The 71,038-nt window shown below is 45.6% G+C and overlaps 3 protein-coding genes, 1 long non-coding RNA gene and 1 pseudogene across 6 annotated transcripts in view; 4 read left to right on the forward strand and 1 right to left on the reverse strand.

The window, feature by feature from the left end:
- Positions 1-558: 558 nt before the first annotated feature.
- LOC149453436 (uncharacterized) lies at positions 559-11,013 on the forward strand (annotated as a pseudogene). Its single transcript, XR_016314680.1, has 7 exons — positions 559-652; positions 6,680-6,812; positions 7,412-7,597; positions 7,684-7,878; positions 8,006-8,242; positions 8,329-8,452; positions 9,094-11,013. The product of XR_016314680.1 is annotated as an uncharacterized LOC149453436 (transcript).
- A 4,243-nt stretch (positions 11,014-15,256) lies between these two features.
- Positions 15,257-29,775, forward strand: LOC149453437 (uncharacterized). Its single transcript, XM_089688509.1, has 5 exons — positions 15,257-15,465; positions 16,013-16,159; positions 16,340-16,531; positions 16,618-16,741; positions 26,875-29,775. Exons 2-5 carry the CDS (start codon positions 16,088-16,090, stop codon positions 27,741-27,743), a joined length of 1,257 nt encoding a protein of 418 aa, XP_089544635.1. The 5' UTR covers positions 15,257-15,465; positions 16,013-16,087; the 3' UTR covers positions 27,744-29,775.
- LOC149453438 (uncharacterized) lies at positions 17,251-21,851 on the reverse strand. The gene is made up of 2 exons (XR_016314714.1): positions 21,162-21,851; positions 17,251-20,305 (listed from the first exon to the last, which is right to left on the reverse strand). It is a non-coding gene; the product is annotated as an uncharacterized LOC149453438 (long non-coding RNA).
- Positions 29,776-49,419: 19,644 nt separating the features above from the next.
- Positions 49,420-71,038, forward strand: part of LOC149453439 (uncharacterized) — a 30,263-nt gene continuing 8,644 nt past the window's right edge. Inside the window, exons 1-6 of one of the 2 annotated variants that reach the window (XM_089688240.1) lie at positions 49,420-49,657; positions 50,012-50,212; positions 50,331-50,402; positions 50,489-50,692; positions 50,819-50,950; positions 51,037-51,160. In XM_089688240.1, coding sequence (XP_089544366.1) covers positions 50,528-50,692; positions 50,819-50,950; positions 51,037-51,160 — 421 coding nt within the window. In that variant the 5' untranslated portion in view covers positions 49,420-49,657; positions 50,012-50,212; positions 50,331-50,402; positions 50,489-50,527. Of the gene's footprint in view, positions 49,658-50,011; positions 50,213-50,270; positions 50,403-50,488; positions 50,693-50,818; positions 50,951-51,036; positions 51,161-71,038 lie in introns of both variants that reach the window. The other variant, XM_089688239.1, reaches the window with a different exon arrangement.
- Positions 57,216-66,352, forward strand: LOC149453440 (uncharacterized). Its single transcript, XM_089688481.1, has 6 exons — positions 57,216-57,482; positions 61,694-61,782; positions 61,894-62,023; positions 62,269-62,348; positions 62,438-62,540; positions 64,968-66,352. The coding sequence occupies exons 1-6, from the start codon at positions 57,449-57,451 to the stop codon at positions 65,960-65,962; spliced, it is 1,431 nt and encodes a 476-aa protein (XP_089544607.1). The 5' UTR covers positions 57,216-57,448; the 3' UTR covers positions 65,963-66,352.

The raw sequence follows: 71,038 nt of genomic DNA on the forward strand, positions 1-71,038 counted from the left end.
TTTTCTAGATCATGCCATAATCATGTACTACCCCAAATGCATATCTGCTGTCAGTGTAAATGTTCACTCTTTGGTCAGCAAAAAGTTGACAGGCGCGCGTTAGCGCGACTAATTCAGCTTGTTGTGCTGAATTAGCATGAAGCGGTTTGGCTTCAATGATTATGTCTGGTAGCATCACTACAGCATAACCCGTTTGGTAAGTATGATCATCTGGTCTGACACAGCTGCCATCAACAAAAACATCTATACTGCCCGATTGGGGTATGTCCTTTAGATCATTTCTGGGTGAAGTATTCTCTAACACCATTTCCTCACAGTCATGTAGAGGGGGTACAGTCACCATTTCTCCTCCCGTCTCCCTCATGTTTAGCAGCATGTGTAGCAGCCTAAGCACCGGAGCCGTTTCCAGACAAGTCTTAATCTGCAAGTTGGCAGTGCTGAGTAAGATTACTTCATATCCACTCAGTCTCTGTGCTGTCATGTGCTGTGTCGTCATATTGTGCAATAGCGCTGCTATTGAATGTGTAGTGTATAACACAGTCAGTGATCCCTGTGTCAATTTACTTGCATCCTTTACAGCCATTGCACAAGCAGCCATCGCTTGAAGGCAATGAGGCATGCCCAAAACCACACAAGGCAACTTCTTGGAAAGGTAAGCCACTGGTCTATTTTTCCCACCGTGTTCCTGTGTGAGTACGGCTGCAAATGCGTCCACTGACACTACACTGTAAAGCTGAAACTCCTTCTCATAGTCCGGCAGTGCTAAGGCTGGGGCATTAGTCAGTGATCTGATCAGTCTACCAAAAGCTTCCTTCCTCTCCGGGGTCCACTCTATCTGTTGTGGGGCCTCTTGTTTTGTTGTATCCCTGAGGATCGAATCATAGTGGGAACAGTCAGGTATCCACTGCCTGCAATACACTATTGACCCAAGGAAGGACATCATTGCAGCCTTGGTTGTTGGTAGTGTGAGGGACGTTAGGGCTTTTACCCTGGCTGGGGAGACAGACCGTTCTCCTCCTGAAATCAGGCAACCCAGATATTCCACCTGTTCCTGTACCCATTGTATCTTCTTTTTTGAGGCCAGGTGGCCCTTTCCGGCTAGATAATCTAGCAAGTGTCTTGAGTCTACCTCACAATCTTCGCGGTGTTCATGGCTGACCATTAGGTCGTCTGCGTATTGGAGTAAGGTGGATCCCCTCTTTGGCTCCCAACTGTCTAAAGATGCTTTCAATACCATTGAGAAAGCAGCAGGACTATCCCCATAGCCTTGAGGAAGATGAGACCAGGTCAACTGACCACTGTCCCATTGGAAAGCAAACATGTTCTGGGCATTTACTTCAACCGGAATGCTAAAGAAAGCATTGGAAAGATCTATTACAGTGTAGAATCGCGAGCTACTGGGAATAGCCCCAAAAATTGCCGTGATATCCGCTACCAATGGAGGTAGCGGAATAATTGTCTTGTTTACCTTTCTGAGATCCTGGACTAGCCTCCATGAACCATCTGCCTTCTTTACTGGATTAATAGGTGTGTTCCAGGGACTTATTGTCGGTCTGAGAACACCCATTTATTTGATCAACCTTTAAAACCACTTGTGGTAACACCTGACAATCTATCGGAACAAAATGCATGACCAAAGGGGGAACATGTCCTGGGCAGCCCTAGTAGGAAATTCGATTTGGCTGACCACCACGTGGTGGAGGTGGGGGTGGCCCTTGCTGTTGCCCTTGCCAATCCATGGTTATTAAATCCTGGGTTGGCTGTTGCGGCTGTTGGTTCATATTGGCCCTCACGTGGCCCCCTCTTTGTCCCCTTGGTCCTCTGTAATTTCCCCTTCCTCTACCTCTAAATTGATTGAATCCCCTTCTCAAGGGACATTCTGACTTCCAATGATCTCTGCTCCCACATACAAAACAACCCTGGTCTTGGGGGTCCCCATAATCTCCATTCTGATGATAACCAATTTGGTTGTTATTATACTGTGGTGAATAGTATTTTTGATTATGTCCTCCTTGCCTATTCCAGGGTCTATTGTACCCCTGTGATCCTCTTTCAGCCCGTCCCTGGTACATCATAACATTACGGTCAGAGTCAGCATTATAGACTAGAAACTGAAGACTCTTCTTTCCCTTCCAACAATGGAAAAACCCCTCCTTTCGTATTAAACACTCCTGAGGATGCTCTTTTTGCCACATCCTCCAGAAATTCGTCCGGGGGCATGGCAGCCCACCCCAGACTTACCAATTTAATTAGCTGCACTATCTTGGGATCCCCGTTGGACATACAAGTGGACACGAACAGTTCAGGGGAGTCAATACCCGTGGCCAAATATAATTTGTGCAACCGTTTTATAAAGGTATAAAAATCTTCTCTGGGTTCTTGTTTGCATGCTAACATAGTATGTATTGTTGTGTCCGCTTTGTAGGTCTTCTGCCAATAAATGCCTATTAATTCCCAGAATTTATCCCATGCAGCTGTCTTGTCCTTTGTTTCTGCTTCTACTGTGTAATTATAAAGATTTTCAATTTTCATATCCCTTTTTGAGTCAGGATCGATAGCTTGTATAATAACCACGCATCCTCTAATGTCAGTCCTGACCCTGAAGTGTATCTGTGGAGAAATGAAGCTGCTGCTTTGGGGTCTTTTCTGGGGTTAGGACACAGGGATTTAAGATCCTTAATCAATCCTACTGGCAAGGGTACCTGTACCTTTGTGTCCCCTACTGTAATCAGTGGATGTGTTATGTTTGATTTTTGGTCTCTTTGTTTTCTGTTTAACCACTACAAGTTTGTCTTCTGCTGCTATCTGTTCTACTGTTTCATCTGCCGAATCCTGCCCGTCGGGATGTTCCGTCTCCTTCTCTGGGTCATATTCCTCCTTAACTTCTTCCTCCACATCAGCTCTTTTCTCCTGTCCCTTCTTCTTATAAGATCCCCTTGCTGACTGTACTGCTTCCTTTCTTTCCCTTGCTCTTCTCTCAGATTCCTCTTTCCTCCTCTGTTGTGCCCTAGTTCTTCCTACACCTTCCTCATCCAATTTTTTATCTAACTTCACTGCCGTTCCCTCATCAGTCAAAATTTTCTCCTTTCTGCTAGATTCATCTAATGCTTTCTGGAGTTCGGTTTCCCTCTTTCTGTCTTCTGTCTGTTCCCTTTCCTTCTTCTCCCTCCACCTTTTGATACTCTTCCTCATCCTCCTTTCTCTGTCCGTCTTTTTATACGGCTGTCCCAATAACCACTGCAGGTGTCAGTGAACCCAGATCCGGATAAATAGTCAACGGATCATTTGTTTTAGGCTTCTCATGGTCTATCTCCTTTTTCGCTGAATGCGTAGGGCGGTGGTGCAGTTGGAGTAGGTGGGGGTGGTAGGTCAGGTATGAGGACACTATTGTCATAGGCCTGCGGTATCGTCTTTTTCATATATATGTGGGAACTCGGGGGAAATTTATTTCTATATTCCTTCAGTGCCTTTTCCCATTTTTTAAAACATTTTATCATATAATTTTCCTCCCAGACACCGGGGGGGGTAATTATGTTTTGGATGTACCCCACAAATTTTCTTTACCTCCTCCCACTGTTGCTCTGAGCCAGGACCCGCCGGGGCCAAACAACTTATTTCAAGTTGGCTCGCTCTTTTCCTCACCAATTCCCAAAATGGGTCTACATAATATTCCCCACAAGTGCCTGCAACATATATGTAAGGACACGGCTTAGTCTGCTCGCCTTCAGACCCTTCCTTGCCCAATTTATTTCCCATGTCTACTTATCAATTAGAAAACAATTCGATAGAAGATGAATACAATAGATCAGATCATCAATATACACATAAACAGTGAAATCAACAAGTATCACAATTCATTTGCATTATTCAATAACGCGGGGTAATTATATAGATCCTATATACAATATATGAGTAAAAATGATGAGGATGCTGACAATATGGACACCAGTAACGCGTTACTCTTGCAATACGCATAATTCTTGTTTCGAACATTTAACAAATAATTATCCACAATACAACTTTTCCTTATACCATTAGCACCGGCACACCTCAGACATTTCCCTAAAAATTGAACTTTGCTCCATTTTAATTTTCCTTCCCATTTTATATTTCTTATACTATATTGAGTAAGAACAGAACCCCTCAATGTTTCCTGTACAGTCTAAACTGTCACAGATCTGATAAACTTGCGAGGAGCGAGTCTGACCCCTCCCGCGGATGAAAACACAAAACAACTTTGCCAAGAGCGAGTCTAACCCCTCCTGCAGAAAACACAAAACTACTTTCAGTTTCTCTATTAGCTCGTGGGACGTTACCGTATCCAGAGAAAGCAATATCATAATATAACAAAAGTATATTGCAACGATATTACTCACCTGGATTATCGGAAACCCCACTTCTGGTACCAGCTGTTAGGTATTCCCCCTTTCCTGGATTCCTTATATTCTTATATTTTCTTTGTGCTGCGCAGTGTCTGGGTGTGGCATGGGCTCAATCGCGATCGGGCAATCAAAGTAACCAACACTCAAGTAGGATACAGGAAGATTGCAAAGTTTATTACGTACATTACAGCTTATACAGATAAGCTACTTAAAACATCACTCTAACTATTATAACAATGCAAGCATAATGAAAACAAAATGATATACCTGAATCAATAGCCCTAGCTCATATTTCCCCACAGTATCCACCAGTGTTTCCTAGTGGAGAAGATTTCTAGTATCCACCAGTGTTTCCTAGTGGAGAAGATTTCTAGTCTCCACCAGTGTTTCCTATCAGAGAAGATTCCTAGTGTTTCCTATCGGTGAATATTCCTTTTGTTACCCAGTTTTCCTAGTGGAGAGGATTACTAGTGCCCCCACACTGTTTACTAGCAGAGACGATTCCTATTGTCCCCCAGTGTTTTGTAGTGGAGAAGATTCCTCATGTCCTCCAGTGCTTCCTATGAGATAAGAATCCTCGTGTCCCCCAGTTCTTTTTAGTGAAGAAAATTTCTTGTGTTCCACAGTGTCTTCTAGTGGAGAAGATTCATGTTGTTCCCCAGTTTTCCTAGTGGAGAGGATTCCTGGTGTCATCCAGTGTTTCCTTTTGGAGAAGATTCCTCATGTCCCCCAGTTCTTTCTGGTGGGGAAGATTTCTAGTGTCCCCCCATGTTTCCTAGTGGAGAGGATTCCTAGTGCCCCTCCATGTTTCCTAGCAGAGAAGATTCCCAGTATTCCCCAGTTTTCCTAGTGGAGTTGATTCCTAGTGTTTTCTAGACAAGATATATTCCTAATGTAAAATCAATAGATCCAAACAGGAATCTACCCTCTTTCAATAAATCTACTATATATGTGACAACAAAATATTCCCCATATACTTTCTACAAAATCATAAATCCAGTGTCTCTGTGATTTAAATCCAATAATATAAAGTCCAGTGTCTCAATAACGAAAAAATATATAAAATTAAAAAATAAAGATAAAAATAAAAATAAAATAAAAAGAAATGAAAAAATGTCTATTTCTTGCAGTGTTGATTGTTGTGAAGAACCTCCATGTATGTTTCAAGTTTTAATGAATCCACTTGTATAAGGAGTTGAAAACATAGGCATATAAATAGTATAATCAATTTTGGACAAGCCCCACTGAGTGGGGATTACCAGGCAGTTCCCACAGTTCCCATGCAGTCCACTCTCAAGTGTCCAGTGATTCCTCAACAAAGATGGCCGCTGCGACACTTCCGGTTCCTGCTCCTTGCGTATGACGTCACTTCCTCTTGACGCGTTTTCGTCACATCCGGGACTTAGTCATAAGAGAGATCCTAATGTAGGAGATTCCTAGTTTTACCTTGTGTCCTCTAGTGTTTGATAATCGAAAAGATTCCTAATGTATGCCAGTGCTTCGTAGTCAAGAGGGATCCAGGTAACCCCAAGACTCCTAGCCCCTTGAACCTACTACCCCAGTGCTGTAAATGTCTCTTACAAGTACTCCTGCCTGCCTGAAAGGCCAGCATCCCTGTGCTGCAATATACTTCTGCCATTCCTGTGAGTACAGTATTTCCTGCTTTTCCAGATCATCGTCTCTAGAGCATCCCTATACCAGGTCAGCTGTAGCCTTCATGGGTGCGCTCCTAAGGGTCCATGGTCCTTAGTCATCTGTGTGACAGGGTGATCTTAGTTATCTGTCTGGGACAACATGGGTTTAATTTCCAGAGCTCACAGAAAATTCTCAATAACTCATGAAACGTTTTTGGCATTTTGAACTACCGGTATTTGTTGGTATACCATAGAAACTCTATGCTGAGAACTGTCATTAGGTATCCGCACCTCCAAACTTTCTGAGATGGGAAAGAGGGACATAATATAGTACACTAACTTTTCAAATAATCAAATTCAGTTGTCTACAATTAGATCAATTCCAGGACAACTTTCCAACTTTCAATCACAAAACAGAACAACCGTGCACCACAGACTGAGATTATTTCATCATGTCTCTAGAAACTGTAAATTAAAAAAATAAATAAATAAAATGGAAGAATAAATTCATCTTTGAGGTCGGTATTGGTCTGGTGTTCCCATCATCCACTTCTGCATTTCCAACTCTACCCAGGTATCTGGTGGGAACTTCCAACTTCTGTGCTTTATTATATGTACTTTTATTGTGTGAATCTCACCATTGTCCCGATCTGTTGTCACCAGGAGCAAAGAGGAGAAAAACAGGACTATTTGTACAAGAACGTCTGTGAAGACAATTCAGAGGATGGACAACAGTCACACAACCAAGAGGATATTAGACCTCACCCTTGAGATCATACAACTGCTGACCAGAGAGGTGAGTAGGATTCTGGGAGGTCACGTGACATCACTCTTATCTCTATTAATAAAACACAGACCTGACCGGAGAGGTGAGGAGGATTCTGGGAGGTCACGTGACATCACTCTTATCTCTGTTAATAAAACACAGACCTGACCGGAGAGGTGAGGAGGATTCTGGGAGGTCACGTGACATCACTCTTATCTCTATTAGTAAAACACAAACCTGACGGAGAGGTGAGGAGGATTCTGGGAGGTCACGTGACATCACTCTTATCTATATTAGTAAAACACAGACCTGACCGGAGAGGTGAGGAGGATTCTGGGAGGTCACATGACATCATTCTCATCTCTATTAATAAAACACAGACCTGACCGGAGAGGTGAGGAGGATTCTGGGAGGTCACATGACATCACTGTTATCTCTATAAATAAAACACAGACCTGACTGGAGGAATCTGGGAGGTCTGCACTACCAGAATGTAGAGGTGCTGAGAAAAGTCAGCTGACCTTTCATTCTATAACTAAAGCAAAAAAAAAAAATCACATAATGGACACATGAGGGATTCTGGGAATGTCTGAGCCAATATTGATATTTATGAAACATTTCCCCAACAGGATTGTGCAATAGTGAAGAAGACATCTGGTGAGCAGGACACATCAAATACCTCTTTCCATTTGTTGGAATATTGGAGATGGACCCAGAGACCCATCACTGTATCTTTACTGGATCTCCTGAGACCTAAACAAGTCAAGAAGATTCTAAAAGTCACCCAGAAGATCATTGGTCTGCTGACAGGAGAGGTGAGCGGTGCCGGGAATTCTGGGACATTCTCCAGTAACAGACAAGGGATGTGTCTGGATGGTGACTGTATCATTGTGTGTGTCAGGTTCCTATAAGGTGTCAGGATGTCACTGTCTATTTCTCCATGGAGGAGTGGGAGTATTTAGAAGGACACAAGGACCTCTACAAGGCCGTCTTGATGAAGGACCACCAAATCCTGAATTATGTGAAACTAAAAAACACTAATTTGAATGATATACTGAATCTCACCCTGGAGATCATCTACCTACTGACTGGAGAGGTGAGGAGAATTCTGGGAGGTCACATGACATCACTCTTATCTCTATAAAACACAGACCTGACCTGAGAGGTGAGGAGGATTCTGGGAATGCAGATAGTAATCATTTTTGTCATCTTCTTTTATGCAGAATAATGAAGTGGCAAAGAACGTATCTGGTGAACAGCTAACAACAAGCAGCTGTCCCAATAGATCATCTCCCTTTGTGACATCTGAGACTTACAACAAACAGCAATGGAGACCCAACAGCCTTCTCCATGAGTCTTCCACCATTGCAGTGCCTCCACCTCAATGCCTGATAACTAAGAGAATTGTTGAGAAGATTCTAGAAGTCACCAGCAAGGTCACTGAGCTGCTGACAGGAGAGGTGAGCGGTGCCGGGAAATGTGGGATGTTATCCAGTAACAGACAAGGGATGTGTCTGGATGGTGACTGTATCATTGTGTGTGTCAGGTTCCTATAAGGTGTCAGGATGTCACTGTCTATTTCTCCATGGAGGAGTGGGAGTATTTAGAAGGACACAAGGATCTCTACAAGGACATCATGATGGAGGATCAGCAGATCTCAACATTACTGGGTAAGAGGAGACTGGATAGTTGATGGTGGGCAGAAAAATTAGGAACACCAGTTTTAACTAAAATCATAACCACTTTGCCTATGGCCATTTTGTTTAGTTTTAAATCATTCCATTGGTACTATGGTATGTTATTTTAAAATGTTTTTTCAGAAGTTAGCTATATTTCACATACGTAAAAAATCCTTGAGAAATATTCATATATATATGGTAAAATGATTTGCTGTTCATAAGAATATCTTTAAGGTACTGGATCCAACACCTAATATGCCTGGAAAAATGAGCCTTAGATACCATACCTCATATGGAAAGTCCATCTCCATTCCTCAATATAACGTCATGTTCCCAACAAATGAGGAGGAGATACTGGACACCATATGAAAGGTCCATCTCCATTCCTCAATATAACGTCATGTTCCCAACAAATGAGGAGGAGATACTGGACACCATATGAAAGATCCATCTCCATTCCTCAATATAATGTCATGTTCCCAACAAATGAGGAGGAGATACTGGACACCATAAGAAAGATCCATCTCCATTCCTCAATATAACATCATGTTCCCAACATATAGTATATAACATTTGACTTTCAAATATAAAGAATTAACATGTTTTTAATAAAAACTGTTTCTTTCCAACAGATGGATATAACATTCAAAATACTTCAGAAGGACAAGTTAATTTATTTCCAAATTGTAGGTCAAAAGACCTCAAACAATATTCCCAAAATATACGCTCCAGACTTCGTCCTAGATCAATGAATTCATCTGCTCCTGCCAAAACTTCTGATAACTCACACGGTGTTACCTCAGATGACCACCCAAGTTTTCACAGTGGATCCGAAGATCTTTCTGACCCTGAAGAATTGTCTTCTGATCCATCACCTACTGTAAAGCACAGAGGCAAGAAGATGTTTGGATGTTCTGAATGTGGGAAATGTTATACAAGAAAGGAACATCTCATTAGACATCAAGTCCTGCACACTGGGTTGCTGCCCTGTACATGTTCGGAGTGTGGGAAATCTTTTAGAGATAAAGCAAAACTCATCCAACATTTTAGAGTTCACACTGATGAGAGACCGTTTTCTTGCCCAGAATGTGGACAGGGTTTCAAGCAGAGAAACCATCTCACATGTCATCTTACTGTTCACTCAAGTGAGAAGCCTTTCTCATGTTCAGAGTGTGGGAAGTGTTTTAAAGCGAAAGACTCACTTGCTTTCCATCAACGAAACCACACAGGTAAACTGCAACATACTTGTACAGAATGTGGGAAAAGTTTCATACGGAGGGGCATACTCATTAAACACCAGCGTACCCACACAGATGAGCGGCCATTTTGCTGCACACAGTGCGGAAAACGCTTCAAGCAGAAGTTCAGTCTTGACCAACATTGGAAAACTCAACACTGTAGAGAACGTAGTAGGGAGCCCTTTTCATGTCCTGAATGTGGGAAATGTTTTACAAAGAAAGGATTGCTTGGTAATCACTTGAAACTTCACACCGATGTGCGGTTTTGGTGTTCCAAGTGCGGAAAAAAGTTCACAACCAAAGGAAGTCTAGTTATACACCAGAGAATTCACACAGGTGAAAAACCTATTACTGTTCCAAGTGTGACCAGTCATTCAGTACAAAAACGCAGTTCATTAGGCACCAAAAAGTTCACAGGAGTTGAAGGCCATTTTGCTGTGGAGAGTGCAGGAATTCATTAAAAAAAAAGACAACGTGAGGGCCACCAGAAACGTTAAAATCATAACTAAGGTTCCACCAGATATTTCACACCAGAGAAAAGTCCTATTCATGTTCCTTGTGTGACAAATCATTCACTAGAGAAATCAGAACTTGAGGCCCACCAGAGACTTCACACCAAAGATGAACCCTATTGATGTTCCTGGTGTGACAAATCATTCACTACGGAATCAGAACAGAAGGTCCACCAGAGACTTCACACAAATGGAAAGACCTATTCATGTCTCTAGCGTGACAAAATCATTCACTATGAAATCAGAACTTTAGGTCCATCATAGACTTCACATTGGAGAAAGATGGACTCAATGCCAGGGTTCATATCAAAAGACTCTATACCATGTTGATGACTACAGGAACAATTCACCCACTTCAGCTGTTCTTTTCCCCATCACTGTCTTACTATGCCTTGTTCTGCATTTACTATGGAAACAGAACTTGAGGTCCACCAGAGACTTCCCACTGGAGAAGAGCCCTAGTCATGTTTCTGGTGTGACAAATCACCCACATGGAACAAAAATATATTTTAAATATATGTTGACCACTTCCAGACTGGACACTTTTACCCCCTTCCTGACCAGGGCAATTTTCAGCTTTCAGCGCTATCACACTTTGAATGACAATTGCGCGGTCATGGAACACTGTACCCAAATGAATTTTTTACCATTTTTTTGAGACAGATAAAGCTTTATTTTGGTGGTATTTATTCACCGCTGGGATTTTTATTTTTTTTGCTATGTAAATGAAAATGTCCAAAAATTTTGAAAAAAAGTGTTTTTTTTTATAACATTTTGCAAATAAATAATATTTCATCATAAATCTTTGCCAAAATTTATTCCGTTATCTTTTTAGTAAAAAAAAAAAAAAATCCAAAGTTTATAACCAAAAATTATAATTTTTAAACATTTTTTTTTAACATTTTTATTTTATTTTTTTATATTATTTTTTATTTTATTTTTTTACATACTGTCACCCTAGCAGTACAGTGTTACCATGGTGACACTGTACTACTTGTGGGGGGTGATGAAGATTTTGTTGTTTTTTTTTTTTTACACTGATTGCTTTTACACCCATATAGGATGTAAAAGCAATCATTTCTCTTTCTCTCTGTTTGCATTCTTGCACTCATTGAGAAGTACTGAGTGAGCTGTGATTGGTCACAGCTTGTCACATGGTACAAGGCTGTTGTGAATAGCCTTGTACTATGTGACCTCTGTGATCATTCACAGATTTCACACGTAGTAAGCAATGATGTCACAAATGACATCTTGCTTACTACTTTGCATGTGATCACTGATTGGCCAATCAGTGATCACATGATCGGGACCTCGTACAGAGGTCCCGTCCGCCGATCGGTGTTTCACTGTGTCCGGAGGACACAGCGGGCACCGGATCGCGGTGCTGCGCACTCCGAGGGAGCGCGCACAAGCAGGGTGCGGGGAGGCCGTTTATAAACGGCCACCCGACCCTGCACTGCCACCGTCCGGCCGTTTATATGCAACGGCCGGTCGGGAAGTGGTTAAAAATACTGTATGTTGAAATTCATTTTTTATATATCACTAAATATATGAAAAATATTTTTAAACATACATTTTCGAATATACTGTATGTCTTTATTAGCTAATAAAGATGTTTTTTTATACACTTTCCTGCCTTCCTTGGAGACAATACAAAGATCCCCAAAGGCTAAGTACACTTTAAAACTTTATCCTTTTTGCCCCTGTAGCAATACTCCCTCAGTGGCTGTTGGATTTGGATTGGGTCCCTCTATGCTCTGCATGGCCAGGCAACACACATTTTCCACATGTTGCACCCTGGAGTCAACAACCAATCCCTGAGCTTGTTTTTGTGATTTTATAAAAGGTTTAAACTTGGATGGGGTTTAGGGGTATATGAGATGCCCGAGGAACTGTTGAACTTGAGGACAACTCCTTAGCAACTAGGTACAAAGAATGCGGATAGCAACAGTCTCTTCTTTAAAGAGCACTAAAGGCTCCTCAGACCCCAGATGACTCCTCCTCTTCACACAGCACCTGACTACCCTCTCCCCTTATCCAGCCCAGGGGGTTTAAGAGTACTCACTCTGTCCTTTTCTGTCAGCTTAGTAGGTTGGTATCTGCCTTCAGGCCTTCTCACTAGGTTGGCTCCTTCCCTACTGCTTAGATGTCCTCCCCATCTAAGCATAGTGTCACGTTGGAGGTCCTCTTTTCCAGAAATCTGCCTGTAGGCAGGCCCCCTCCCTGGCTCTACTCCCCAGCCTTCTTCAATCCATCTTCCACCCGACACTGACCACTGCTCTCTAGGCTCTGCGATATTTGAGGGTTGCCTTGGTCATCATGTCCAGTCTCCTGCCAGGGGATTGGCCAAGGTCCCTCAAACATGCAGAGCTGGGCCTCCTCCCCATTCCAGAAAGTTTTCAACTTTCTAGAAAGGTGGGAGGGCTCCAGAAGCCCTGATCTGTTAGATCTTCCCAGCCTGTCCTGAGGTGACCTCACTCCCAGGCTGACTCAGAGGCTGAGTAGCAGCCTGGGATATCTAAAAAAAATAAAACAACAAACCTAACTAACCTAGAGGGCGATACACCGTTTTCCCCTGACCTAGCCTAACCCACCAACCTATGGAAGTCTTTGGGACTATGGCCCAGAGGCCAAAGGAAGATGACCCAAGAGAAGTCTACAGAGCAGTTATGCATAGGCATGACCACGAAAGTGAGACTTGCAATGGTGGAAGTAAACAAACACCGCAGGCTGTGACCATCAGATGGAGGTAAGTATGTGGCTGCAAGAAAAAAAAATCACCCTTTAGTTGAGTTACACATCCTTTAATAAATCATTACCTATAATATATATATATATTTTTAAATCCCACTAGTGTAAATGGCTGAATGTGTCTTTACATTAGAGGCTTCCTGTAATTCCCTATATACCAACACCATAGTTGCCAACAATCCTGAAATGCCCGGGACACTTACAGTTATTCAAACACAATCCTGAAATGACCTTGTCCCGGGCTGTGTCCCGGAAATCCACAGATGCCGCAACCTGCAATGACGACAGTGTGTTCCGGGTCGGGGCACTGAGGAGACAAAAAAAAACCCCATCAGCTGATCACGCGGGGCTTGGTAGTACTAATCCTTCATGTATGGTGCAGAATCATAACAGACACATGGGGGCACACATGCTGGGAACAGAGCTCCCTTCTCCCCCAGCAGCTGATCAGTCAAGCCCTTGGGGACCCACTCAGGAGTCAAGCAGAGCCTGCTGTGATGCTCATATTTTGATTGGGTGGAACTCAGGGAGGGGGTGTGGCCAATCCTCTAGTACACTATATATAGTCAATGGGAGGAGAGGACAGTGAAGAGTTAGTATATAGTCAATGGGAGGAGGGGACAGTGAAGGGTTAATATATAGTCAATGGGAGGAGGGGACAGTGAAAGGTTAATATATAGTCAACGGGAGGAGGGGACAGTGAAGGGTTAATATACAGTCAATGGGAGGAGGGGACAGTGAAGGGTTAATATACAGTCAATGGGAGGAGGGACAGTGAAGGGTTAATATACAGTCAATGGGAGGAGGGGACAGTGAAGGGTTAATATATAGTCAACGGGAGGAGGGGACAGTGAAAGGTTAATATATAGTCAACGGGAGGAGGGGACAGTAAAGGGTTAATATACAGTCAACGGGAGGAGGGGACAGTAAAGGGTTAATATACAGTCAACGGGAGGAGGGGACAGTGAAGGGTTAATATACAGTCAACGGGAGGAGGGGACAGTGAAGGGTTAATATATATAGTCAACGGGAGGAGGGGACAGTGAAGGGTTAATATATAGTCAATGGGAGGAGGGGACAGTAAAGGGTTAATATATAGTCAATAGAAGGAGGGGACAGTAAAGGGTTAAAGTCAATGGGAGGAGGGGACAGTGAAGAGTTAATATATGGTGAATGGTTATCTCTATGGACATCTCCCACCACCTAGATTGTAAGCTCTAAAGAGCAGGGCCCTCGAACCATTTGTGTATTGTATTGTACTGTATTGTCTCATGTTCTGTCCCCTCGCTAATGTACAGCGCTGAGCAAACCCTTTGGCGCTATATAAATACTGTATAATAATAATAATATATAGTCAATGGGAAGAGAGCACAGTAAAGGGTTAATATATAGTCAATGGGAGGAGGGGACAGTGAAGAGTTAGTATATAGTCAATGGGAGGAGGGGACAGTGAAAGGTTAATATGTAGTCAATGGGAGGAGAGCAAAGTAAAGGGTTAATATATAGTCAATGGGAGGAGGGGACAGTGAAGGGTTAATATATAGTCAATGGCAGGAGGGGACAGTGAAGGGTTAATATATAGTCAATGGGAGGAGAGCACAGTAAAGGGTTAATATATAGTCAATGGGAGGAGGGGACAGTGAAAGGTTAATATATAGTCAATGGTAGGAGGGGACAGTGAAGGGTTAATATATATAGTCAATGGGAGGAGGGGACAGTGAAGGGTTAATATATAGTCAATGGGAGGAGGGGACAGTGAAAGGTTAATATATAGTCAACGGGAGTAGGGGACAGTGAAAGGTTAATATGTAGTCAATGGGAGGAGAGCACAGTAAAGGGTTAATATATAGTCAATGGGAGGAGGGGACAGTGAAAGGTTAATATATAGTCAATGGGAGGAGAGCACAGTAAAGGGTTAATATATAGTCAATGGGAGGAGAGCACAGTAAAGGGTTAATATATAGTCAATGGGAGGAGGGGACAGTGAAAGGTTAATATATAGTCAATGGGAGGAGGGGACAGTGAAGGGTTAATATACAGTCAATGGGAGGAGGGGACAGTGAAGGGTTAATATACAGTCAATGGGAGGAGGGACAGTGAAGGGTTAATATACAGTCAATGGGAGGAGGGGACAGTGAAGGGTTAATATATATAGTCAATGGGAGGAGGGGACAGTGAAGGGTTAATATATAGTCAATGGGAGGAGGGGATAGTGAAGGGTTAATATATAGTCAATAGAAGAAGGGGACAGTAAAGGGTTAAAGTCATTGCGAGGAGGGGACAGTGAAGAGTTAATATATGGTGCATGGTTATCTCTATGGTCATCTCCCACCATGCATCCCATAAAGTGAACAGTGTGCCACAACTGGGAGGGGACATTGGCTACAAGAAAATGGCTGGTGATCATATGACTGAACACAAGTTATGATGAGGTGGCCATGCTGCTTCCTGGCAATGCCCAGAGTTGCTGTACTCCTTCCCTGTCCATCTCCAGGAGGATCAGGTCAGTGTGTGATCAGAGGTACTCCACACCGCTCTACATCTGCATCCTTCCACATCCATAGACACACACAGCTTGGTTTAGCCCTGCCCCCACTCCTTCCTTACAGGATTCTATTGACAACAGCAGGAGCCTGAAATAATAGTCTGCTGTCAACCATAACCCTTTCACTGCCAAAGAAGGTTTTCTTTTTTTTTTTGCACACATTACAGTGTACTTTTTAGGCCTGAGGATTCATAAACCCCCCAAACATTATGTATGTGGGTGAAGGGGAGCCCAGAATACATGGCAGGGGGTGGGGGGTGGCACCTTCTATCATCTTTAACCTTTTGCCCTACAATTAGATCTACAATTAGATCGATTTCAGGCCATTTACAACTTCCAATCATAAAACAAGACAACCCTCCAATGACATCTGAGATCATTTCACCACATCTATAGAAACTGTTTTTGTGATGGAAATGACGGGAATGTATTCATGTGTGAGCCCAGCAGAATATTCTTCTTCATAACTGTGTACTTGTATTGTGTAATTTGTACGAATGTTCAGATGGTGTCACCAGGAATAAGGAAGAGAAAAACCAAGACCAATTGTGGAAGAACTTCTGCGTAGACAGGTCAGAGGATGGACAATAGTCACACGACCAAAAGAATATTGGACCTCACCCTTGAGATCATCTACCTGCTGACCGGAGAGGTGAGGAGGATTCTGGGAAGTCCCCACTGCCAGTCTGTAAACATAAGAACAACAGCTAACCTTTCCTTTTACACTTACTTAAACAAAAAATTCCCATAATGGACACAAGGGGCTCTGGGAATGTTGGTGCCAATATTACCATTTGTGTGCATTGATATTTATGAAACACTTGCTCAACAGGACTGTGCTGTAGTGAAGAAGACATCTGGTGAGCAGGACACATCAGAAACCTCTTCCCATTTGTCAGAAGATTGGAGATGGACACAGAGACCCATCACTGTGTCTCCAATGGACAATCTGAGACCTGAACAAAACACCAAGAAGAAAATTCTAGAAGCCATCCAGAAGATGATGGACGTGCTGACAGGAGAGGTGAGCGGTGTCGGGAATACTGAGACATTCTCCAGTAACAGACAAGAGATGTGTCTGAATGGTGACTGTATCATTGTGTGTGTCAGGTTCCTATAAGGTATCAGGATGTCACTGTCTATTTCTCCATGGAGGAGTGGGAGTATTTAGAAGGACACAAGGATCTCTACAAGGACGTCATGATGGAGAATCAACAGATGTCAGCATTACTGGGTAAGAGGAGACTGGATTTCTGATGGTGGAAAAGTACCTTACCTTTGCCTATGGCCATTTTGATTAGCTTTAGATGTTCCATACCTCGATATAATTTCATGTTCCCAAAAAAAGAGGTGGAGACACTGCACACCATATGAAGGGACCAACTCCATTCCTCAATATAACGTCACGTTCCCAACAAATGAGGAGGAGATACTGGACACCATATGAAAGGTCCACCTCCATTTTTCAGTATAACGTGACATTCCCAACAAATGAGGAGATACTGTACATCATATGTAAGGTCCATCTACATTCCTCAATATAACGTCATGTTCCCAACAAATGAGGAGGAGATACTGGACACCATATGAAAGGTCCATCTCCTTTCCTCAATATAACGTCATGTTCCCTGTAAGGAATCTCCCCTTTCTTATTCCTTGTTATTCTTTGTGCTGCGCAGCGTCTGGGTCTGGGTGTGTCACGGGCACGATCGATCGGACAATCAAGGTAAACCAACACACAGGTGGGATACAACAAGATTGCAAAGTATATTACGTACATCATAGCTTATATTGACAAAAACCACAAACCCCCAAAATTTCCTGCCCCTAAATTATCCAATAGCAAAGCATACATTTCTTTTCTACCCAGATGCTAGACAAAAGTTAACTTTCCCTAAATAGTTAAACCTCAGTCTGCACATTCTGTCTATTTGTTGATGTCCCCGGATCTCTTATCTGAGTAACAATCTATATTTTCTGCGAAACGTTGCAAACATCTGCAGTATAGCTTTCATTGCGGTTACACAGCTTGTTACATACACATTCTAAACTTTTCCATAAGCTTGAAAACAATGCTGATATTTCTTATTTCATTTACTTAAAACATCACTCTAACTCTTATAACAATGCAAGCTAAATGGTTATACATTGGCTATTTTCCTATTGCCTACTGAGCAGGGCTGGCCCATATTTTCCCACAATCCCCTCTTTGATCATATTGAACCTTTGTTCAACATGATCACTCAGAATACCATAGTTCCTTTCTGTTGTCAGAAGGTCTACCCACCAACTTCAGGGTTCTGCCAACCCCCCATATAGCAAATTTTATTACACAGTATATAGATATAAGAAACACTATTATCATAAGAATCACAATCCCTGCTTTCTTAAAGAAACTAAAAATACCACCAAAAAGGTCTCCAAACCATCCTCCGATGGAGTCAAAGGGATTCCATGAGTCAGGTAGATGGTGGAGCTCCCCTGTCAGCCTTTCCCTTTCTTCATTGTGTCCATTTATAATATCATAATAGTCTGGAACTTCTATATCCTTGGTTGCCTTAGTAAAGTTGCTAAAATAGATACAGCAGATCTGTTTATTGTTAGTTTGGTCACAAATTCCTGTAACAGCCATCATGAGCCTTTCCTGTCTCTGTCTAATAATTTCCTGTTCCATCCTAAGCTTCCTCATTTCTTCATTCATAAGGTAGATATCGGTATCTGTAACATTAATCCATCTTTCCATAATTTCAACAAAAGCATCCAATCGTATCATTAACATAGCAGTGCCTGCTGGCCCTAGAAGACTCATGTAAAATTTCTCCCATGAACTAGTTAAGGCCCTCTTAGGTCTGTTGAACTGTATGGTTCCTTGGGCCGGTCCCATGGAACCTTACTCCCCTTAACACTACTCATATATGGAAACAGCTTGACAAGAGTACACCATCCCCTGGATGTTGGGTCGTCTGGGAATGGGATCGTAGTGTGGCACCAGAGGCCACAGCAGACCATCCACCCTGTAGGCAAGTGTGGTGCAGGTAGTGCTGACACTTCTCCATGTTCGGAACGGAGGCCTATTAGGCACATCCATTGAGCTATATGGGCCGGTGATGTAATACTGTCTTGCTAACTTCGCTAAGCCAATGGTGGACCGACGTTCTATTATGCATGTGCTTAAATGTGGAACACTTAGATATGTTATACATTGACATATTTTCTGCCCTTTCATCTGCATCAGCAATACCTGCGGTGTTCAACCCTTTAATATCTATTGTGCGGTTTGTCTTATATTTCTGTATGTCAAGCAGAGTAAAGTTGATATTGCTTTCTGAACAGAAGCCAGCATTAGGAAATCTTTCGGCATCTTCATCATAGAAGTAGCCATTCAGAAAACAAAACCTAGGTGGCTCTGAATACCCTTGGATCAGAAATGGCTTGTTACCTGTATATATTCTACCCATTTTTAACATATTGTTTTGGAGTAATTCTATTATGGACATTGGTTTGGCTGCCATAGGGAATATATTTTCACCAAAATGCATGTGTGAACACACCCAACAATCCCCTTTTCCTTCACTTCGTTGCTTACCAAATTCATGCATTAGCAGAAAATGATGTGGGACATTGTCCCTATCTGCCATATTTTGCGGGTCTACCGTGTGGCATAATTATGGGTTCTATAACTGCGTTGACATCCATATTAAGGTTTGTAGCAAATGGGTTTTTTAATATGGGTTGTGCTGGGAGAGGTAGTGCAGTGGGCTTGGGTGGGTCTTCTTGGGGTTTTTGTTGGGTCAACCCGCTTACTAATTTATCTCTGATTTGTTGGCTGTTGGGGGTTACACAAAGGGTTGTCCGCTTGAATTTAGGGGTTTCAACTGTAATTACAAGCGCTTTAACGCATCGTCCACGTGGCTCTTGTTCATACCAATCGATAAACTTGTCTAATGTATCTCTCTTTACAGAGCGCATTACAGACTTACAACATAATTTTTGGGCTGCCATTATTCTTGGGGCTTTAAAAATTGTTCTTTTCTGCCTAGTATGGGTTCCTGGACTAAGGGGATGACTGGAACCTTCAGGTACATATAGAATCCTTATGGTTACAACAAAGATCACAAAAAGCAGTATTAGCACATATATTGCCAGGCTTATCTTGCAATTTTTTGGGAATGCAATGAGACTTCCCGTTCCCTTTTGGTTTGTCAGAAGATAGGGGGTCCTTTGTTTTATCGGAATCCCCATTGTTCTGAGACACCTCTTCTTCCTGAAAACCTGACAATTCTCCTGATTTGTGTTGTCTATAAACTGTAGGATTTTTCATCAGTCAATTTCATTTTGAATCTAAAATGTGCACTAAGTGGATGTGGTTCATTCAGCGCCCTGATAAAGGGGTCCTCTATTAGGTCAATCATGTATTTGTTGACCATCTCTATCACATATGGTTCCTCCACTGTACTCGGATCCGTAGGGTGTAATGGAGTGGGATATCCATTCATCCAGCAGGTAAAAGCAAAATGTTGCTCTTGTGGTACCAGTTTTAGGAGATCTGGAGTTGGATGTCGGAGAGCAAAGAAACTATGTTCTCTTGTTCTGGCGAACCTCTTTGTGAAGTCCTTCATCTCCGGGTATCTTTTCAACCTCGATGCATGGATCCATTGTGGACTCTGGTCAGTTAGGACTGCTGTTCTGGTGACTTTCAGGACTTCAAATGGACCTTGGAAGATTGGACCTGTCCTCTTCCTTACAGCCAGTTGCTTGACCAGGACCTTGTCACCCAGTATGAATGGATGTGTAGGATCTGTGGAAAGAGGAGAAAAAGTGACAGACACCTTTTCTTGATTTTCAGACAACACACTTACCAGGTGTTTGACGTACTCCTCCTGTAGGGCAGAAAAGTTAGTTTCGTCCCCTGGCGTTTGACAGTCATTTGGCGGTCCTCCCATCAGTATTTCGTATGGGGAAAGTCCAGTCTTTTTATTAGGGGTGGTCCTGATTTGGTAAAGAACTGCAGGGAGATATAACAGCCAGTTCTTTAAGGTCCCCCATGTAGCCTTTTTAAGTCTATCTTTTATAGTTCTATTCATTCGTTCTACCACTCCTGCACTCTGTGGATGGTAGGGTATGTGCAATTTCCATTGGAAACCCAGAATTTTGGTTAATTCCTGTATCAGTTTTGAGTGAAAAGCTGGTCCTTGATCTGAGAATAGTGTTTGGTATTCCAAGATGACTAATCCAATGATTTACCAAGGCCCTTGCTGTTATTGCCGCTGTTTCTCCTGTGGTGGGTATTGCCTCGACCCACCCCGAAAATCTATCTACTATCACTAGAAGATATTTCAAGTTTCCTTTCTGTTTTGGCATGTGAGTGTAATCTATCTGTATATACTGCAACGGGCCAGTAGGTGGTGGAAGTGTTCCGGGTCTACCATGGGCTTTTCCCTGAATGTTGTTCTGAGCACAAGTTAAATAAGATTCTATTAATATTTCGGCGATATCTGTAATGTCATGCGTTTCAAAAAGTTGCTTGTAATGATTCAGGACATACGACAATCCCAAATGTCCTGGACCATGTGTGTAGGAAAGTAGGAAGGGCGCTGAAGCTGACGGGATACCCATCCTACCCTCTTTCACCCATATGCCTTTTTCCATCTTACCAAAATCTTTGTCTTTCCAATGTTTAACATCTGTCTCCGTGGAAAGTTGTTGCATCAAGCGTACCACAGTCTCAAAATCTGGTGATTTAAAGTCTTGCATAAACAATGTCAGATTGTGTGTTGGTTCGGAGGATGCAGCCGCTTCCTTCGCTATTCTATCTGCTAAATTATTTCCTCTTGCTAATGAATCATGTTTGGTGGAGTGCCCCGGTACCTTTACCACACTGTTTCTGGCAGTTGAATAGAGGAGATCAATTGATCAATCAACTCTTGGTTTTGTATGGGTTTCCCATCTGCCGCCCGGTACCCTCTGTTCCTCCAGATCATGCCGTAATCATGCACTACCCCAAATGCATATCTACTGCCAGTGTATATGTTTGCTCTTTGGTCAGCAAAAAGTTGGCAGGCGCGTGTTAGTGCGACTAATTCCGCCTGCTGTGCTGAATTGGCTTGCAGCGGCTTGGCTTCTATGATTATATCTGGTAACATTATCACAGCATACCCAATTTGGTCTCACACAACTGCCATCAACAAAAACATTTATACTGCCTGCTTGTGGTGTGTCCTTCAGATCTCTCCTGGGTAGAGTGGTCTCTGATACCTTCCTCTCACAGTCGTGAAGAGGGAGTATAATCACTAATTCCCCTCCCGTTTCCTTCAAATTTAATAGCATGTGGAGAAACCTCAACACTGGAGCTGTATCTGGACAGGTTTTGATCTGTATGTTAGCCGTACTTAGTAGAATTACTTCGTACCCGCTCAGTCTTTGTGCGGTCATGTGTTGTGTCGTCATATTCTGTAACAGAGCAGCAATTGAGTGTGTAGTGTATAGTATGGTCGGTGAACCCTGTGTCAGTCTGATTGCGTCCTTTACAGCCATGGCGCAAGCAGCCATTGTTTGAAGGCAATGGGGCATGCCCAAAACCACGCAAGGCAATTTCTTGGAAAGATAGGCCACTGGTCTGTTCTTTCCACCATGTTCCTGCATGAGTACAGCTGCAAATGCATCAGCAGATACTACACTGTAAAGCTGAAATTCCTTCTCATAATGAGGCATTGCTAAGGCTGGGGCATTAGTCAGTGACCCGATCAGTCTCCCAAAGGCTTCCCTTCTTTCTGGGGTCCATTCTATCTCTTTTGGGGCCTCTGGTTTTGTGGTTTCCCTGAGGATCGAATCATAATGGGAACAATCGGGTATCCACTGCCTACAATACACTATTGACCCTAGGAATGACATCATTGCAGCCTTGGTCATCGGTAGTGTGTGGGACGTTAAGGCTTTTACCCTGGCCGGGGAGACAGACCTTTCTCCTCCTGAGATCAGGCATCCTAGATATTCTACCTGCTCCTGTACCCACTGTACTTTCTTCTTTGAGGCCAGATGGCCTTTTGTGGCAAGATAGTCTAGCAATTGCCTGGAGTCTACCTCACAATCTTCGGGATTTTCACTGCATACGATTAGGTCGTCCACGTATTGAAGTAAGGTGGATCCCCTCTTTGGTTCCCAATTGTCTAAAGACACTTTCAGTACCATTGAGAAAGCAGCGGGACTATCCCCGAAACCTTGTGGAAGACGGGTCCAGGTTAACTGACCACTACTTCCCCATTGGAAAGCGAACATGTTCTGAGCATTTAATTCTACCGGGAATTGCTCCAAAAATTGCTGTGATCTCCGCCACCAGAGGTGGTAGAGGAACAATTGTCTTGTTCACCTTCCTGAGATCCTGGACTAGCCTCCATGAACCATTTGCCTTTTTTACTGGATTGATGGGTGTGTTCCAGGGACTTATTGTCGGTCTGAGAACACCCATTTTCAGATAAATTTGTATGACTGGTCTTATACCCTCTATCTTTTCTTCAGACAGGGGGTACTGTTTCTGAAAACAAGGGACCACGTCCTGTTTTAAATTTGGCTTGTAAGGGGTGCAATTTACAAAGCCTACTGCAGTTTTATCCTCCGCCCAAATTGGGTGGGAAGCAGGGGCAGACTGACAACTCATGGGGCCCCCGGGAAATAGGGGATCATGGGGCCCCGTGTCCTTGCCCAAACTCAAAAAAGCCTATGAAAAAAGGTACTAGGGGCATCTCATGGGGCCCCCTACCGACCCCGGGTCCTCAGGCAGTGCCCGAGTTTCCAAATGGTCAGTCCGACCCTGGTGGGAAGTCAGGTCATTCGGTAAAAATGTATACAATCCTATATTGTCCCTTCTTTTTGGGTTAGTTAGTTCACACATCAGAGATTTGGCTGTCAGTCTGCCGTGATTGTCAAATGTTATACTGATCATGAGTTCAGACATGAGTTCCCGGCCCATCAATGCAACCGGACACATGGGAGGGACAGCAAAAGTCATTTTCGCGATGGGTATGTCATCTGGGGTGGACACCACCAGTGGAGGTGTCACCTTGTGTGTTACATCTGTTCCATTTATTCCCATAGAACACCCTTCCGTGCATTTGTCCGTAATAAATCGGCTGTCATTGAGACAACTGGTAGTAGCACTGGTGTCCAGCAAAAATATGACCTTTGTATGATCAACCTTTAAAATGACTTGTGGTAACACCTGCCAATCTGTGGGCACAAAATGCATGACCAAAGGGGGAACATGTTCCGGGCAGCCCTAGTAGGAACCTTGATTTTGCTGGTTGCCTCGGGGCGGGGGTGGAGGTGGCCCCTGTTGTTGTCTTTGCCAATCCATACTTATGAGATCCTGTATCGGCTGCCACGGCGGCTGATGTGTGTTGTCTCTCATTTGGCCCCCTCTCTGTCCTCTATAATGTCCCACACCGCTACCTCTGAATTGGTTATATGTCCTCCTCATATTTCCTATCCTCTGAGGGCATTCTGATTTCCAATGATCTCTGGCCCCACATACGAAACACCCCTGATCCTGAGGGTCTCTGTATTCCCCATACTGATTATATCCTCCATGGTTATTGTTGTACTGCGGTGGATAGTATCTCTGGTTGTTACCTCTTTGTCTGCTCCATGGTCTGCTATAGCCCTGTGATCCTCTTTCAGGCCGTCCCTGGTACATTATAACACTAGAATCAGCATTATATGGGGAAGAAACCGAAGGCTCTTCTTTCCCTTCCAACATTGGAAAAACCCCTCCTTTTGTATTAAACACTCCTGAGGACGCTCTTTTTGCCACATCCTCTAGAAAAGCATCTGGAGCCATGGCGGCCCACCCCGGGCTTACCAATTTAATTAGCTGCACTGTCTTGGGGTCCCCATTGGACATACAAGTGGACACGAACAGTTCAGGGGAGTCAATACCCGTGGCCAAATATAATTTGTGCAACCATTTTATAAAGGTATAAAAGTCTTCTCTGGGTTCTTGTTTGCATGCTAACATAGTATGTATTGTTGTGTCTCCTTTGTAAGTTTTCTGCCAATAAATACCTATTAATTCCTAGAATTTATCCCATGCAGCTGTCTTGTCCTTTCTTTTTCCTTCTACTGTGTCATTATAGAGCTTTTCAACTTGCATATCCCTTTTTGAGTCAGGATTGACAGCTTGTATAATAACTACCGCATCCTCTAATGTCAATCCTGACCCTGAAGTGTATCTGTGTAGAAATGAAGCGGCTGCTTTAGGGTCCTTTCTGGGGTTAGAACACAAGGATTTAAGATCTTTGATCAACCCTACCAGTAAAGGGACCTGTACTTTTGTGTTTCCTACTGTTATAAGTGGAAGTGTAATGTTTGTTTTTTGGTCCTTCCTCGTTTTCTGTTTAACCATTACAAGTTTGTCTTCTGCTGCTGTTTGTTCTACTGTTTCATCTTCTGAACTCTGTGTGTGTGTGTTTTGTTCTACTTCTATTTCTTCCTCTGTGCTATATTCTGTTTCCGTATTTTCTTCCTTCTCGTCCCTCTTTTCTACTTGACCTTTCTTTCTTATACCCCCCTTAGTTTTCCCTGGTGTCTTTTCTGTCAGCGTTCTTTTCTTAGCTTCCTCCTTCTTCTTCTGTTGTGCCCTTGTTCTTTCTAAATTCTCGCCATTTAGTTCCTTATCTAACTTCAATGCCGCTTCTTCGTCAGTCAAGACATATTCTTTTACTACGTCCTTCTTGTCAGTTTCCTCTAATACCCTTTTTTCCTCAACTTCCCTTTGTCTTTCTTCTGCCTGTTGTCTTTCAACTTCCTTTTCCCAAAGTTTTTGGTCTTCCTTCTCCGTTCTCTTTTGGTTTTCTATTTCTACCGCGGTGCCAATAACTACCGCAGTGGTAAGGGAACTTAAATCTGGGTAAAAGGTTAACGGGTCACTGAATTCAGCCGTCTTTGTCTTGTTAGTTTCTTTCTCAGTCGAATATAGAGCATACGGTGGTGGTGCTGTCGGGATCATTGTCGGGGTGGGTGGAAGAGGTACGTTAGGTATAAGAACATTGTCGTCATAGGCTGATGGAATGATTGTCTTTTTTACATAAATATGTGAGGTAGGTGGGAACCGGTTTCTATATTCTTTCATTGCTTTTTCCCATTTATTAAAACATTTTATCATATAGTTTTCGTCCCAGACACCGGGGGGATAATTATGTTTGGAATGTACCATGCAAATTTTATTTACCTCCTCCAACTGCTGCTCTGAGCAAGGACCCGCCGGGGCCAAACAACTTATTTGAAGTTGGCTTGCTCTACTTGTAACTAGTTCCCAAAATGGGTCTACATAATATTGCCCACAGGTGCCTGCGACATACATATATGGACACGGCTTAGTCTGCTCACCTTCAGTCTCTTCCTTGCCCAACTTATTTCCCATTTTTCTGAACTTAACAAATTTAGGACCCTCACAGTTTGTCCTTCACGTGTATGCCCGACGTAGTATAACCCTCTTCACTCGCTCCTCACTCTCCCAGCCGTTACTAAAGCTGACGACCCGTGCAATAGGGCTGCATACGCCATTCTTAGTCTGCGCCTTTATTTTGGAGAGATCAGCCTGGACCAATTTTATACTTGGGTATTTCACCGTTCTTATCAGGCATACATCATCAATAAGAACAAAGTATCAGGGCAATCCTCAAATTCTTTTCGCAATAGATTTCTCATATATACAATGAACAATATTTATCACAGTTATCTTATATATTAATAAGCAGGTGTGATGAAGTAGATCTTATATAGAATATATGTGTCAAAATCAGTGGCATGTTGACAATATGGACACCAGTAATGCGTTACTCTTGCAATACGTGTAATTCTTACTGCGAACATTTAACAGACAATTATCAAAACACAAAATTTTCCCTTATACCATTAGCACCGGCACACCTCAGACATTTCCTAGTTCCGTTTTAATTTTCCTACCTCTGTTATATTTCTTATACTATATTGAGCAAGAACAGAACCCCTCAATGTTTCCTGTGCAGTCTAAACTGTCACAGATCTGTAAACCTTGCCAGGAGCGAGTCTGACCCCTCCTGCAGAAAACACTAAACTACTTTCAGTTCCTCTACACTGTCTCGTGGGACATTCCCGTATCCAGAAAAAGCAATATCACAATATAACAAAAGTATATTGAAACAATATTACTCACCTGGATGAGCGGGACCCCACTTCTGGTACCACTTGAATGAGGAGGAGATACTGGACACCATATGAAAGGTCCATCTCCATTCCTCAATATAACGTCATGTTCCCAACATTTACGATGTCTCACATTAAATATAAAGAATGAACATTCTTTTAGTATTAATAACAATTTATTTCCAACAGATGTATACAAAGTTCTGAATACCTCAGAAGGACACTGTGTTTTATCTCCAGATTGTAGTGCGGAAGACACCATACAATGTTCTCCAAATGTATTTTCTTGCAGTACTCCATCTGTTAAGTGCAAAGTCAAAAAGATATTTCAATGTTCTGAATGTGATAAATGTTATACAAGAAAGGAACATCTCATTAGACATCAAGCTGTGCACACCGGTGTGTGGCCCTATACATGTTCGGAGTGTGGGAAATCTTTTGGAGACAAAGGAGAACTCGTCCAACATATTAGAGTCCACACTGGTGAGAGACCATTTTCGTGCCCAGAGTGTGGGAAGTGTTACAAGCAGAAGAACCATCTCAAGAGTCATCTCAGTGTTCACTCAAATGAGCGACCATTTTCATGCCCAAAGTGTGGGAAGTGTTACAAGCAGAAAGACGTTCTCAGGCATCATCTTAGTGTTCACTCAGATGAGAGGCCATTTTCATGTTCAGAATGCGGGAAGTGTTTTAAGCGGAAAGATTCACTGACTGTACACCAGAGAAACCACAAAGGTGAAATGCCACATACTTGTACCGAATGTGGGAAAAGTTTCACACGAAGAGGTACACTTGCTAAACATCAGCGTACCCACACAGGTGAGCGGCCTTTTTGTTGTTTAGAGTGTGGAAAAAAGTTCACAACAAAATCTTGTCTAGTTAAACACCAGAGAGTTCACACTGGCCATAGTCCTTTCACTTGCTCCTACTGCCGGAAAACATTTAAATCAAAAGGTTTTCTTACTCAAGGTCAGATACATCATACTGGTGAGACCTATGCATGCTCAGAGTGTGAGAAATGCCTCATCAAAAAGGTTGCTTCTTACCATGCTTCATAGAATTCTTACCCATGGAAAAAACATACCCTTGTTCCCAGTGTGAGGTGTCTTTCACTATGAGATCACAGCTCAGTGAACACCAAAGTGTTCAGAAGTTAAAAGCCTTTTCCTGTTGAGAGTAACTTCAAAACAAAAGGACATCTTGAGATCTACCAGAACATTGGTGAATACCCCTATTCGTGTTCCTAAGGTGACAAGTCATTCACTATGAAATCAGAACTTGAGGTCCACCAGAGACTTCACATTGGAGAAAAGCCCTATTCATGTTCCTAGAGTGACAAACCACTCACTGTAAAATCAGAGCTTGAGGTCCACCAGAGATTTCATACTGGAGAAAACCCCTATTCGTGTTCAAAGGGTGATAAATCATCTATTATAAAATCAGAACTTAAGGTCCTTCAGAGACTTCACACTGATGAAAAGCCATATTCATGTTCCCAGAGTGACAAATCATGCACTAAGAATTCAGAACTTGAGGTCCTCCAGAGACTTCACACTAGAGAAATACCCTAGTCATGTTCCCAGAGCGACAAATCATGCACTTAGAATTCAGAGCTTGAGGTCCTCCAGAGACTTCACACTGGAAAAAAAGCCCTATTCATGTTCCCCAAACAATAAATCATTCACTAAGAAATTAAAGCTTAAGGTCCTTCAGAGACTTCACACTGGAGAAAAGCCATATTCATGTTCCCAGAGCGACAAATCATGCACTGAGAATTCAGAACTTGAGGTCCTCCAGAGACTTCACACCAGACAAAAGCCCTATTCACGTTCCCAGAGCGACAAATAATGCACTAAGAATTCAGAGCTTGAGGTCCTCCAGAGACTTCACACTGGAGAAAATCCCTATTCATGTTCCCTGAATGACAAATCATTCACTAAGAATTCGAACTTGAGGTCCTCCAGAGACTTCACACCAGAGAAAAACCCTATTCATGTTCCCCGAACGACAAATCATTCACTAAGAAATCAAAGCTTAAAGTCCTTCAGAGACTTCACACTGGAGAAAAGCCCTATTCATGTTCCCAGAGCGACAAATCATGCACTAAGAATTCAGAACTTGAGGTCCTCTAGAGACTTCACACTGGAGAAAAGCCCTATTCATGTTCCCCGAACGACAAATCATTCACTAAGAAATCAAAACTTGAGGTCCTTCAGAGACTTCACACTGGAGAAAAGCCATATTCATGTTCCCAGAGTGACAAATCATGCACTAAGAATTCAGAACTTGAGGTCCTCCAGAGACTTCACACCAGAGAAAAGCCATATTCATTTTCCTAGAGTGACAAATCATGCACTAAGAATTCAGAACTTGTGGTCCTCCAGAGACTTCACACCAGAGAAAAGCCCTATTCATGTTCCTGGGGCGACAAATCATTCACTAAGAAATCAAAACTTGAGGTCCTTCTGAGACTTCACGCTGGAGAAATGCCCTTTTCGTTTTCCTTTAGTGACAAATCATTCACTATGAAATCAGAATGTGATGTTCACCAGAGACTTCACACTGGAAAAAAGCCATATTTCAGTTCCTAGGATGACAAATTATTCACTACGGAATCAGAACTTTTGGGTCACCAGAGGCTTTACAACAAAGAAAAGCCAAATTAATTTTCCTAGTGTGACAAATCATTCACTACAAAATCAGAACTTGAGGTCCACCTGACTAAACTTTCAGACTGTCACACATTTAGGAAACTGGTCCAGAGTGACCTAACAAATACCTGTAGGGTGAAAAAGATAGCTAAGATACTTACCTTTCACCCCCCGACTTCCACGTGAAGTGCCTGGGCACGGGTGATGTTACCATCTTTCCAGGTGAGAAGGGCTGAGTGGCCCAAATCTGGTGAGAAAACACTACTGCTCTGTGCTGTATCATCATCTTATGAGATATGGGGTATTCTCGAAGTGAATAAGCGGACCTTCCATGAAGTGCGTTATTTTTTTTTGTATGATAAGAATGAGGTATTTTTAAATTGAGCTCCTCGTGTAAGCTACCATAATAAAAATAATAAACGATGGACTAAGCTAGAAAGGTACGGTGTCCAACGTATTTACTTATTTTGGATCATAATTTTCTATCGCAACCCTAGCTGGAAGGAATTATTCATGCTCTATGGGATATAGAGCGAGAGGGGCAAATAACTGTACAGTTCTTTTACATTATTTTTCTAACTCACAATATTATTATTATTATTATTATTATTATTATACAGTATTTATAAAGCACCAATAGTTCGCTCAGCGCTGTACATTACAAAGGGGGACAGAACATGTGACAGAAGAATACCAATACAATGCAAAACATGAGGGGATCAAGGGCCCTGCTCTTTCGAGCTTACAATCTAGGAGGGAGGGGGTGGCGGCACAGGAGGAGATAGCTGTGGGGGATGGAGTGGTAGGAAGAGTGGAGGAGGTCGGCAAGTTAGCAGGGGGTGGGGTAGGCTTCCCTGAAGAGATGGGTTTTCAGGGTGCGCCTAAAGGAGAGGAGAGTAGGTGATAATCTGATGGGTTGGGGCAGGGAGTTCCAGAGGATGGGTGACACCCTGGAGAAGTCCTGGAGGCGGGCATGGGAGGAGGAGACCAGGGAACTAGAGAGAAGGAGGTCTTGTGAGGAGCGGAGTGTGCGTGCTGGGCGGTACTTCGATATTAGGTCAGAGATGTAGTACGGGGCAGTATGGTGGACAGCTTTGTACGTCAGCGTTAGGATTTTGAATTTGATCCGTTGCGCAATCGGAAGCCAGTGGAGGGATTGGCAGAGGGGGGTGGCGGAGACAGAGCGGTTGGAAAGGTGAATGAGTCTGGCAGCCGTATTCAGGATCGACTGAAGCGGGGATAGCCAGCGGCGAGGCAGGCCAGTGAGGAGGGAGTTGCAGTAGTCGAGTCGTGATATGATGAGGGAGTGGATGAGCTGTTTAGTGGTTTCTGGGGTTAGGAACGTGCGGATTTTGGCGATGTTGCGGAGGTGGAGTCTGCACGAGTTTGTTAAAGATTGGACTTGGGGCTGGAAGGATAGGTTGGAGTCCAGAATGACACCCAGTACTCTGGCCTGCAGGGCGGGTTTGATGGTGGAGTTGTTGGATGTGACGGAGAAATCAATGGGGGGTGGTATCCGGGCTGGGGGGAAGACAAGAAACTCGGTTTTGGAGAGGTTCAATTTAAGGAAGTGGAGCGACATCCAGTCTGATATGTCGCTCAGTAGGTGTGTGATTCGGGTTGAGACCAAGGGGGTGAGGTGGGGGGTTGAGAGATAGATTTGTGTGTCGTCGGCATAGAGGTGGTAGTGTATGAGTTGGCCAAGGGAGGAGGTATAGATGGAGAAGAGAAGGGGCCCGAGGACAGAGCCTTGAGGGACCCCAACAGAGAGGGGGAGTGAGGGGGAGGTGGTAGCATTATAGGTAACGCTGAAGGAGCGTTGTGACAGGTAGGATGAGAGCCAGGAGAGAGCAGAATCTCTGAGGCCGAGGGAGTGTAGTTTTTTGAGGAGGAGGGGGTGGTCGACTGTGTCGAAGGCCGCAGAGAGGTCAAGGAGTAGGAGCACTGAATAGTGGCCATTAGCTTTGGCGGTTAGCAGGTCGTTGGAGAGTTTGAGTAAGGCAGTTTCGGTGGAGTGTAGGGGACGGAAGCCGGACTGTAGGGGATCGAGGAGGTTGTTGTCGTTGAGGTGAGAGCATAGGCGGGTGTAGACTAGGCGCTCGAGGAGTTTAGATGTAAATGGGAGCAGGGAGATGGGTCTGAGGTTGTTTGGGTCATTGGGGTCCAGGGAGGGCTTTTTAAGTATGGGGGTGATGTGTGCATGTTTCAGAGGGGAGGGGAAAGTGCCTGAGGAGAGGGAGAGATTGAAGATGTGGGTGAGGGAGCGTAGGATGGAGGAGGAGGAAGGTCGTAGGAGTTGTGAGGGGATAGGGTAGAGGGGGCAGGTGGTGGGGTGGGCATCAGAGAGGATCTTGGAGACTTCCTCGATGGTAGTAAGGTCAAAGGTGCGGAGTGTGGGGGGAGCTTCAGTATGAGGAATGTAGGGTGGAGTGGAAGAGGAGGTCAGAGCAGTGGTGGGGCTGTGGGAGAGGGGTGATGAGGGGGTAGCTGAGTGAGGGTGAAGGGGGTTGGAGAGAGTTTGAGCAGCGACGAAGTCCCTGCGGGTTATGTCGAGGGGGAGGGGGGATAAGGGGGTAGCTGTGTGAGAGGGGACGGGTTGAGAGGGTGTGTGAGTTGCGGCAATGTCCTTGCGAATTGTGTCAATTTTGTTTTTGAAGTGATTGGCAATCTCAAGGGCAGTGAGTGAGGTGCTGGGTGGAGGTGGGGGTGGAGAGAGTAGAGAGTTGAAGGCAGAGAAGAGTCGGCGAGGATTGGAGAAGAGGGCCTTGATGAGGGTCAAGAAGTAGGCCTGTTTGGCAGCATGGAGGGAGGAGGTGTAGGTGCGGAAGGCAGATTTATAGCGGGTGAAGGCTTGTTGGGATTTGGTTTTGCGCCATAGTCGCTCCAGGGCACGACTTTGTCGTTTGAGGGTTTTGGTGTGATCAGTCTGCCAGGGCTGGAGCGGTCGGGGTCTGATGTTGCGTGTGGTTAAAGGCGCTAGTGAGTCAAGGGCTGTTGAGAGCGCATTGTTGTAGGCGGTCAAAGCCAAGTCGGGGCAGGACAGGGGGAGGATGCGGTCGTGGAGTTGATCAGCTGCAGAGTGGAGGGAGGCAGGGTTAAGGTTGCGGAGGTTACGGCTGGTAGTAGTGTGACATTTGGAGGGGTAGGCATTGGAGGACGAGGAGATAGAGAAGGTAATCAGGTTGTGGTCAGAGAGAGGGAAGGGGGTGTTAGTGAGGTTGTGGGGAGCGCAGCGGTTGGAGAAGACAAGGTCCAGGATATTTCCGTCGGAGTGGGTGGTGGATTGTATGCACTGTGCAAGTGCAAAGGAGGAGGTTAGGTGGAGGAGACGGGCTGTGTCCGGGTTGTCGAGGTTGACAGGGATGTTGAAATCCCCAAGAATTATGGTGGGTAGCTCAGAGGAGAGGAAGAAGGGTAGCCAGGAGGAGAAGTCATCCAGGAAGCGGGGTATGGGTCCAGGAGGCCGGTATATCACAGCAATCTTCAGGGGTGTAAATTGGGTAATTCTCTTGGATATTACTTTAGAATGGCACAAGTCCGTGGTCTGCTGTGATCTCCTGTAATTCCTTCTCCATGTTCTCCATGTCCCCATATTCTCAATCTCCATATTATGCATTTGTAATGCCCGAAATTGTCAAGCAGATGTATACATGATGGTTTCTATACCTGTTGCCATGGTCAGTGGCCAGTCTCGGAGACCAGTAGCTATAGTAGTAGAGAGGCTCCCACCGACCAGCTGGATTAGTCTAGCAGCAGACGGCATTTGAAATGGGCTCACCCAAGGATGAACACTAACCAGTGTTCAGCAGAGCTCCTGATGGTTGTAACGGAACTGGACCCCAGACCGCACTTGGGTATATTCCGTTATATCGCAGCTTTCCTGTCCGAACACAAATCCACGGACCACACCCTTGAAATCCCTCAGGAAATAGACAGCACCAGACTCTTCTTAAAACAGGAAGTCAACGCCTTTATTTTTACACAAAAAACAAGTTATATACACAGGGCGGGGAAACACAACCAGGAACAGGAAACAAATCATCAGTCCGCCCCATCAGTGGGAAGGGCTACAGCACATGGCAAAGGACAATGGACAGCCACTTGGCCGAGAACAAAGGACAACACACCAATACACAATACTCGGACATTCACATTCACACCCTGTACCCCTTAACAGGCAAAGGGTGAATTAAAAATAATGAGGGGAACATGAGCTGACACAGAGGTTCCCCCACCCCCAAAAGTCACTCCCGTCACATATCTCCCCTTTCGGCAGGAGACTAACGCAGGAGTAGATCCCAGACGGATGTACTCTGAAGTTAGTCTGTACCTCCAGTCCCTCAATGTCAGCACCCACACAGTACCCCATGCAAATTGTCCCACACCTAGCGTTACTCACCCAGCCAACCTCTGCCTCTCCCGTAGTACATACCTGCCGTTGGGGAGAAGTACGGACTGATCCTTCTCCCTGAAATCCTCTCAACCGCTGGAGAAAAGACAGGGTGGCTGGGACGACTCCATCATGCTGTGGGGGATCTGGGCCAACTGCCCAGCATCCCTTGGGTATCCAGGTGGTGGCTGTAGTCTCATCCATGGACGTCAGCTCAAGCTGCTGTTGTGAGGTGCCGCTTGCATCCTCTTCCTGTAGCTCCTGCGGTGCTGGTTGTTGTGGGCAGAGGTCGACAATGCCATGCCCTGGTGCCAGCTCTTCTGTGGGAGATGTTCCGGCTGGTTCCTCCTCAGCAGAAAAGTCAATCAAATCCTCAGCCTCTGGAACTTGTGTCTGGGGATAGGGATTCACCATCTCCTGTCCGTGGAACTCAGAAGATGTTACCAGTGCTGGGCAGAGTTCAGTACTGTTTGGCTCTGTTGCCAGCTCTACTGCTGGTTCCTCCTCTCCTGAGAAGTCTATCAGATCCCCAGTCTCTGCAATGTCCACTGCTGATTCTTGGGCATGCTGCCGAACATGTCTTAGCAGTTGCCTGTATGCCCTTTCCAGATGCAGTTCTTTCTTCAGCAGGTATTCCAGATCTGGTTCAAGCTCCGAGACCCCTGTGAGACCGAACATAGCCTCTCTGCCTTCTCGGAACTCCTCCAGGGTGGGTTCTTCTTCATCGCCAAACACAAAAAGATCTGTGAGGCTCTCCCACAGCAATCCAGGCCCACCAAAGTCATGTCCCTCAGGAGAGCACTCCATTGACACCCCTAAATATTCCTGCTCTGCATACCACCGCAAAGCCCGATATCTATTGTCCAGTTGTATCTCCTGCTGGACCAGCCTGTCCAATTCAGTCACCCATTGCTCCTGGGTTTGCTCTCCCAGGACTGGCATCCGTAACTTCCAATGGTCCCTGGCCCTTTCCCTTGGGGTTGGATAACACTTGCCTTTCTCCATACCAGTCGCCTGGAGGGCTCCTCTCCAAACGACCTCCCAAATCTGCTGCCTGAGCTCCCAGTACTGATCCGTAGACACAGTCCTGGGGTATGTTGTAAGAACAGTCTGCAGCGGCCCTGGGAACTCTGATGCCAGGTCCATATCTCCACTGGGGTGACTGACGTCTCTTTTCCTGATCTTGAATCCCGGTGGTGGTTTGGATGTGTTTACAGCTTGGAAGCACAATCCCACCGCTTGCCACCAATGTAACGGAACCGGACCCAAGACCGCACTTGGGTATATTCGGTTATACCGCAGCTTCCCTGTCCGAACACAAATCCACGGACCACACCTTGAAATCCCTCAGGAAATAGACAGCACCCGACTCTTCTTAAAACAGGAAGTCAACTCCTTTATTTTTACACAAACAACAAGTTATATACACAGGGCGGGGAAACACAACCAGGAACAGGAAACACATCATCAGCCCGCCCCATCAGTGGGAAGGGCTACAGCACATGGCAAAGGACAATGGACAGCCACTTGGGCGAGAACAAAGGACAACACACCAATACACAATACTCGGACGTTCACATTCACACCCTGTACCCCTTAACAGGCACAGGGTGAATTAAACATAATGAGGGGAACATGAGCTGACAAAGAGGTTCCCCCACCCCCAAAAGTCACTCCCGTTACAATGGTGGAGATGGGTTTTGCTGTATATTAGTACGAGGTTGCGGTCCTCAGGATTGCCCCACCATGAGGTGAGCAAGCTGGGGTCCAGTAGCAGATATAGCAGGTAGGGATCAAGCAGAAGTGTAGTCAGTGAACAAGCCGAAGGTCAGTAACGGGTGGTATCATAGAGAGGAATAGCTGAAGAAGTGACAAGACCGAGACCTTGGCTAGAGAGAACACAGTAGCCTGGCAAACAGGAAATACAAAGGCATGGCTAAAGTAGGAAGTTCATCGGAGGAGCAAAGGGTTCAAGGGAAACAAGGTTCAAGGCAAGATCATTCAAGGAATTGTACAGGGAGCTGCTCAGCATCCCAGGTGGCTCAGCAAGATGTGACACTGTCAAACACAGCAGAGATCGCAGGTTCAGACCCAGGTCCTGACAATCATAGTTACATAACCTTAGCCATTGCCTTCACCACTCTCCTGAAGATAGCAAGTCCACCCCAGAAACACACTGATTGCCAGTCTATCACCTAAATCAGCCAGTAAGATATGTACTCCTCTGGGATATAGGATCAATTACAGTAGATTGATATGTAAAGTGTTGGATGGGATATCATTGAGGCAATATATTAATGATTGATGGAAGCCTATCTTTTTAAATGATCATATCTTTTATACTAATATGAATAAAATTTTTGACTTTTTAATAATATTTGTCACAGTGTCTGGGTACCTCAGAAGTCTGTTATCTCTCTTCTTCTGCTACATAAGCTACCATAATAAATGAATAGTGTATAGAGAACGTACATAAAATGTATTCTTTGGAAGCCCCCGAATGTGAGCTCAGGCTCCTTTGGTGGCTGGTAGAGCGGTGGATGCAAAGTTGGAGTTCATGCCAAGATTCAAGGTGGGCGACCAGGAGAGCAATGGATGCAATCTTGGGGTTCATGCCAAGACTCAAGGTGGGTGGCCAGTAAAGCTGTGGACACACTGTTGTGGTTCATGCCAAGACTCAAGGTGGGTGACCATGAGAGCAGTGGATGTAATGTTGGGCTTCATGCCAAGACTCAAGGAGGGTGGCCGGGAGAGCAGTAGATGCATTGTTGAGGTTCATGCCAAGACTCAAGGTGGGTGGCCAGTAGAGCAGTGGACGCAATGTTGCGGTTCATGGCAAGACTCAAGGTGGGTGACTGGGAGAGCAGTAGATGTAATGTCGGGGTTAATGCCAAGACTCAAGGTAGTTGACCAGGAGAGCAGTGGATGCAATGTTAGGATTCATGCCAAGACTTAAGGTGGGTAGCTGGGAGAACAGTGGATGCAATGTTGGGGTTCATACCAACACTCAAGGTGGGTTGCCGGTAGGGCTGTGGACACACTGTTGTGGTTTATGCCAAGACTCAAGGTGGGTGACCATGAGAGCAGTGGATGTAATGTTGAAGTTCATGCCAAGACTCAAGATGGGTGGCCGGGAGACCGGTGGATGCATTGTTGAGGTTCATGCCAAGACTGAAGGTGGGTGGCCAGGAGAGCAGTGGATGCAATGTTGGGGTTCATTCCAAGCCACAAGGTGGGTGGCCATTAGAGCGGTGGCCACAATGTCGGGGTTCATGCCAAGACTCAAGGTGGGTGACCGGGAGAGCAGTGGATCCAATGTCAGGGTTCATGCCAAGGCTCAAGGTGGGTGGCCAGAAGAACAGTGGATGCAATGTCAGGGTTCATGCCAAGACTCAAGGTGGATGACCGGGAGAGCAGTGGATTCAATGTCAGGGTTCATGCCAAGACTCAAGGTAGGTGGCTGGGAGAGCAGTGGATGCAATGTTGGGGTTCATGCCAAGACTCAAGGTGGGTGGCCAGTGGACGCAATGTCGGGTTTCATGCTAAGACTCAAGGTGATGACTACAAAAACTTTTCACCCAGGTTTCAGTGCTCCCTGGGCCCATACAAAAACATTTTTACATTTTTATAGAACTGAAGCTGTATCTAAGAAAAACTCAAGAAGAGGGTAAAAGACCGGTCACCCGTACTGCCTGTGGTCGCCCTTCAGCTGATCCTTCCTCATTATTGACTTATCATGCTTTGTTCTGCACTGTAATAAAAACCTAAACTGAAAGTCCAGCATTGTGCCGCCGGTACTGACAGGTCCAAATATGACGTTATTCCAATAAAAGTCAGGAGGGGAATCGAAAGAGTGTCCAACGTGTTTCAGCGGTCCAAAGCTGCCCCTTCATCAGGGTTAGAAATAACAGAAGGACATCTCCGTCTCAATATAATATCAATATAGTATCTCCCTCCTCTGAGTCAGAGTTAAAACCAGATAGCCAATAGTACTAGATGTATAAAACTCAAAAAGTTGTGTAACATCAAATAAATAACTAACTTTACTGCTACGTTACCTGACTCTCTGACTTCTATATATCCAGTACTATCGGGGGATACTATACTGATATTGTATTGAAGATGTCCTTTTTTCTAGCCCTAATGAAGGGACTCCTGAAACGTGTTACTCTTTAGAAGCATGGAGTTAACTCCTCCCACCTCACTCTGCACAGAAGTGACTCCTCCCACCTCTCTCTCTCTGCACAGAAGTGACTCCTCCCACCTTGTTCTTTCTGCAAGAGACTCCTTCCACCTTGTTCTCGATGATAGGAAGTGACTCCTCCCACCTCTCTGCGCAGAAGTGACACCTCCTACCTCATTTTCTCTACAAGGAGACTCCTCCCACTGTGTCCTCTATGCAAAGAAGTGTCTCCTCCAACCTCTCTCTCTGCAAAGAAGTGACTCCTCATTCTCTCTGCGTAGATGTGACTACCTCATTCTCTGTACAGAAGTTACTCCTCCCACCTTGTTCTTTCTGCACAGAAGTTACTCCTCCCACCTCATTCTCTCTACAAGAAGAGACTCCTCCCACCTTGTCATCTATGCACAGAACTGACTCCTCCAATCTCATTCTCTCTACAAGAGACTCCTCCCACCTTTTCATCTATGCACAGAAGTGACCCCTCCCACCTCTCTCTGTGCAGAGGTGACTCCTCCCACATCTCTCTCTACACAGAAGTGACTCCTCTCACATCTCTCTCTGCACAGAAGTGACTCCTCCCTCCTCCTCTCTGCACAGAAGTGACTCCTCCCACCTCTCTCTCTGCACAGTAGTGACTCCTCCCACCTCTCTCTCTCTCTGCACAAAAGTGACTCCTCCCTCCTCTCTGCACAAAAGTGACTCCTCCCACCTCTCTCTGCACAGAAGTGACACCTCCCACCTCTCTCTCTGCACAGAAGGGACTCCTCCCTCCTCTCTGCACAAAAGTGACTCCTCCCACATCTCTTTCTGTATAGAAGTGACTCCTCCCACCTCTTTCTCTACACAGAAGTAACTCCTCCCACCTCTTTATGTAAAGCAGTGACTCCTCCCACCCCTTTCTCTGCTCATAAGTGACTCCTCCCACCTCTCTCTGCACAGAAGTGACTCCTCCCTCCTCCTCTCTGCACAGAAGTGACTCCTCCCACCTCTCTCTCTGCTCAGAAGCGACTCCTCCCACTCTCTCTATGCAAAGAAGTGACTTCTCCCACCGCTCTATGTGTAAAGAAGTGACTCCTCCCACCTCTCTCTGCTCAGAAGTGACTCCTTCCACCTCTCTCTCTGCACAGAAGTGACTCCTCCCACCTCTCTCTCTGCTCAGAAGTGACTCCTCCTACCTTGCTCTCTGCTCAGAAATGACTCCTCCCACCTCTCGCTCTGCAAAGAAGTGACTCCTCCCACCTCTCTCTCTGCTCAGAAGTGACTCCTCCTACCTTGCTCTCTGCTCAGAAGTGACTCGTCCCACCTCTCTCTCTCTGCTCAGAAGTGACTCCTCCCACCTCTCTCTCTACACAGAAGTGACTCCACCCACCTCTCTCTCTCTGCAAAGAAGTGACTCCTCCCACCTATCTCTCTGCTCAGAAGTGACTCCTCCTACCTTGCTCTCTGTTCAGAAGTGACTCGTCCCACCTCTCTCTCTCTGCTCAGAAGTGACTCCTCCCACCTCTCTCTCTGCTCAGAAGTGACTCTTCCCACCTGTCTCTCTGCAAAGAAGTGACTCCTCCCACCTCTCTCTCTGCTCAGAAGTGACTCCTCCCACCTCTCTCTCCGCTCAGAAGTGACTCCTCCTACCTCTCTCTCCGCTCAGAAGTGACTCCTTCCACCTCTCTCTCCGCTCAGAAGTGACCCCTCCCACCTCTCTCTCCGCTCAGAAGTGACTCTTCCCACCTCTCTCTCTGTTCAGAAGTGACTCCTCCCACCCCTCTCTCTGTTCAGAAGTGACTCCTCCCACCTCTCTCTCTGCTCAGAAGCGACTCCTCCCACTCTCTCTATGCAAGGAAGTGACTTCTCCCACCACTCTGTGTAAAGAAGTGACTCCTCCCACCTCTCTCTGCTCAGAAGTGACTCCTCCCTCCTCTCTCTCTGCACAGAAGTGACTCCTCCCTCCTCTCTGCACAGAATTGACTCCTCCCACCTCTCTGCACAAAAGTGACTCCTCCCACCTCTCTCTCTGCTCAGAAGTGACTCCTCCTACCTTGCTCTCTGTTCAGAAGTGACTCGTCCCACCTCTCTCTCTCTGCTCAGAAGTGACTCCTCCCACCTCTCTCTCTGCTCAGAAGTGACTCCTCCCACCTCTCTCTCTGCTCAGAAGTGACTCTTCCCACCTCTCTCTGCAAAGAAGTGACTCCTCCCACCTCTCTCTCTGTTCAGAAGTGACTCCTCCCACCTCTCTCTCCACTCAGAAGTGACTCCTCCTACCTCTCCGCTCAGAAGTGACTCATTCCACCTCTCTCTCCGCTCAGAAGTGACCCCTCCCACCTCTCTCTCCGCTCAGAAGTGACTCTTCCCACCTCTCTCTCTGATCAGAAGTGACTCCTCCCACCCCTCTCTCTGTTCAGAAGTGACTCCTCCCACCTCTCTCTCTGCAAAGAAGTTACTCCTCCCACCTCTCTCTCTGCAAAGAAGTGATTCCTCCCACCTCTCTCTCTGCTCAGAAGCGACTCCTCCCACTCTCTCTATGCAAAGAAGTGACTTCTCCCACCACTCTGTGTAAATAAGTGACTCCTCCCACCTCTCTCTGCTCAGAAGTGACTCCTCCCACCTCTCTCTCTGCACAGAAGTGACTCCTCCCTCCTCTCTCTCTGCACAGAAGTGACTCCTCCCTCCTCTCTGCACAGAATTGACTCCTCCCACCTCTCTCTGCACAGAAGTGACTCCTCCCACCTCTCTCTCTGCTCAGAAGTGACTCCTCCTACCTTGCTCTTTGCTCAGAAGTGACTCCTCCCACCTCTCTCTGCACAGAAGTGACTCCTCCCACATCTCTTTCTGTATATAAGTGACTCCTCCCACCTCTTTCTCTACACAGAAGTAACTCCTCCCACCTCTCTCTATGTAAAGCATTGACTCCTCCCACCCCTTTCTCTACTCATAAGTGACTCCTCCCACCTCTCTCTGCACAGAAGTGACTCCTCCCTCCTCCTCTCTGCACAGAAGTGACTCCTCCCACCTCTCTCTCTGCTCAGAAGCGACTCCTCCCACTCTCTCTATGCAAAGAAGTGACTTCTCCCACCGCTCTCTGTGTAAAGAAGTGACTCCTCCCACCTCTCTCTGCTCAGAAGTGACTCCTTCCACCTCTCTCTCTGCACAGAAGTGACTCCTCCCACCTCTCTCTCTGCTCAGAAGTGACTCCTCCTACCTTGCTCTCTGCTCAGAAATGACTCCTCCCACCTCTCGCTCTGCAAAGAAGTGACTCCTCCCACCTCTCTCTCTGCTCAGAAGTGACTCCTCCTACCTTGCTCTCTGTTCAGAAGTGACTCGTCCCACCTCTCTCTCTCTGCTCAGAAGTGACTCCTCCCACCTCTCTCTCTACACAGAAGTGACTCCTCCCACCTCTCTCTCTGCAAAGAAGTGACTCCTCCCACCTCTCTCTCTGCAAAGAAGTGACTCCTCCCACCTCTCTCTCTGTTCAGAAGTGACTCGTCCCACCTCTCTCTCTCTCTGCTCAGAAGTGACTCCTCCCACCTCTCTCTCTGCTCAGAAGTGACTCTTCCCACCTCTCTCTCTGCAAAGAAGTGACTCCTCCCACCTCTTTCTCTGCTCAGAAGTGACTCCTCCCACCTCTCTCTCCGCTCAGAAGTGACTCCTCCTACCTCTCTCTCCGCTCAGAAGTGACTCCTTCCACCTCTCTCTCCGTTCAGAAGTGACCCCTCCCACCTCTCTCTCCGCTCAGAAGTGACTCTTCCCACCTCTCTCTCTGTTCAGAAGTGACTCCTCCCACCCCTCTCTCTGTTCAGAAGTGACTCCTCCCACCTCTTTCTCTGCAAAGAAGTTACTCCTCCCACCTCTCTCTCTGCAAAGAAGTGATTCCTCCCACCTCTGTCTCTGCTCAGAAGCGACTCCTCCCACTCTCTCTATGCAAAGAAGTGACTTCTCCCACCACTCTGTGTAAAGAAGTGACTCCTCCCACCTCTCTCTGCTCAGAAGTGACTCCTCCCACCTCTCTCTCTCTGCACAGAAGTGACTCCTCCCTCCTCTCTCTCTCTCTGCACAGAAGTGACTCCTCCCTCCTCTCTGCACAGAATTGACTCCTCCCACCTCTCTCTGCACAGAAGTGACTCCTCCCACCTCTCTCTCTGCTCAGAAGTGACTCCTCCTACCTTGCTTTCTGCTCAGAAGTGACTCCTCCCACCTCTTTCTCTACACGGAAGTAACTCCTCCCACCTCTCTCTATGTAAAGCAATGACTCCTCCCACCCCTTTCTCTACTCATAAGTGACTCCTCCCACCTCTCTCTGCACAGAAGTGACTCCTCCCTCCTCCTCTCTGCACAGAAGTGACTCCTCCCACCTCTCTCTCTGCTCAGAAGCGACTCCTCCCACTCTCTCTATGCAAAGAAGTGACTTCTCCCACCGCTCTCTGTGTAAAGAAGTGACTCCTCCCACCTCTCTCTGCTCAGAAGTGACTCCTTCCACCTCTCTCTCTGCACAGAAGTGACTCCTCCCACCTCTCTCTCTGCTCAGAAGTGACTCCTCCTACCTTGCTCTCTGCTCAGAAATGACTCCTCCCACCTCTCGCTCTGCAAAGAAGTGACTCCTCCCACCTCTCTCTCTGCTCAGAAGTGACTCCTCCTACCTTGCTCTCTGTTCAGAAGTGACTCGTCCCACCTCTCTCTCTCTGCTCAGAAGTGACTCCTCCCACCTCTCTCTCTACACAGAAGTGACTCCTCCCACCTCTCTCTCTGCAAAGAAGTGACTCCTCCCACCTCTCTCTCTGCTCAGAAGTGACTCCTCCCACCTCTCTCTCTGCTCAGAAGTGACTCTTCCCACCTCTCTCTCTGCAAAGAAGTGACTCCTCCCACCTCTTTCTCTGCTCAGAAGTGACTCCTCCCACCTCTCTCTCCGCTCAGAAGTGACTCCTCCTACCTCTCTCTCCGCTCAGAAGTGACTCCTTCCACCTCTCTCTCCGTTCAGAAGTGACCCCTCCCACCTCTCTCTCCGCTCAGAAGTGACTCTTCCCACCTCTCTCTCTGTTCAGAAGTGACTCCTCCCACCCCTCTCTCTGTTCAGAAGTGACTCCTCCCACCTCTTTCTCTGCAAAGAAGTTACTCCTCCCACCTCTCTCTCTGCAAAGAAGTGATTCCTCCCACCTCTGTCTCTGCTCAGAAGCGACTCCTCCCACTCTCTCTATGCAAAGAAGTGACTTCTCCCACCACTCTGTGTAAAGAAGTGACTCCTCCCACCTCTCTCTGCTCAGAAGTGACTCCTCCCACCTCTCTCTCTCTGCACAGAAGTGACTCCTCCCTCCTCTCTCTCTCTCTGCACAGAAGTGACTCCTCCCTCCTCTCTGCACAGAATTGACTCCTCCCACCTCTCTCTGCACAGAAGTGACTCCTCCCACCTCTCTCTCTGCTCAGAAGTGACTCCTCCTACCTTGCTTTCTGCTCAGAAGTGACTCCTCCCACCTCTCTCTGCACAGAAGTGACTCCTCCCACCTCTCTCTCTGCAAAGAAGTGACTCCTCCCACCCTTCTCTGCTCAGAAGTGACTCCTCCCTTTCTATGCAAAGACGTGACTCCTCCTACCTCTCTCTGTGTAAAAAAGTGACTCCTCCCAACTCTCTCTCTACACAGAAGTGACTCCTCCCACCTCTCTCTCCACACAGAAGTGACTCCTCCCACCCCTCTCTCCACACAGAAGTGACTCCTCCCACCCCTCTCTCTGCAAAGAAGTGACTCCTCCCACCCCTCTATCTGCAAAGAAGTGACTCCTCCCACCCCTCTCTCTGCTCAGAAGTGACTCCTCCCACCTCTCTCTCCGCTCTGAAGTGACTCCTCCCACCGCTCTCTCCGCTCAGAAGGTACTCCTCTCACCTCTCTCTGCACAGAAGTGACTTCCCACCTCTCTCTGCTCAGCAGTGACTCCTCCCACCTCGCTCTCTGCTCAGAAATTACTCCTCCCACCTTTCTCTCCGCTCAGAAGTGACTCCTCCCACCTCTCTCCGCACAGAAGTGACTCCTCCCACCTCTCTCTCTGCAAAGAAGTGACTCCTCCCACCCCTCTCTCTCTGCTCAGAAGTGACTCCTCCCTTTCTATGCAAAGACGTGACTCCTCCTACCTCTCTCTGTGTAAAAAAGTGACTCCTCCCACCTCTCTCTCTGCTCAGAAGTGACTCCACCCACCTCTCTCTCTGTTCAGAAGTTACTCCTCAAACCTCTCTCTCTGCTCAGAAGTGACTCCTCCCACCTCTCTCTGCACATAATTGACTCCTCCCACCTCTCTCTCTGCACAGAAGTGACTCCTCCCACCTCTCTCTCTGCTCAGAAGTGACTCCTCCCACCTCTCTCTGCACAGAAGTAACTCCTCCCTACCTCTCACTATGCACAGAAGTGATTCTTCCCACCCCTCTCTCTGTTCAGAAGTGACTCCTCCCACCTCTCTCTCTGCAAAGAAGTGATTCCTCCCACCTCTCTCTCTGCTCAGAAGCGACTCCTCCCACTCTCTATGCAAAGAAGTGACTTCTCCTACCACTCTCTGTGTAAAGAAGTGACTCCTCCCACCTCTCTCTGCTCAGAAGTGACTCCTCCCACCTCTCTCTCTGCACAGAAGTGACTCCTCCCTCCTCTCTCTCTGCACAGAAGTGACTCCTCCCTCCTCTCTGCACAGAAGTGACTCCTCCCACCTCTCTCTGCACAGAAGTGACTCCTCCCACCTCTCTGTCTGCTCAGAAGTGACTCTTCCTACCTTGCTCTCTGCTCAGAAGTGACTCCTCCCACCTCTCTCTCTCTGCAAAGAAGTGACTCCTCCCACCCCTCTCTGCTCAGAAGTGACTCCTCCCTTTCTATGCAAAGACGTGACTCCTCCTACCTCTCTCTGTGTAAAAAAGCGACTCCTCCCACCTCTCTCTCTGCTCAGAAGCGACTCCTCCCACTCTCTATGCAAAGAAGTGACTTCTCCTACCACTCTCTGTGTAAAGAAGTGACTCCTCCCACCTCTCTCTGCTCAGAAGTGACTCCTCCCACCTCTCTCTCTGCACAGAAGTGACTCCTCCCTCCTCTCTCTCTGCACAGAAGTGACTCCTCCCTCCTCTCTGCACAGAAGTGACTCCTCCCACCTCTCTCTGCACAGAAGTGACTCCTCCCACCTCTCTGTCTGCTCAGAAGTGACTCTTCCTACCTTGCTCTCTGCTCAGAAGTGACTCCTCCCACCTCTCTCTCTCTGCAAAGAAGTGACTCCTCCCACCCCTCTCTGCTCAGAAGTGACTCCTCCCTTTCTATGCAAAGACGTGACTCCTCCTACCTCTCTCTGTGTAAAAAAGCGACTCCTCCCAACTCTCTCTCTACACAGAAGTGACTCCTCCCACCTCTCTCTCCACACAGAAGTGACTCCTCCCACCCCTCTCTCCACACAGAAGTGACTCCTCCCACCCCTCTATCTGCAAACAAGTGACTCCTCCCACCTCTCTCTCTGCAAAGAAGTGACTCCTCCCACCCCTCTCTCTGCTCAGAAGTGACTCCTCCCACCTCTCTCTCCGCTCTGAAGTGACTCCTCCCACCGCTCTCTCCGCTCAGAAGTTACTCCTCTCACCTCTCTGCACAGAAGTGACTCTTCCCACCTCTCTATGCTCAGCAGTGACTCCTCCCACCTCGCTCTCTGCTCAGAAATTACTCCTCCCACCTCTCTCTCCGCTCAGAAGTGACTCCTCCCACCTCTCTCTGCACAGAAGTGACTCCTCCCACCTCTCTCTCTGCAAAGAAGTGACTCCTCCCACCCTTCTCTCTCTGCTCAGAAGTGACTCCTCCCTTTCTATGCAAAGACGTGACTCCTCCTACCTCTCTCTGTAAAAAAGTGACTCCTCCCACCTCTCTCTCTGCTCAGAAGTGACTCCACCCACCTCTCTCGCTGTTCAGAAGTGACTCCTCAAACCTCTCTCTCTGCTCAGAAGTGACTCCTCCCACCTCTCTCTGCACAGAATTGACTCCTCCCACCTCTCTCTCTGCACAGAAGTGACTCCTCCCTACCTCTCTCTCTCTGCACAGAAGTGACTCCTCCCACCTCTCTCTCTGCTCAGAAGTGAATCCTCCCACCTCTCTCTGCACAGAAGTGACTCCTCCCACCTAATTCTCTCTGCACAGAATTAACTCCTCCCTACCTCTCACAATGCACAGAAGTGATTCCTCCCACCTCTCTCTATGTAAAGAAGTAACTCCTCCCACCTCTCTCTGCACAGAAGTGACTCCTCCCACCTCTCGCTCTGCAAAGAAGTGACTCCTCCCACCTCTCTCTTTCTGCTCAAAAGTGACTCCTCCCACCTCTCTCTCTGATCAGAAGTGACTCCTCCCACCGCGCTCTCTGCTCAGAAATGACTCCTCCCACCTCGCTCTCTGCTCAGAAATGACTCCTCCCACCTCTCTCTCTGCTCAGAAGTGACCCCTCCTACCTCGCTCTATGCTCAGAAATTACTCCTCCCACCTCTCTCTTCGCTCAGAAGTGACTCCTCCCACCTCTTTCTGCACAGAAGTGACTCCTCCCACCTCTCTCTCTGCTCAGAAGTGACTCCTCCCATTCTATGCAAAGAAGTGACTCCTCCTACCTCTCTCTGTTTAAAAAAGTGACTCCTCCCACCTCTCTCTCTGTTCAGAAGTGACTCCTCCAACCTCTCTCTCTGCATATAATTGACTCCTCCCACCTCTCTCTGCACATAAATGACTCCTCCCACCTCTCTCTGCACAGAAGTGACTCCTCCCACCTAATTCTCTCTGCACAGAAGTGACTCCTCCCACCTAATTCTCTCTGCACATAATTGACTCCTCCCACCTAATTCTCTCTGCACATAATTGACTCCTCCCATCTCTCTCTCTGCACAGAAGTGATTCCTCCCACCTCTCTCTATGTAAAGAAGTGACTCCTCCCACCTCTCTCTGCACAGAAGTGACTCCTCCCACCTCTCTCTCTCTGCAAAGAAGTGACTCCTCCCACATCTCTCTTTCTGCTCAAAAGTGACTCCTCCCACCTCTCTCTCTGCTCAGAAGTGACTCCTTCCACCTCGCTCTCTGCTCAGAAATGACTCCTCCCACCTCTCACTCTGCTCAGAAGTGACTCCTCCCACTTCTCTCTCCGCTCAGAAGTGACTCCTCCCACCTCTCTCTCTGCACAGAAGTGACTCCTTCCACCGAATTCTCTCTGCACATAATTGACTCCTCCCACCTCTCTCTGCATAGAAGTGACTCCTCCCACCTCTCTCTATGCAAAGAAGTGACACCTCCCACCTCTCTATGTAAAGAAGTAACTCCTCCCACATTTCTCTCTGCTCAGAAGTGCCTCCTCCCACCTCTCTCTGCTCAGATGTGACTCCTCCCACCTCTCTCTCTCTGCTTAGAAGTGACTCCTCCCACCTCTCTTTCCCTAAAGAGTTGTGTCTCCTCCCATATTATTTTCCTCCTAAATATTTCATATCAAAGGTAAATATTTGTTGTGCACAAAGTTCAAAACATGTATATATATTCAGTAAATGGAAGGTAAGACAGCAACGGTTTAACATATTTATTTTTCAATAAACCAATGAGCAGGGGCAGGGACAGTGAAGGGTTAATGTACACATCGTGGGGGAGGGGCTGTAAAGGGTTAATGTACAGTGGGTGGTGGGGGCAGTAAAGGGTTAATGTACAGTGGGTGGTGGGGGCAGTAAAGTGTTAAAGTAGCTCTATATCTCCTGTTTACCATCATCCCCCAAATGTTGGGTTGTCACCAGAACAGTAGTGGAGGGGAATCCTTCCAATGGGGACACATAGTTCTGATGACAACCTCCTCACTTTGGAGGTGTCTCCTCTCACTTCCTGCTTCGGCAATGGGACAGGAAGTGAAGGGAATTCTCCCAAGTGGGACATAGATGGCAAAAAAAAAAAATTCATTACGACTTTACAGTAGGACTTTGGTTTTGACCAAGGATGATTGTTTATGCTCTACAAAGTCGTACCCAAGTTGCATGTGCATCATTCAGGTGCGACTTTCATGTGACTTTGGAGGGTTTACATTGAAATCTATGGCCATCAAGTCGCATGAAAGTCGGAACAAAGTAGTACAGGAACTAATTTCAAGTACTTGAATTCTCACAGCTATAAATGGTACTCATTGGGAAACATGGGGTGCGACTTGTCATGCGCCTTTGGACCTCAAAATCGCATTTCAAGTTGCACAAGTGTGAATGGGTCATTAATGTACAGTGAGTGGGGGAGGGGACAGTAAATAGTAGATCTCTCAGCAAACCTTTTTTTTTGGATAGAGTAAGCAAGGGTTATGACCCCGGTCAATGTATTTTATTTGCCACCTGTGCCCCATTGGGGAGATTTCCCTTCACTTCCTCTCCTGGAGCTAAAACAGGAAGTGCAAATTAAGGGAAATCCTTGAGGACCCCCCAGGTCACCAGAACTAGTGTCCCCATTGGAAGATTTCCCCTCTATTACTTTTCTGTGGACAACCCAAAAATTTGGGATTTTCTTTTCTCCCTAATGGGGGGGGCACAGACAGCAATAAAACCCGAAAGGGGGTCTCAACTCACCTCCACTCTATCCAAAACGTAGAAAAAGAAAAGAAATTTGCCCTTAGGTATATTTTAATGCGCTTTGAGTGGGGGAGGGGGGGCAGTAAAGGGTTAATCATGTACAGTGAGTGGGGGAGGTGAGAGGGAAGGGTTAATTTACAATGAATGGGAGGGGGGCAGTGAGTGGTTAATGTAATTTGGGTGGGGGAGGACAATGGTGGACTTGGAGGACAGAGAGAGAGAGAGAGATCACAGAGAGGAATCACATGTAAGGTGTATATTGATCCAAGATAGGCAGCAGCAACATGGGGTAAGTCCAGGGTTGACACAGCAGGGCAGACACCCAGCAGGAACAAAGGGCATTAAAGAGTTAATGTACAGTAGATGAGAGGGGGATGTAAAAGGTACATAGGATGGGTTGGGGCAGTAAACGGTTATTGTATATAGGATGGGTTGGGGCAGTAAAGGGTTAATGTACATAGGATGGGTTGGGGCAGTAAAGGGTTAATGTACATGGGATGGGTTGGGGCAGTAAAGGGTTAATGTACATAGGATGGGTTGGGGCAGTAAAGGGTTAATGTACATGGGATGGGTTGGGGCAGTAAAGGGTTAATGTACATAGGGTGGGTTGGGGCAGTAAAGAGTTAATGTACATAGGTTGTACTTAGGAAAGGGTTATTGTACATAGGATGGGATGGGGCAGTAAAGGGTTATTGTACATAGGATGGGTTTGGGCAGTAAAGGGTTATTGTACATAGGATGGGTTGGGGCAGTAAAGGGTTAATGTACATAGGGTGGGTTGGGGCAGTAAAGGGTTAATGTACATAGGTTGTACTTAGGAAAGGGTTATTGTACAATGGATGGGATGGGGCAGTAAAGGGTTAATATAATGTGTCCATTGGCTGTGAGCACAGATTGGCTACAAGAAAATGGCCTCCACCATGTGGCTGGGGCTGATCATGTGACTCTCAAGATCAGGTGGCCTTGTCGTTTCCTGGTACAGCTCTGACGATGATATCCATACACTCTTCTCGATAGGTGGTGGTCATACACTGTTCTCTATGATTGATGCTCATACACTGTTCTCCATTCCACAGATGGTGATTCATAAACTGTTCTGGACCACCAACTGGAGAAATTCTGAAGTCAAAGATGTCTTTAGAGCAGGAAAGAAGATCAATAATTGAGCACACCCCACCTGATCTCCTCTGCTCCAGGTCTGTGCATGCTCCACCTGCCCGCATGTGACTGAACATGAGCTGGCAATTGCTTGGTTAAGAACTCCATTGAGGAAAGGTGGGGGAGAGGGACTTGGTGGTGGTGGGTGATCACGAGCAGAAGAGAAGTAGATGCCTCATGGTCTCTCCTGTGACTTGACTTAGGTAGGGGTAAAGTGTAGGTTCATCTTATTCATGGCGTTAAAGTGGTTTAACCCTTTTGGCATGGTTGGCCTTTACTCTTGGTTACAACGCCGGTCCACACACAATGCTGGGATAACTTTCCAAGTCTATGGAAGACTGCAAATGAAGGAAATTGCCAAATTAAATGCATTTCTTATGTAATTACTGCAGATTTTCAGATTGCTGAAGACACGAGGGATGAACAAAACCAAAACACGTTACTGAGGATGGATAAAAGTCACATGACTGAGAGGATATTGAACCTCACCCTGGAGATCATCTACCTGCTGACCGGGGAGGTGAGGAGGATTCTGGGAGGTCACATGACATCACTCTCATCTCTATTAATAAAACACGGACCTGACCGGAGAGGTGAGAAGGATTCTGGGAGGTCGCATGACATCACAGTTTTTCTTTTATTTAAATACAGGGCCCTTCTGTAAAGAATACTGATCATATGACCATCACACTTCCTCCGTTGCAATCACAGCTATCAAAGAAGATCAGTGAGGAGGAGATCTTAGAAGTCACCCAGAAGATCATTGATCTGCTGACAGGAGAGGTGAGAGGTGCTGGGAATTCTGGGACATTCTCCAGTAACAGACAAGGGATGTGTCTGGATGGTGACTGTATCATTGTGTGTGTCAGGTTCCTATAAGGTGTCAGGATGTCACTGTCTATTTCTCCATGGAGGAGTGGGAGTATTTAGAAGGACACAAGGACCTCTACAAGGACATCATTACGGACAATCACCACATTCTGAATTATGTGAAAAAAGAAAAGAAGAACATTCATCTCAATGATATAATGCTGAATCTCACCCTAGACATCATCTACCTGCTAATTGGAGAGGTGAGGGGGATTCTGGGAGGTCACATGACATCACTCTTATCTCTATTAATAAAACGCAGACCTGACCGGAGAGGTGAGGAGAATTCTGGATGTGTAACATAACATTGGTTTTTATTATAATTATAGAGTCCCTCTGTAAAGTCCGTTGACTCTAGGACCATTGCACTTCCTCCAATTCAATTACTGGTAGCAAAGAGAATTGACAAGAAGAAGATTCTAGAAGTCACCAACAAGATGATTGAGCTGCTGACAGGAGAGGTGAGCGGTGCTGGGAATTCTGGGACATTCTCCAGTAACAGACAAGGGATGTGTCTGGATGGTGACTGTATCATTGTGTGTGTCAGGTTCCTATAAGGTGTCAGGATGTCACTGTCTATTTCTCCATGGAGGAGTGGGAGTATTTAGAAGGACACAAGGATCTCTACAAGGACGTCATGATGGACAATCAGCCGCCCCTCACATCACCGGGTAAGAGGAGACTTTATTGTACGTGGAGTAGAGATGCCAGTTTTAATTGAAGAAGTAAAATTCTACAATACCTATTTAATCAACAGCTGAAACAGTCATGTTCTACTTTTGTAACAAATGATAATTGGCCAATTCCTTGTAAATGCTCCATTTGGTTGGAACTTTTGAGTACTTTAATGGTTTATGGATCATTATGTGTCAGATGAAGATGAGGCACTTTACTCCATATAACGTCATGTTCCCAACAAATGAGGAGGAGATACTGGACACCATATGGAAGGTCCATCTCCATTCCTCAATATTCCTCAATATACCATCATGTTCTCAACAAATGAGGAGGAGATACTGTATCCCATATGAAAGGTCCATCTCCATTCCTCAATATACCATCATGTTCCCAACAAATGAGGAGGAGATACTGGACACCATATGAAAGGTCCATCTCCATTTCTCAATATACCATCATGTTCCCAACAAATGAGGAGGAGATACTGGACACCATATGAAAGGTCCATCTCCATTTCTCAATATACCATCATGTTCTCAACAAATGAGGAGATACTGTATCCCATATGAAAGGTCCATCTCCATTCCTCAATATAACGTCCTGTTCTCAACAAATGAGGAGTAGATACTGTACACCATATGGAAGGTCCATCTCCATTCCTCAATATAACATCACGTTCCCAACAAATGAGGAGGAGATACTGTACACCATATGAAAGGTCCATCTACATTCCTCAATCTGAAAATGTCATTAATCTATGCACACTGTGACCTATTCTTAAAACATTTATTTCCAGCAGGTTCACATGGCTTCCTCGATTCCTTGGAGGTACATCCTATTTCATCTCAAGGTCACAGCACAGAAGACAATAACTTTGCCCAGTATTCTTCAAAAGTGAAGCCCGTTACTCCATACATACAGAGCAGATGTTATCGTGTGAGTAAGTCGATGGTTCTTTTAAATCCTGAGGAGTCTTTTGACAGATCCCATGCTGTTTCCCTAAATAGCTATCCAAAAGGTCACAGTGTGGATTGTGCACCAGACGTGTCTACTCCTAAGGATCCTTCTTCTAAAAAATCACGTACTGCTAAACATAAAAGCGATAAGATGTTTCCATGTCCGGAGTGTGATAAATGTTTTAACAGAAAGGCACATCTCATTGCACATCAGTGCCTGCACACTGGTCTGTACCCCTATTCATGTTCATGAATGCCAGATGTCTTTCAGAGACAAAGTAGGTCTTGTCCAACATCAAAGAATTCACACCGGTGAAAGGCCGTATTCATGCTCAGAGTGTGGTCAGTGTTTTAAACGGCGTAGTTATCTCATGATACATCTGAGAGTTCACACAGGTGAGTCTCCTTTTTCATGTTTGGAGTGTGGAAAGTGCTATAAAGAGAAAGGAACACTCCTCAGACACCAGCGAACCCACACTGGCATGATGCCGTATACATGTGCAGAATGCGGGAGAGGTTTTACACGAAGAGGTATACTCCTCAAACACGAAAGGACACACACGAACGAGCGTCCTTTTCCTTGTCCGAATTGTGGCAAACGGTTCAAGCAGAAATTTAGCCTTGCCCAACATATAAAACTCCACAAAGAATAGACGTAAGTGTCATGTTCATGGTGAAGGAAGCTTTGGGAAGAAAACTTAAGATGTGTCATACCTAAAAAAAAAAAAATTTCCCCTGGCAGGAGGTCTTTTTGTCTTGGGAGTGCAAATAAACCATTCTTTACAAAACTGCCATTTTGTTAGCCAACAGAGAAGTCACACTGGAGAGAAGGGCTTTTATGAGCTTGTGTTCTGAGCGCCGTTGTTGTTTCTCACATGGAGGAGGCCTCAATACCCATTTGACAATCATTTTCGAAGCAAAGGTCTTCTGATGTCTGAAGTGCGACAAACATTTTCCACACTTGTGTCAACTTTGCTTCTACACTCCAGCCCTCTCGAAGATATCTCTGTTGTGGTGCACCTATATGGACAGACTTTTGGTCAAAGTGCATCTCAACATGCTGCAAGGACCTCCATCCAAGTAAGATCATAATGAGCCAACCATGTACTCTACATTCACAAAAGACCCAAAATAAATGAAGCTTGCTTTTCTACAATGTTCTGGAGCTTTTCTGAGTTCATGATCTGAGTGCCGTAGTTGTTTCTTACATGGGGAACGCCTCAATACCTGTTTGAGACATCACTTCGAAGGGAAGGTGTTCTGATATCTGAAGTATGACAAACATTTTCCATTGGAAGAGCATCTTCTACAACAATGGAGAATGAACACCGGCTGATGGTGGTGAGCAACATGAACTGGAATCTTCTGTCCAATGGATAAAGAGGAGACATTTTAACATCTGTCAGACCACCTTACTTTTTGAACCATACTATGCCTTCTCGTTCCTTTTAACCATGTCAACTTTGCTTCTTCTCACTAGCCCTCTCAAAGATATCTGTGTTGTGGTGCATCTGTGTGGACAGCTTTTGGGCAAAGTGCATCTCAACACATTATCAGGACTTCCTCTCAAGAAAGGTCATAATAAACTAACCATGTTCTCCTCATTCACAAGAGACTCAAAAGAGAAGAAGGTCACCTTTCTACAATGTTCTGGAGCTTCTCATCCTGTTTAGTGCTCTACGCACTACTGAGTAATGCAAAGCTGTGGAGCACCAAAGATATCAAGGAGCAAATTTTTGTAAATAAGAGCTTTCTATGACTATAATTGCTAAGGTTGTCTTATAATTATATAAAAAAAGTAAACATTTGTTATACATGGTGCAATTCTCAGTGTTTTATTCACCATACAGATTGTCTTTACATTCCAGGAGGGTTATGGTGAGGTAGGAACATCAGCCAAGGCTCACGTTTACTGGAAAAAAACCTGTATAATAGTAAAAAATGCTGCAGTCTATATGAACCACATAGATGGGTATAGAGTCTATCATTGGGGGAATGTAACCTAAAACTCCAATACCACCGCTGGTTCGAGTACCATGGTAGAAGAGAAACAAAAATGTGGTTGGATTAAAAAAATTGAGTAATACACTGGATTTTTTTGCTATTTTCTTCTTGTTGTACATTTTTAATGTTTAGCACTAGGATGTCTCTGGAAGTGTTCCTGGTTCAAACAGCACTTGTGTCTCCATCCCCGATGCGAGCTGTCACCAGCACACCAGGTCCAAAGTCTCCAGAACAGGTCCAAAGCTTTATTCAGCGATCACATCATAGTTATGGTGACCATGCATGATGAAGGGGTTCTGCAAGGCTCCAAAACGTCGCTATGATATGACCACTGAATAAAGCTGTGGAGCTGTACTGGAGGTCCTTGGTGTGCTGGTAACCTACTTCTCGTGAATGTCTTCGGTTTCCAGCCGGCAGTCTCTGCAGCACCCACTTAATTTTACAGCCACCTTTAGGGACGTGTGCATAGGGAATATTTTGCTTCCATCCCCAATGCAGCTTTGCACTAGGTCTCCCTGGAAGTGTCCATGTCCTTCCATCCCCAGCTCATCAGCCCATTACACCTGGATATTCCACTGCCATCTATGTCCAGCTCATTGGTGGAGTGTTTCTTGAAGTAGGATCCGTCCCAACTGAGCTCCTCTAGAACCTCCATACTCTTCTACATCTCCCTGCTGAAAAAAATTCAGTGTCACCCACCTGTTCCCCAATCCAGCCCTAGATCTCCTCTGGGCTTTACCCCGGCCAATCAGGAGAAAGCTCTTTTAATTGCCAACAATTTTTAAAATGCTCAGCATTTTGGGAACGTGTCACTACACCTGAGCTGAGTCCCTGCTGCTGTGGCTGCTGTACTCCTGTGCCTCCAGTAAACACAACGCACAGTCTGCAGAGACACAGGAGGAGAGGAGGGATAGTCTGCAGAGACACAGGCAGGGAGGAGGAGAAGGGATAGTCTGCAGAGACACAGGAGGAGAGGAGGAGGGATAGTCTGCAGAGACACAGGCAGGGAGGAGGAGAAGGGATAGTCTGCAGAGACACAGGAGGAGAGGAGGAGGAATAGTCTGCAGAGACACAGGCGGGGAGGAGGAGGGGTAGTCTGCAGAGACTCAGGAGGAGAGGAGGTATAGTCTGTAGAGACACAGGAGGAGGGATAGTCTGCAGAGACACAGGAGAGGAGGTACAGTATAGTCTGCTGAGACACAGGTAGGGAGGAGGAGAAGGGATAGTCTGCAGAGACACAGGAGGAGAGGAGGTACAGTATAGTCTGCAGAGACACAGGTAGGGAGGAGAAGAAGGGATAGTCTGCAAAGACACAGGAGGGGAGGAGGAGGGATAGTCTGCAGAGACACAGCAAAACAGGAGGGATAGTCTGCAGAGACACAGTAAAACAGAAAGGGGGGAGGAGGGGGGACAGTCAGCAAAGACACAGGAGGGGAGGAGGAGGGACAGTGTGCAGAGAGACAGTCACACTGGAGGGGAGGGATAGTCTGCAGAGACACAATCACAGTGGAGGGGAGGAGGCGGCATAGTCTGCAGGTCATAGCAGGGGAGGACGAGGAGGGATAGTCTGTAGAGACACAGAAGAGGAGGAGGAGGAGGGGTAGTCTGCAGAGACACAGTCACACGGGAGGGATAGTCTGCAGGGACACAGTCACACAGAAGGGGAGGAGGGATAGTCTGCAGAGACACAGGAGCGGAGGAGGAGGGATATTCTGCAGAGGCACAGTCACCCAGGAGGGAAGGAAGAGGAATAGTCTGCAGGGACACAGTCACCCAGGAGGGAAGGAGGAGAGATAGTCTGCAGGGACACAGTCACCCAGGAGGGGAGAAGGGATAGTCTGCAGGAACGCAGTCACCCTGGAGGGGAGGAGGGATAGTCTACAGGAATAGTCACCCTGGAGGGGAGGAGGGATAGTCTGCAGGGACACAGTCACACAGGAGGGGAGGAGGGATAGTCTGCAGGAACACAGTCACCCTGGAGGGGAGGAGGGATAGTCTACAGGAACAGAGGAGGGAAGGAGGGATAGTCTGCAGTAACAGTCACCCAGGAGGGATAGTCCGCAGGGACACAGTCACCCTGGAGGGGAGGAGGGATAGTCTGCAGGAACAGTCACCCAGGAGGGGAGGAGGGATAGTCTGCAGGGACACAGTCACCCTGGAGGGGAGGAGGGATAGTCTGCAGGAACAGTCACCCAGGAGGGGAGGGATAATTATTTTCTCCTTTGAGTGTTTCTGCGGTTCTCAGTTCTTTTGCTGGGTTGACATTTGTGCATTTTTTTGGCTCATCTTCAGAAGAGCGAGATAGCAGGACAATGGATCTGAGCTCTATGGGTCCCGCTGACACCCCCGCACTTTCCTCCATTGGAGGAGGTGCAGGGACTCTTTTTCAAGGAGGAAGTTTATTTTATTTTTATTTTTTTGGGGGGATCAATAGACTTTATTGGAAGCAAAAATGCACCAAGAGCACATGTCCGTGCGTTTTTGGTGGGGTTACGTGCTCCTCCTACAAAAAAAATGCATGAAAATGCATCAAAAAACGCACACGTGAATTCAAAGCTGCAGATCAGTGCGTTTTGTACCTCCGATTCCACTGCGGTCTGCGACTTCATTTAACAGGAGTCAATGCAAGTTGAAGCGAAATCGGAAAAAAGTAGTGCAGGAACCCTTTTTCAAAGTCGCTGTGACATGAGTCGCGGACATTTGAACAGTTCCATTGCCGGCAGCGGGGTGCAAATTGTCAAATCACATGACAAATCGCACCGGTGTGATCCAGGGCTGAAGTGTTTATGTACAATAATGGGGGGGGCGTGGATAAGTACCAAGATCAAAAAAATACATTCTACCAAAAAAAGGTGAACAAAAGTCAAGAAATCCTTAAAGGAACGTTTGAAAAGCAAAGGAAGTGCGGGGTCCACTTCCGAGCAGTCATTGGCCACAACAACATGGAGGAGGATCACATGACATGTCACATGCGCCCATGTATCTGATCCCTTGGAGGCCATGTTGACCACTGGCACTGCCCACACTTAGGACTGTTGGTGTTCCATGGTCATGTGTCTACTGTGGAAGCAAGAACCTGGAAGTCACATGGCATGAGTGGGCGGGGAGTCTGTAGAGGAGGAGTAATGGCTGCACACGCAGAGGACAAAGGTTCCTAATCCCTATTCCTGAGATCCCATCACCCATCCTGTGCTGAGTGTGGAGAAAATCCATACTGCTCTACAGCTGTCACCAGGCGCCTTCTTGAGTTTTCCTCCTTGGAAGACCAGTGGTGGTGTCACCATCCAGGTGCCTCCACCTACCTTTCCAATTAAGGACGTCATGATGGAAAATCAGCCGCACCGCACGTCAAGGGGTAAGAGGAGAGTTTATTGTAGAAGTGGGAGAGCGGTACAGAGGGTCCACCTAGATCCCCCATCATCTGATCAGTGTTAAAATGTTACGATTGGGCGGATCGCAACCAATAAACGATTGACTTTTGCCAGTGGTATGCGACGTGCATCAGAAATAGGAAATGTCGCAGAGTAGACATCCAGGGTATTTTGGACCCCGGATATCTCAATAAATACATCAAAAACATCATCACAGTGGGGACTTTTTGTCCCCTATGTGATGAAAAATACAGTTAAGAAAAAAAAATTGTAAAAAGTTAAAGTTATGCCCAAGTACATAAGCCCCCCCCCCCAAATATTTTTTGAGGTTCCACATATGTAAACGCACATGTCAAGGGCACCTACACATGAAAATGCCGATTGCAATACATATTACATGCATGCCGAAGTCAGAGCAATAGTTCTAGCAGCAGACCTCCTCCGTAATGCCAAACTGATGACCTATAGGGGGCTTTTAAAGCATCGCCTATAGAGAATATCGGGTACTAAAGTTTGTCGCCACGGGCGCATGCAAATTTAAGGTTTGACATGTCTGGTATCTATTCACTCGGTGCAACTTCATCTTTTAGGTTTTACTAAAAAAAGAAATCGGGTGATTTATTGCTCTTGTGTGCCCCAAAATTAACTTTTTTTACTGAAATTTTGCATTTCCTAGACCTTTGCGGTCATAGCGTGTGACATAAAAAAATTGGAACTATCACTTTTTTATTCTCTAGGGTGTCTGCTGTCAGAAAATATATCATGTTTGGGGGTTCATGCAATTTTTAGGCGTAAAATGATTTTTTCAACATGTGTACAAATAAAAAAAAAATATGCAAAAACAACCCTGGCAGCGAATGGGTTAATGTTAGGGCCCGTAAAGTAGAAAGATCACTCTTTCTGTGGAATCTGTGGCAACCCACAGCTCACCCTGGTGGTTGGCTTCAAACAGGAGGGTGAGGTGGGAGGTTGATCAACCTTATGGTGATAATTGGGGGTGAGGAAGAATGTGGGGGAGGAGCGTCCATTTCTTCCACCTCCTTGGAAGAACTTTATCATCAAAGTATAGCTGAATGGTTGGTTTGCCCATCATGAGGAACGTGGTGGTGATGGCCGTATTCCCCAGGGAACCTGTCATCCAATCCTGACCTATAGAACTAGCGATAAAAGGGAAATCTAATCGTGCCATAGGATTTGAACCCAGGGATTCCTCCTTGTCACGGCTAGGAGCAGTTAGTCACATTCAACTGGACTTGTTCTGTGATGTTGAAGATGTTTTGTAGCTTCTCCAAACCACTTCTTCACTGATGCTTCTTGTCAAGGCTAGTAGTGATTACTCATCTTAAAATGGACTTTTCTTTGATGTTGAAGTCGTTTCATAGCTTCTCCAAGCCAATTCCTTGCTGAAGCTCCTTGTCATGTCTAGCCATAGTCATTCACATTCAGCTTGACCTGTTCTGTAGTGTTGAAGATGTTTCATTGCTTCTCCAGGAGATTTATTGACTGAAGCTCCTTGTCACAACTAGTAGTGGTTACTCACATTCAAATGGACTTTTCTTTGACGTTGAAATCATTTCATAGCTTCTCAAAGCAACTTCCTCCCTTGAAGCTCCTTGTCATCTCTTTCTGTAGTTAATCACATTCAGCTGGACTTGTTCTGTAGTGTTGAAGACCTTTCATAGTTCCTCTGAAGCTCCTCGTCATGTCTAGCTGTAGTTAGTCATGCTGAACTGGACATGTTCTTTGATATTGAAGATGTTTCGTATTCTCCAAGCCATTTCTCCACTGATGCTCCTTGTCATGGTTAGCAGTCGCTAGTCACATTCAACTGGAATTTTGAAGAGGTTTCAAAGCTTCTTTAACCTACTTCTTCAGGGTGAAAGTGGCACGGATAAGCTACGAAACATCTTCCACATTACAGAATGAGTTTAGTTGAGTGTGACTAACTACCTACTAGCCTTCACCAGGACCTTTAGTAGAAGACTTGGCTGGATAAATGGAATAACCCAAACATGCCTTTGGATTTAAAGGATTTAGACCCAGGAAATATTCCCTGTCACAACTAGTAGTAGTTGGTCACATTCAAATGGACTTGTTCTTTGATGTTGAAGACATTTCATAGCTTCTCGAAGCCACTTCCTCCCTAAAGCTCCTTGTCATGTGTAGCTGTAGTTAACCACATTCAACTGGAATGTTGAAGAGGTTTCAAGCTTTCTCAAACCACTTCTTCAGCATAGAAGTGGTTTGGAGACGCTACAAAACATCTTCCACATTACAGAACATAAAATATATAGTGCAGCGCTGTAATGTAGTTAAATAGATAAAAGTGAGATAGTTCATACAGTCCTTTCACAATAAAATATTCAAACATATGAAGGCCTCCTCCTCATTAGGTGACTGGAATCAAACAGAAAAAATGCGCACTCACCGACCGCGCATTTTAAATGCGCATGTGTGTAATTTTATCCGGATGACCAGCCAGGCATGCAGATCCAGAGAACACATAGACCATCCCTCTTAAACACTGACATCAGCTTTGGGTGTAGTGATATATCCCTCCAGGTCCAGAGAGCCCTCTTGCCCCAAATGATAGGTAGACAGGGGTCCCCCTCCTGGTTCCAGGTACCCCAGAAGTGGTAGATGTGGATCTGAAGCCCTCCAACAAGAGGGTCAAAGAAAAGAGGGAGCGCCAATAGTGTAATAGGTTCAAAACTTTATTGGATCAACAATAATAATACAGCCAGGGTCACATGTGCATACAAATACCATCGGCCATAAAGCGGACTGGTAAGTGTGAAAAAAATTAAAACATGTACTAACCCGGCAGAGGTAAAGATCAGAGACCACCGGACCTCCTCGTGGTCTCAGTGGTCGGGAAGTCACACTTGCTACTGGCTCCTCCTGAGGCCTTTCGTGCTACGGCACTTCATCAGAGGGCGTCCACCATGACTAACCATGACAAGGAGCTTCAGTAGAGAAGAGGCTGGATAAATGAGAACAACCTAACCCATTGGATGTAAAGGATTTGAACTTGAAATATTCCTTGTCACAGATAGTAGTAGTTACCCACATTCAAATGGACTTGTTCTGGAGTGCTGAAGCTGTTTCGAAGCTTCTCCAAAACACTTCTTTAGTAGTGAAGAGGCTTGGAGAAGCTACAAAATGGCTTCAACATTACAAGTCCAATTGAATGTGACTAATTACTACCAGCTATGACAAGGAACTTCAGCGGAGAAATTTGTTGGAGAAGTCAAGAAACATCTTCAGCTTAACAGAACAAGTCCAGTTTAATGTGACTAACTATTATTGATACATGTGAGCATGGTTAGAGTAGATTGGAGGACTAAAGCGAAACAATATTTGACCTTTCTAGATCAGGGTTTTTCAACTAGGGTTCCTACGGAGGTTCCTTTAGCAAGGAGCAATTTCTGCCTCTCAGTTCCCACTGACACCACTGATCTTTTCAGCTATCTGTAAGGGGGTAATTCTTCACAATGAGCACAAGTGTGAGGAGCATTCCTTCCACTGATGATAATGCTAATACATCATAAGGAGTCCAGAAAGTTAATTCAAGGGTTCCTCTTTGTTGAAAAAGTTAAAACGCTGGTCTAGAAGTTGTGCTTCACTCCTATGCAGCTTGCCCTTAGTGCCTACTGGACTACCTTTACCCCTGCCCATTTGGAACTCATCAAACATACATGGACTGCCTCACCATGCGCCTGTTATCCCTTTTGTATGGTCTAGAAGTTTACAGCTGTAGCCTATAGTAAAGTTCACCTTAATGAGCATCACCAATCATCACCCTATTAAAAAGGCACCAGAAAAGATCCTGTGAATGTACTAACGAGGAAGAGGATAACTAACGGATGTCAAGAGTGTGAAGTAAATGGAACAATCTGTTGAGGGACTTCTACAAGTTGAGTCAATTAATTCAGAAAGCCTAAAAAAAAAGTCAATTTATATATACATACTAATAAAATCATACACTCCTAAATCAACACCTAGTTGTGACCAAGTAGAGAAAGCAACCTGGTCTGGATGATCCATGAAGAGTGAGTACAGAGTTTCTCGTAAAAGAATAATATTCATATAGACATGCATCTGGGAGAATTTATAATGCCCTATCAGTACGGAGTATAACTCTAATGATCGTACCACCCCTTACATATTCAATCAGTGTATGTCTTTCCAACAGGTGGCTCCAATAGGAGAAACCCACCAGAGAGATGTCGCCGTCCTCGGGGTTCCAAACAGGAAGATCACACCATCTCTCACCATGATGAGGTAGATGAATAGACCCCAAAAATAACTATCTTGGATTATACTTTTCTATGAAGTTTTAACCTTTGATCTACACGTTTTAAAAATGTAATTTGTATCATTCTGTTGGTTTAGCACGAAGAACAGATGTTTTTAAAAATTGAGGTTAAAGAGGAAGAAGAGGAGGTATGCGTGATGGATTATCAGCAGGATGAGATGATGGGGACAATCAAACAGGAAGAGCCTTCTCTAGATATTAGCACTGGTGAGTAATGAACACTAAACACAAACTGTTCCGGTATATGGAGTAATGATTGAGGATATGTAGGCCTTCACCTCATCAGGTAAGATGATCTCTACAATCACATCCTTATGGAGAATCAGCCACCCCTCACATCACCGGGAGACTTTACTGTAAAGGAGAGCAGTACGGAGGCTCCACCTAGATCCCCCATCATCTGATAAACACATAGTAACAATGGATTCAGTTGGTGTGTGTGTTTCCTACAGATGGATCCAGTAACAGAAACCAACCAGAGAGAAGTCCCGGTCTTCTGTATTCCCGGGATTCCACACAGGAAGATGAACTGGTTAGTAGAGATGAGGGTCTTACCATGCATACTTATGGTCTTCATGTAGTGATGTACAGTACAGTAATTTATTGATGTTTGCATTTAAGGATGATGACCAGATTTGTAAAGTTGAAATCAAAGAGGAAGAGACGTATGAGATGAGTGAGCAGCCCTGTGCAGAGAATGATATATCTCCAGAGAGTAGCATGGGTGAGTATATTTGGATGTCGATCTATCTACTTCTTCTAACGTGTTTCTGTGCTGCTCATTGTTAATTTTCCTGAATACTGAGTATCAGCTTTAAAAAAAAAAAATGCTTTTTTACAAATTCCTTTGAAGCAACCTTCCAGGAAACTACTCCTCCTCATACTCCCTTGTGCCTTGTTCCAGTGCCGGCTCTTTCCTTCGCTATGAGGCTGACAGTGTGCAGCTAACCAGGCTGTATCTTAAAGAGTTAGGGAACGTGTTTCTTGGCTATTTAGCAACATGTCAACATGCTAGCTGCCAAGCCCCCTGTGCTTCTTGATGTTTTATAGATGGTCTCCATGTGCCCCTGTGATCCTCAGCATTCCTGCTTCCAGGCATCTTCCATGACTCTGCGTGTTTACATCATTCCAGGTTCATAGCATTCTTTGTATCCACTGTGCACCCCAGTGGCTTCTTGAGCACCTGTGCCTCTTCTAGCCGCCTGTTTGGATGAGCAAGAGTGCTCACCCAAGCAGAGTGGAAGTACTGTAAACTACGGTAGATGGAGATTCTGTACACCATATCAAAGGTCCATCTCCATTCCTCAATATAACGTCACGTTCCCAACAAATGAGGAGGAGATACTGGACACCATATGAAAGGTCCATCTCCATTCCTCAATATAACGTCACGTTCCCAACAAATGAGCTGACAGTCTGCAGTTAAAGCAAATCTTGTTTGTTTCATTTCAAATCCATTGTGGTGGTGTATAGAGCCAAAAATGTTAGAATTGTGTAGATGTCCCAATATTTATGGACCTGACTGTATTGAGAAATGGAGATGGACCTTTCATATGGTGTACAGTATCTCCTCATTTGTTGGGAACATGATGGTATATTGGGGAATGGAGATGGACCTTTCATATGGTGTACAGTATCTCCTCCTCATTTGTTGGGAACATGATGTTATATTGAGAAATGGAGATGGACCTTTCCTAATGTCATGTTCTCAACAAAGGAGGAGGAGATACTGGACACCATATGGAAGGTCCATCTCCATTCCTCAACATAATGTCATGTTCCCAACAAATGAGGAGGAGATGCTGTACACCATATGAAAGGTCCATCTCCGTTCCTCAATATAACGTCATGTTCCCAACAAATGAGGAGGAGATACTGGACACCATATGGAAGGTCCATCTCCATTCCTCAATATAACGTCATGTTCCCAACAAATGAGGAGGAGATACTGGACACCATATGGAAGGTCCATCTCCATTCCTCAATATAACGTCATGTTCCCAACAAATGAGGAAGAGATGCTGTACACCAGGGCTTACAATTTTGAGTCTAGACCTAGTAGCCAGGCACAAACCTTACTCTCTACCAGTTGCCCCACCCAACCTTTCACAGGTCCGCCTCCAACCCCACCCCTTCCTGGCCCCAACCACGCCCCCTTAAAGCTTATGAAATTAAATTTTTCTTTAGAATAAAGAGTCCAAAATATAAAACTGTATACAGTAATGTATATCCCAGCTCCCCTGTACTCCATTATAGTGATATGACATGAATACAGTACTTACTCGTTGAGTCCCCCGCGGCGGTGGAGAGGGTGTCTCCTCTCAGCAGAGCAAAGCGGACCTCTCCTGCACCTGTCCCCTCAGCGGTGGTGCCGAAGAAGCTGGAAACCGTAACTCGGCTTCACAATGAGGCTTGGAACGCAGCCGCACCATCATCTGTGCTCGCCGCTAGAGAATTTCTCCTCGCATTTGGCGAGCGGCTTTTTCAAGCCCTGCTGTACACCATACAAAAGGTCCATCTCCATTCCTCAATATAACGTCATGTTCCCAACAAATGAGGAGGAGATACTGTACACCATATGAAAGGTCCACCTCCATTCCTCAATATAACGTCATGTTCCCAACAAATGAGGAGGAGATACTGGACACCATATCAAAGGTCCATCTCCATTCCTCAATATAACGTCACGTTCCCAACAAATGAGGAGGAGATACTGGACACCATATGAAAGGTCCATCTCCATTCCTCAATATAACGTCACATTCCCAACAAATGAGGAGGAGATACTGTACACCATATGAAAGGTCCATCTCCATTCCTCAATATAACGTCATGTTCCCAACAAATGAGGAGGAGATACTGGACACCATATGGAAGGTCCATCTCCATTCCTCAATATAACGTCACGTTCCCAACAAATGAGGAGGAGATACTGGACACCATATGAAAGGTCCATCCTTATTTCTCACCATAGAAATTTCATCAGAGCACCATGACCAAGTAAGCCATTGTTAGTTTGGTTAAATTAGTGTTACATTTCCAATTCCAAAGCAGAATTTTGAAAAACTGTTGACCGTTTGACCAACATACAGTACTCCTTACTGCAACCCATGTAAATAATTCATATTAATAGAATATTTTTCTCTAACAGATGGACACAATGAGTGGAATACCTTTGAACGGCGTATAATTTCATCTCCAGATTACAATGATTACAATGCAAATGATGACCCTGGACATTCCCATGCAGATCGATCATCAAATCCATCTTCAGATTCTTTCACCCATAAAGGAAAAAAGATGTTTCCGTGTCCTCACTGCGAAAAATATTTTAAAGCGAAATCCTCTCTCGATAAACATGTCAGAGTGCACACTGGAGAGCGTCCATTCTCATGTCCAGAGTGCGGGATTTGCTTCAAATCCAGCTCGAATCTCTTTAGACATCAAAGGCTTCATGCTGGAGTGAAGAGCTTTACATGTTCCGTATGTGGGAAGCCTTGCATAGACAATGCGAACCTTGCCCGACATCTGCTGAACCACACAGGAGAGAGACCTCATGAGTGCACGGAGTGCGGGAAACGTTTTAAAAGGAAATATCAGCTGACTGAGCACTTTAGAGTTCACACGGGAGAAACTCCTTTCTCATGTCCAGAGTGTGACGAAAGTTTTATGCAGAAGTATGACCTCATCGTCCACCAGAAAACCCACATGGACAAAAATCCATACACATGTACAGTGTGCGGGAAAGGTTTTACATGGAAACATACCTTCCTTCTGCACCAGCGGACACATTCCGGCAAAATGACGCACACATGTACAGAGTGCAACCAGTCTTTCCTAACCAAGTCTGAACTTAATGTACATCGGAGGTGTCACATGCACGTGGTGATCTTTCCATGTTCGGAATGTGAGAAATCATTCAAAACCCGTAAAGAACTCCTAATACACCAGAGAAGTCACACCGGGGAGGAGGTCTTCTCATGCTCAGAATGCCAGAAATCTTTCATAAAGAATGCAGAACTTATCAGACACCAGAGAATCCACACCGGCGAGAAGCCCTTTTTGTGCTTTCAATGCGGCAAACGCTTTATGCAGAAAAAAGGCCTCAATGCCCATATGAAGCTCCACGAAGAGAAGCCCGAGTGAAGGAAATGTTTTCGTAAAAAGACAATCTCATCCCTATCAGAACACTCTCATCACCAAGAACCGTTTTTCTTGTGTGGAGTGTGGGACAGGACCCAGAATTCCGGGAATATTCTTCCTTGGAGAACCCGAAATATTGGTTGATGAAGCCTACGAAGTTGCAGACCACAGAGGTTCTTGGTTGAATGGATCTATAAATCTCTCTCAATGATGGAAAATCTCATCTACAAATATCAATGCAGCTGTAAGGTTGTCCTTACCGCAACCCGCTACTTGCTTCTCATTGGTTTGTTGTACAGTTTACTTACGTTTTAAACACTTTGATTTAGACAAATGCCTTTTTTTGCATCAACTAGATGTTTTGCTTTTTATAACTAAAGTTTTCATTTATTATTTGTGTGTTCTCGGGTTTTTTTTTTTGGTTGTTGTTAAACACTTGTATGCAGATTAAAGGGAAATAGTCCTGGAAGGAATTTATGGAGAGCCATTTCTGACCTCTTCTTTGGAAACAAAATAATACTTATCTGGATGTCATAGTGCTCCCCTGGCTTCTGGACTCTCGTTTGCTGATGTAGAACAGCTGTAGTGAGCAGGTATTCTGCCTTCACTTCCTGCATACTTTCTGTAGGTCAGTGACCCACAAAGCTTGGAAGCCACAGGGCTGGCGTTTCTACATATTTCTTTGAGATACTTAAAAAGGAGTTTCACCCTGTAAACAAAAATACTGTAGCTGCTGACTTTTAAAAAACACATGCTTACCTGTCCCAGGATCCAGCGGTGCCCTCACCTGACCTGGCTCTTTGCCGATTTTTGGGTCCAGGCGCCGGCATCTTAACTGTGGGCAGCTGACTGTGACTCCTTGCAGCTTCACAGCCAGGTGCCCACTGAACATGTCCGAGCCACAATGCGCCCCTTGAATGGTCCCGCATGTGTAGAGTGTAAAGTTTCACTGAGAACTTGCATCTCCCTCAGGACCAGAAGATGCACTCTGAAGACTAAAATAGTCTTCTTCTCCTAATGTGGAAAGTCTATTTAGGTCCAGCCTTGTTGCCCATCTGATGGTCCAAAGCTTGATGAAAAGCCAATTTCTTGTTTAGAGTGTGAGAGAGGGCTTATAGAAAATTTAGCCAAGCGTTTGCAAGGCCTCTACACAAGCCAGGTGTGGGAAAGCCTTTGTAGAAAAATGCAGCCTCACTCCATAGCAGGTCATCTACACTAGTAAGCCCCAATTTCCCTGCTCCAAATGTGTAAGTATTGCTTTATGTGGAATGGAGAACTCATTGAACACAAGACACCTCCCATGGGGGAGAAGCTATATGTGAAATGGAGAGTTCATTGAACACCAGACACCTCCCATGGGGGAGAAGCTTCATGTGGCATGGTGAGCTCATTGGACTCCAGAAACCTCCCATGGGGGAGAAGCTTCATGTGGCATGGTGAGCTCATTGGACTCCAGAAACCTCCCATGGGGGAGAAGCTTCATGTGGCATGGAGAGCTCATTGAACACCAGAGACCTCCGATGAGGGAGAAGCTCTTTCTATGTTCATTTTGTATCAGTTGCCTTCTTGTAAAGTCCTACCTCTCAGGACATCATCAGATTTCCAGGCAATAATTCAGATGATAAACATAAAATATGAAATTGACCAAAAAATATGGAGTCTCCCTCATCACAGGCAAGATGCACTAAATTGCCAAAAGTATTGGCCCCGCCCTCCAAATCATTGGATTCAGGTGTTCCAATCCCCTCCATGGCCACAGGTGTATACAATCAAGCCCCTAGGCATGCAGACTGCTTCTACAAACATTTGTGAAAGAAAGGGTCGCTCTCAGGAGCTCAGTGACTCCAAGTGTGGTCCCGTGATAGGTGGCCACCTGTGCAATAAGTCCATCCATGACATTTCCTGGCTACTAAATATTCCATGCTCAACTGTTAGTGGGATTATAACAAAGTGGAAGCAACTGGGAACAACAACAACTCAGCCACGATGTGGTAGGCCACGTCACATGACAGAGCGGGGTCAGCGCATGCTGAAGCGCACAGTGCGCAGAAGTCGCCAACTGTCTGCAGAGTCAATAGCTAAAGACCTCAAACCTGGTGTGGCCTTCAGATGAGCACAACAACAGTGCGTAGAGAGCTTCATGGAATGGGTTTCCATGGCCGAGCAGCTGCATCCAAGCCTTCCATCACCAAGTGCAATGCAAAGCGTCGGATGCTGTGGTGTAAAGCATGCCGCCACTGGACTCTAGAGCAGTGGAAACGTGTTCTCTGGCGTGACCAATCACACTTCTCTGTCTGGCAATCCGATGGACATGTTTGGGTTTGGCGGTTTCCAGGAGAACGGTACTTGCCTGACTGCATTGTGCCAAGGGTAAACTTTGGTGGAGGGGTGCTTATGGTGCAAGGTTGTTTTTTAAGGGTTGGGCTTGGCCTCTTAGTTCCAGTGAAGGAAATTCTTAAGGTGTCAGCATACCAAGACATTTTAGACAATTTCATGCTCCCAACTTTGTGGGAAGAGTTTGGGGATGGCCCCTTCCTGTTACAACATGACTGCACACCAGTGCACAAAGCAAGGTCCATAAAGACATGGAGGAGCGAGTTTGGGGTGGAGGAAGTTCACTGGCTTGCACAGTCTTGACCTCAACCCGATAGAACACCTTGATGAATTAGAGCAGAGACTGCCAGCCAGGCCTTCTCCTCTGACCTCACAAATGCGCTTCTGGAAGAATGGTCCAACCTTCCCATAGACACCCTCCTAAACCTTGTGGACGGCCTTCCCAGAAGAGTTGAAGCTGTTATAGCTGCAAAGGGCGGGCCAACTCAATATTGAACCCTACGGACTAAGACTGGGGGCCATTAAAGTTCATCTGGGTGTAAAGGCAGGCGGCTCAATACTTTTGGCAATATAGTGTATATATCACCAGCACACCAAGTATCTTGTTTCAAAGGGTCACATAGAAAAGTAATGTTTCTGGACCCTTTCTCAGATAAGTGGAAGGGTCCCTGTGTGGTCTGAAATTCTTGTTTTTGTATGTGACAAAACAAGAATAAAGAGCTCAGAACTCTGAGCAGTGGTCTCCAAACTGTTGCCCAGGGGACAGATATAGCTCTTTGCTTGCCTTTATCCAGCCCGTGGGGCACTATTCCTCCCACTGACTCTAAGGATGAGGCATTGTTACTGACACCAGGTCATTTTCTACACCAGCCCCTCAAACTTCTGAAGGACAGTAAACTGGTCCTTTGTTTAGAAAGTTTGAAGACCCCTGCTCTAGAGGATTGCTTTGAAGACGAGATTGCCTTGAGGAAGGAAAATTGAGAGCATGGAGCCCTTTAATAGTCTTGATCCAATGCCAAAGTTAATTAGGCAGGTATGGGAAGTCCACAGTTCTGACCTCAATAAGGGCCACCTTATACACAGTCAAGTGTTCCAGATCAATTTCACAGATCAGGTGAGTACTGGGCCCTGTAAGTCTACCCAATCGGTGATAAAGGATTGTTGAAGATGAGTATTTTTGCACAAGAACTTCCAACATGCTTTAAAATGTGTGCAGAACATCTTTGGGTCAAACAGAAAAGAAAAATGAGGTGCATACATGCAGCTAATCTACATGGACACGCCCCAGGCCTCGGAGCTCAAGTGTAGAGGCCCCAACAACTCTCTGCCTGTCTTTCTATCTATTCTGAGGCTAAGAGTTGGATATGGCTGTCCCAGCTCTGTAGATTCTAGTGATGCAGGTGCCAGGCAGCGAAGGGCTGGAGAAGTGTTTGTAGCATCAAGTTAAAAAAAAAATTCAAAAACCTGGATTCTAGAGGCGTAATTCAATTATTTTTTTATTAAAGGGACAAATAGAAAATAAAATATATAATTGAGCTCAATTAATTTAGTGCCAAGTTATAAAGCTCAGGGAAAGAAGGTACACTTTAGTATTCTCATCTTGGGTGCCATAAGACCTTGTCTCGGCACTGGGGCCAGGAATATGAACATGAACCCAGAAGAACTGAGAATCTCACTGTTGGCCAGGCCCCTTGCCACTTCCATCCGTCTGGGCTCCAATAATACTTTCACAGCTATCACATCACAGAGACATCCATTACTATATATGGCCCATCCAGCCACACCACATCTACTGCATTCATGTCCTGGTTGGTGTCCTTCAACCTGTTATTTGCAGTGCCCCAGGTCTCCTAAAGGTCCCTAAGCACAAAGCTGGATGATGCTGTAGGCCAACACAATGTTCACATGGATTGACCAAGACCGATACTACCAAGGCAGAAATATGGATGCAGACTCCAGGATTCTCATTCCAGTGCTGCCTTCTTAGGCCGGCCATACATTATACAATTTTCTTGAGAATTTTGCTTTAGATTTACCAAAAACCATATAATATGAGGTCAAACTTAAACAACACTTTCAACTGTATCCAGTTAGGCAGGCCCTTGCACTACATAGTTGAAGGTAAATCTAAAGGAAATTGGGCAGACTTTGGACAGAAATTGTATAGTGTATGGCCAGCCTTAGGCCCCTTTCACATGGGTGTTCTGATCAGGTCCACCTGTCTTTTTCAGGCTGACCTGATTGGAAGGTCCATGCAACCCTATGGACAGGCAGGCGTAAATGGACTTTTGTCGTTTACCCTGCCTACCTCTGGTCACATGACATCACTCTTATCTCTATTAATAAAACACAGACCTGACCGGAGAGGTGAGGAGGATTCTGGGAGGTCACATGACATCACTCATATCTATTAATAAAACACAGACCTGACCGGAGAGGTGAGGAGGATTCTGAGAGGTCACATGACATCACTCCTATCTCTATTAATAAACCACGGACCTGACCAGAGAGGTGAGGAGGATTCTGGGAGGTCACATGACATCACTCTTATCTCTATTAATAAAACACAGACCTGACCGGAGAGGTGAGGAGGATTCTGGGAGGTCACATGACATCACTCATCTCTATTAATAAAACACAGACGAGACTGGAGAGGTGAGGAGGATTCTGGGAGGTCACATGACATCACTCTTATCTCTTAATAAAACACAGACCTAACGGAGAGGTGAGGAGGATTCTGAGAGG

Source organism: Staurois parvus, unplaced genomic scaffold, assembly GCF_062004578.1.
Source record: "Staurois parvus isolate SC_StPar_1 unplaced genomic scaffold, SC_StPar_1.0 ptg000449l, whole genome shotgun sequence".
NCBI classification, from domain to species: domain Eukaryota; kingdom Metazoa; phylum Chordata; class Amphibia; order Anura; family Ranidae; genus Staurois; species Staurois parvus.

Coding starts and splice junctions, on each gene's coding strand:
- LOC149453437 (XM_089688509.1), top strand. CDS start 16,088: ATGGACAATAGTCACACGACCAAAAGAATATTGGACCTCACCCTTGAG. Junction 16,160..16,339: donor TCTACCTGCTGACCGGAGAG/GTGAGGAGGATT, acceptor CTTGCTCAACAG/GACTGTGCTGTAGTGAAGAA. Junction 16,532..16,617: donor TGGACGTGCTGACAGGAGAG/GTGAGCGGTGTC, acceptor TGTGTGTGTCAG/GTTCCTATAAGGTATCAGGA.
- LOC149453440 (XM_089688481.1), top strand. CDS start 57,449: ATGATGGAAAATCAGCCGCACCGCACGTCAAGGG. Junction 62,024..62,268: donor TTCTCTAGATATTAGCACTG/GTGAGTAATGAA, acceptor TGTTTCCTACAG/ATGGATCCAGTAACAGAAAC. Junction 62,541..64,967: donor ATCTCCAGAGAGTAGCATGG/GTGAGTATATTT, acceptor TTTCTCTAACAG/ATGGACACAATGAGTGGAAT.